Genomic DNA, 70,023 nt, shown 5'->3' with positions numbered 1-70,023 from the left:
TGATTTTCTTCCCTAATACATTTGTTATTTAAAATGGTTTAGTCAATGGCGTCAGTAAGTAGTTGGTGTGTTGTTCATGATCTCTGAAATTTGTCACTTTACAGTTTACCTAATCTCCAGCGGGAATGTTTTTTGGAGGAGGACAGGAATGCTAAATAAAGTATAAATAATGTAAGAGATTTGTGAATATTCTGCCCTGACTTATTTAGACACTTCAAACAAACGGACGATATGATCACATGAGAGCAGAAAAATAACTTTAACCGTTTATATATAAATGGCTGACAGCACCGGCACGGCCCGCAGTGCTCGGCCAAGGCTGGTCACAGCCACCGCAGCGGGCTGCGGCGTGGCAAGCGCAAGGAACACGGCACCTGGGGAGCAGAGACCCGGCGTGGGGCGGGCGGCTCTGCGACGGCGCAAGGCGAGGGGTGCGTACGCCTCAGCCGGGTCAGTGACGTGAGCACTCTCCGTATCTTACCGCTGTGCTTTGCTTCTGTGTTTTACTGAATGAGTGTGTATTTTAAGAAGGAATTTTGAGTGCAAACGTTTAATCCTGGGAACAAGTGCAGAAATGCCTATCTGTCTGTTTGGAATTGCACTGTGGCCATTCTGACGCGGTCCGTACAGCGAGTAACTTTGGAACGGAGCTCTTCAGGCTGCGCTACAGAAATCCATCAGCTTGGAGAGGAATTGCTGTGGAGAACACAAAGTAAATTTAAGCATGTGTCTAACACAAATCGATGAAAAATGCAAAAACTGGAGCCGGTTCAATGCCAGGCCCGGTCCCCAGGGGCGAGGAAGGCTGCCCCGAACCACGTCAGGTTTGCGCGGTAGCAGGAATGAGTTAATCCCGCCAAGGAATGCGGAGGAGCTGCCAGATAACAGCGACATTGTTTTTCCCTGATGTCAGCACCGAAACCCAAACACAAAGAGGTGAATGTAGTCCTCTGAGAGAGCTGTTGAGAAGGCTGAATGTCCAGCTTGTGCGGCATCCAGCGGCATTAAGAACTGCTCGGCACAAGATGACAAAGAGTTTCCTGGAACCGGGGGCTGCCTCCAGACCTCCGGGCAAGGCCGGCGCTGGGGGCCGCACTGGAAGGATCCCGAGATGCGCGTGTGGCGAGCTGTGTCACGGCCACGGCAGCCACCGGGCTCCGTTTCTGCCTCCTGAAGTTTTGAGGACGCGCTGTTCTGGTGGGCTCGGGCTTACCAGCGAGCAGATTTACAGCCGTCTATGGGTCATTTGGTTTTACTTGACAGCTCCGTGTAAGGCATCTTATATTCTCCTGTAGCATCCACGTGCTGAGTCTTGGCTGAAAAATTCAATTTACTCTGTAGTTGGCAGGTGATGGTCTAGAGGATATTTAGATCTAGCTGCAATAGAAGCGCGGTTTCACTTTCATATCAGCAGCGCATAAGCTCTTGTATTGGTTCCACAGCGACAGTAATTAAAGACTTGCCGATACGCCCTGGATCTGTAGCTGCTCTGCTCAGCAGCTTGAGTGTGCTCTGCCCTGATCCGCCTCCCGAACCGGCTGTCCATCACAGCTGGGAAATCCATAACGGCATAGCAATATCTGTAATGTTCATCTTCTGCTATTCTGAATTCTGCAGAAAGGTAAACAAAAGGAGAAAAACCTGGGGGAAGGTTTTAGATTGCCGTGTGTTTTTACTGCAGTGGTTGGTATTAACCTGCTCCGCACCCTTGGCTCGGCCGTGTCGTAAGCCACTGCTCTTCTGTGCTCAGCGTTGATGGACACCCCAAATCGTTTGTGTCTTGTGGTCTTTAAGAAAACCAAATTCAGTAACTCCCAGAAAGCTGCTGCTTAAAATCTGGTTTGAAGAGGGTCGGGGTGTTAAGTGCTGCTTTCTGAGGGGACAGAAAAACGCAAGCCACTGAGGTAATGACTGTCGAAACGGGGCGCGCTGGAGGAACCGCGCTTGGTGGCCAAGGGTCCTCCCCACATCAGCACAGCTGCTACGGCAGCTTCTCGTAGGAGTGTAAGTTAAACACGCGGTAGTGTGATGTGGTATGGTATAGACGCGTGCCGGGGGGAGAGCAGCACACATGACGGAGATGCTGCTTCGGTTCTGAAAATAAACCTGACCGGACAGCGGGGGCAGGCGGTTCCCACTAAAGCTAATGGCAGTTGCTGGCTTCGCTGGGAATACGGCTCCGACAGGACCTGGCTGCGGTCTTTTCAGTGTTCTTTAGCTCTCATAGCGCCCGGCCAGGAGCGTCACCAGCCGGGGATGTAGCTCAGTGGTAGAGCGCGCGCTTCGCATGTGTGAGGTCCCGGGTTCAATCCCCGGCATCTCCAGCGGCTCTTTTTATGGTTTTTTTTTTTTTTTTGGTCCCCACCCCGTTTAGGGCGGACACTGGCCGCGGCCCGCAGCGCGCCGGGCCGCCGACACGGCAAGACTTCGACCCCCCCGGCGCCGCTTCTTCCGCTCGGGCAGCCGCGGGGCAAATAAAAGAGAGCAGCGACCAGGAAAAACCGAAACTGCATTGGCCGGGAATCGAACCCGGGCCTCCCGCGTGGCAGGCGAGAATTCTACCACTGAACCACCAATGCACGCTTGAGCACTCACCCCTCCAGCAGCTCGCAGAACTTTATTTTGCTGCTTTTTTAAAATTCCACGTTCATACTCAGTATTTTTGAGCCGTTATTTCCAGGGAAAAAAAAGGTTTTTTAGGGAGCTTGCAATGCCTGCATACATTTTTCCTCAACAGGATAAAAACCCCTAGAAAATGGTATAATATACCCATCATCCTTTATTTTAAAAGCTTTCAGACCCAGTCGCAAAAGGTGTATTTTTGTTCCTTTTCCATACTGGAACCACTTTGCCAGAGAAGGGCACCAGCTAAGGGCTTCGAGGCTGCCAGGATCTACTAATACCGGAATCGCCACGGTACAGCGTCCAAACTTCCGTGCCTCCGTCCTGCCTGATGAAGTGCTGTGGGTCCCGACACTTCCGCACAACGTAGCATTGCGTAGTGGTGAGGTAGCAACAGAATGCCACTGCCGGCGCTGGGATGCAATGATGCCATGTTTTAACAGAAATTCTGTACAGCCCTGACAGTTTGTTTGTCTTGGACACGCTCCCAAGAGCAGCCACGCACAAGGCAGAGTTCAAGGCAAAGCAGCATCAAGGATTTCACGTCAAGAGAACGTTAAGATGCAGGTACGAGGAGAACAGCTGTGCTTAAGAACAGTCTCCAGTCTCCAGACAGCATGGACCACCAACCATCGCGTGAAAGGTAGTAAGCAGGGGTTTACTTCTTCAAGGGACAGTAATTTGACGCTACAGATAATGTTCCAATTTCCTGTCTGAGCACATATTAACATCACAATGTGAACTTCCCGATAGAATCCTCTGCTTACTGGTCCGGCAGCTATTACCCAGCTGTGCCCACTGGAACAGCTCACCCAGAGGGTGAATTATCCTGCATATGTAAAGCAGAAGCTGAGCAAAACTTGCGTTCTCAGTGAATCTGGAAAGAAAGTCAAGACCACAATTTCCTTGCTGGCCAGCTGGATACCAGGCAACAGCATTTCCCAGTCACCCCAGCCCAGAGGAACAATGCCCGCCAGTAACAATGCCATCACAGTTCCCCTTCCCCTAAGCTTAACTGCAGCTCCTCAGTTTTCACTGGCAGAAAGTAAGACAGTAAATACTTCAAGTAAGAACTATTATTTACGCTACGGCTTACAATTGCATTAATCAACCTTGAAAAACTTTTCCCAGACAAACTTCAGACGAGAAATCCCAAAGCAGTTAGGCAAAAAATATCCATACTGAGAATACTCTAATTCACTATTTGGACACACCCGAAAGTTAGCCATGCTGAGGTAAACAGCAATAGTTCTCCCCCTACTTTTATTCTCTCACCGCCTTTCTTTTCCGGTAGCGGAGACACCACAAGGCAGGGGATGGCTGGCGGGGGACGTATCGGCCACGACTGCACAGCCCCGCAGGAACTGGCAGCGCCCCGCAAGAGAGCAGGGTCCTTGGGCTGGCTCTCCTGGGCTGGGCAGGGCAGGGCAGGGTGCTGGGCAGGGCAGGCTGTTTCTGTGGAACTGCCGCTCGTTAGAGCATTTAACAGAGGATTGCCACAGTAACAAACTCTGCACTATTAGCAAGCCCGGCTCCTTCCCACAGTAGAAGTGAAACTCGTTCTTGCGCTCACAGTTAATAACTAGAGAAGAGTTTCCCCTGTCCGTTAGACCACATTTTGCATCTGCTCAGAACATCTATGAGTGTTGGCTGACGTACTACAGAGAACTCGGCACATCAGGAGGAGTTTGGCAGCTCACATGCCCCACTGGAGCTCAAACATTGCTCTAGAACATGCTCTGGAAACACTTTTTCAAGCTGCATGACACAGGCTCATAGTTGGCTTCCCTTTAAAAATGACCGGATGTAGGAGAACGCTGAATGACGGAGAGAACTGATACCTCTAATATTAGAAAATGCAGGTCCAGAGTTGCAGAACTGGTGAAAACGTCATAGGATTGATTCAGCTGATTAAGAATCTGCATCCTGCTCCAGTGAAACAAGGAGTCCTTAGGAGTTCGTTGTCCTAATCATCACAACGGTTGGGAGAACCCTCCCTGCAAAACCTCAGTGCAGAAGGATATTCTGTGTAAGGCTAGCAGAATAGTACAGGAACGTTCCATGAAATTACTCTCCTAAACAAAATTTAAGTACAAGTACTTCATAAAAATAAATGTTTCTCTAGCCAGCATCCATAAAACACACATAACTTGAGAAGTTCAGTAGATGGCTTGAACTGCATCAAGAATCCAACTTCATGTGGCGAGGTTATAGCATCTAGAGAACAAGTTTTAGCGAGATTGCTTAAAATGTACTTTTGTGCATTTCTATCCAATATCTGATGAATGGGTGAGAGGGATTATCTTGTCAGAGAGTCAGGACATCACTCCCTTCAGTTCAGCTAAAAAATCTTCCCAGCAGCTAAGGAGACGCCATAGACCTTCATCAGAAACAAGGAGATCTTCTTAGGCCTTTTTATCCCCCAGAAGGGGACAAAACCATTTTTTTCCATTCTGGGTCACCTTTAAAGGGACTCTGATTGTGCTGCTCCTGGCTAAGGCTTGACACAGTGGCAGAGCAGAGCCAAGGAGCTCCCGGTGCTGCTGCCGACTGCCGCGTGCCTCCGAGGAGGATGCTGTAGCCCAGGGCACTTGTAGCCTCAGAAGTCCCAAGCTCAGCTGGTGCAGCTGCACCAGGAACAAGGTAGGGATTGACAGACAGGCAGTGGTAAAACAGCTCAAATCAAGCTTAGAGCTGCAGGTGAGGATTCCCTGGGGTGAGCGGATATCATCCATTCCCTCCTCTCCAGCTGGTATGACCACACGCTCCCGTGCCATGCAATACGATTGCGGCTGCGCAGCCACCCGCTTTAGAACCGATGTGGCATCGGTCCCTCCATCGGCACACAAAAAAGAGAAAGTGTGATGCTCAAATGTACCTGTACCATTGGCCCTGATTCACCCCTTCACGTGGAGCTGTATTAAAGGGAGATCATATTAAAAATGATGCCTAAGGAGTAATTCAGATGGACCTGAAGTGCACCATACCTCTTTGTAAGAGCCCACTGCCTGGTCACCGGTCCCTCGTGTTTAACTAACACACACCTAACACTCCAGTCCAGTCACGACTCCTTACTGGCCCCACAAACAGTGAAGGACGATAACTTCAGGCCTTTCAAAATGGCTTCTTAAAAGCCTCTTCATAAAGGCTTCCTGTTTCTGTTTCCAGAGCGCAGAAAATTTGTACCATCGCTGGCGAGTGCTCTGCTGAGTGGAGTACAGGCACATCAACTTGATTTTAACAGGTCACGGAATAAGCTGGGCATTTAAAAATATCCACCTACCCAAAAGGACAAACGAATGCGTATTGCAGAGCCTTCAGCAAAGATTGTTGAAACGAAACAAACAAAACAATCGTGGCAATCTTTTAGGTAAGACTTATAATGTAGAACAACTTGTCAGAGCAGGTTAAAGTTTTAAGGCCTAGCAATTTTGACAGCGTCCCTTTGAGCACAGTGAGAGCGCAGGGACGAGCAGGACAGCAAAAGGTCACTTGGTCACACGTATCTGCTGCCTCTCTTAAGTTTATCTCAAGACCCACTAGGCACGTCCCAATTAATTATTTAAATCTGCAGGGAAAAACATTTCTGTAGATGAAAAGGTATAGTCTAAAATTCTAGGGAAGCTACAGGATGGTTGGCGTGGTCAAAAACAGTGTCGAGAGAAAGCTGAGGTGTGGCATCTGATCCACTGGCTCCAGACAGCCAGAGAAGTCGTGTACGTCCAGTACCGCTGATTTGTCTCAGATATCAGCAAAGTGGGAACTTACGGATTTTCCTACATCCCTTTGTTTTCAGCTAACAGTTCTGGGTTACTAAAGGTCAGCAAACCCCGACTGGCAGTGATACGTGTGGTTATTTAAAATAACTTCTCCCCACACATCCATTGATTGCGTTGCCAGCAATCTGCCTAAGTTCCTTGTAAACCAGCGGACACCCCAAAAATGCCTGTCCCAGAGACTATTCAAATGGTCACAAACGAAAGCCGTCAGGCAAGCAACGCTACTGAAATGGGAAGGGAACAAGAGACTCACGTCCTGCACGTCTTCATTATGCACTGGAATATTAGGCTAGGGCTTTCAAAGTGATTCTGTATGTCTTTGAACAGGTTTTCTAAGATTTTTCTCAATTGAATCAAGAAAATACCTGGATAGAAAGCAGATGTGCATATTCACTGGGCCTGATTTTGGCCTGTCATTGTCTGAGAGAAAAAATAATATTGCACAGATTCCAAAAAGCCTTTTCCATGTAATTTTCTGAATATAATCTCTCTCTCTCTCTCTGGCACACGTAAAGAGAAAATAAATTTAGAAGATTGTTTTTATATTTCCTGCCACAACAAGAATCTTTAACCAACAGAAAATAAATACACTTAGATAGTCCAAACGGTCTTACTTTCTGAAAGATACGGTCTCTCTTTTCTCGCTCTCTACCAGTGCAATTCACGTTCTCTACTAGACCCAGCTCAGCTGCTTGCCCCAGAAAAGCATGGACCCTCCACACCACTTCTTCCCACTGCCTGGCTCTCCTGTAGTTAAGCCGTCGGTGCTACCATTGCAGGGAGAGGCCAATTAATTATTGTGTTTGTTCTGCAACAAATAATGTGACCTGTGACCTTATTTTTTTAAAACTGCGATTTCTGCATTTGTTTCTGCGACTCAGCCCTGATGTGTTATCTTTATATAGCAGCAAGCAGCAAGACATAATTACGATGATAACACATTACTTTAGTTTTAATAGAAAAATGAGCCACTTTCTCTTTTCAGACACACACAAACACACACAAACACAGCGCATGTTTTTATCTGTTGCAGCGTGGGGGGAAAACGTGTAAACACCGGCAGCACAGCCCTGGTTCCGTCGGTAAACCGAGCATCTGGTAGGAAGCAACACAGCTGTATTTCCAAATGGTACCTGATACCAGCAGCCAGTGACGGCAGCGCTCTTCCACGTGTAATCCTCCCCGTGACTAAGGACTTCTGTTCTCCGACGGGAGGACCTACCATGGATCTGCTTGAAAAAATCTCTGTAGAGGAATTCTGCTTCTGTTTCTGTCACTCCATGTCAACTCCTCTGCGATGATTATTACCCCTTGCTCCTCACGAAGACATTTTCCTGAAGACAGAGTAGGAGAAAACATATTTGTGAACGTACGAACAGATTTTCTTCTTATGATAAATAACTTTGGCATGCAGTCAGGAAATGCTGATAATCTTCTCCTCTATCTCCCCTTGCTAATGAAGAGAAACCGCCTCTGGGGTTAAGGACAAAGGGTGAACTCTCCGTGAACACAATTTACACCTGCTGAGCACATGATTCGGGTATCTAAAATTCTTGTCTTGGCAGGTGTCCCAGGGACCAAGCCACACGCACCCAGACTTAGGAGGTAATATTTTCATCTAGACATTAAATAAAAAACAGACTCAGGACGGATGGATTTTCTGATACTTTAAGGCATCTCATTTTTTTTTTTTTTGCTTAAACTTCTAAAAATCTTTCACTATTTAAACTTAGGAAGACCAATCTTTAGCAAGCAGTAATTAAGATAAAAACACAGTTGAAAAGTAACTAAGATAAAAGCACAGCTGTAGTTGAAAAGAAGCCTAATCAAGGGAGGAAAGAACAGCCCGTCCCCGTTTGTTAGCTGCACCATGGACGTGTGGAGAGCCTTTCCTGGAAAGGGAGACTGCTAGGCAAATGTGATCCTTACAAAAGTTTTCACTCATTCTCGGATTTCCCTTTTATGGGAACAGTAGTACAGCGCTCTCACAAATTGAAACCGACAACGCAGCCACATCTGGGTAGACCGCAACCTTGAGGGGTGGGAGGACAGGCTGTTTTCCCAGTTCTAACAGATTTATAATGATGCTTTGAGTATTTGTTAGAGACGGAGGGAACGGCAACACCTAGTGCCAGGTTAATAGACGTACGTGTGTGGCTATGCACACTCAGCACTTGTGTGTGTTGCATCGTGCTGAAACCATTCACCACAAGTTGCATTTCAATCCTTCTTTTCCTAGCCCATTATTCTTCTTCCTTTCTCACACTCTTTCCAAGAAAACTCCCCAAAACCATACCCCTAAAAAACAATGAATCCACCTCTGGGGCTTTATCTTTCATTTTCTGCTCAGCTGAGCTATTCCTGTGGCTCCCAAGCCGGAATATCTATGGAACGTACTAATTCCAGCTGCTACTCGAGATCTTATTTCCCTTTAAGAGCACTACCATGTCCCCTAATGTGTCTGGGATAAAATGTGTCGGTGGCCTAAATATCACTTACTTTGCAAAACTTCTGAAATCCAAGCCTTGCAGTTGTTTACTGACTTTAAATGCCACCCAGAGAGCTGATAGCCATTTATTACTACTGCAGCTTCCAATTTAGCTCATCCGGTTACAGCTGACCCAAGAGGGAGGGATTAGGTTCCGAGGGCCTCCTCTGATGGGACCTGCTGCTGACATTTAGCTGGCTGCCGGGGGGCCGGAGCGTGCCTGAAGGACACCGTGGGACGGAGATGTGCCCCATCCTTCACGGCAGCAGCGGGCTGTTTTTCTGTACCCGCTAGAAAGCACGTCTCATGCTGCCTATAAAGCATGTTGACTAAGCAGTGAGCGTGGAAGAACAGCAATAAAAGCAGTTTCTGGGAGACAGCCAAGAGGCACAGCTGATCCCTGTATGCCTGGAAAGCACGGAACCATGGGCAGCACAGCGCGTGGGGTGCGCAGCGGTCCTGCACGCGTGACACTGACGGCATTGGGCAACGGATCGAGGCAGCGCATGGGCAAAGACAGACTCGTGATGGGCTCTCGGGTAAAAATACTCACAGGATCAGCTTGTCTTTTGGTCCAGCCGAACAGGAGATCCCAAACCCCTGTGGAACCACAACTGCAGTGCACTAAAAATGTAAATTTGCAGGGAAAAGTGCAGCCAAAGGTCAGCAATGAGTTTTGGAGGGAGAGGAAGATCCTGGCTTATTGCTAATGTGCGTCTAGCTTTCTCACTGCAGAAGAAGCAACAGGCAGGAATCTCCAGATGATTCCCCAAAAAAGCATAGCTGTGTTTGTCAGCTGTGTCCCTAGGAGCCCGGAGCGTGGGAACCAGGATGAGAAACCAAGAGGACCATTAGAGACCGTAACTCTGAGCAGCAGCTCTTCCAAATCTTGTCATTTGGTATCACAGAACAGAAAGCAGTAGGAAGAACGAGGATACACAAACTGTCTCAAGGTACTGCTCAGTCAGCAACGCGCTTATAGGCCTCATGCGGCAAGCGCCAAGGGAAGTTCAAGACTGGAAATGTGCTATTTTGGAGAGGTAAAGAGTCGGAAAGCTTTCCATTCAGGAAGGTGAACAAGCCTGTGCTGCAAAACTAAAGTGAGATCCACCCTGTCCCAGCAGTTTGTGCTGCAAGTTCCCTCTCTGTGACACTGTGAGTGTCACCCTGCTTTGGGCTCCATTAGCTGTGCTCTAGAAGGGTCGAATCACAAAAGATCGCAAGTTGGAAGGGACTCATAAGGATCATAAGACCGTAGAATCTTAAGGTTGGAAAAGACCTCAAGATCGTCAACCCAACACCACCATGCCCACTAAACCACGTCCTGCAGTGCCACATCTACACACTCGTTGAACACCTCCAGGGATGGTGACTCCACCACTGCCCTGGACAGCTCGTTCTAGAGCCTGACCACTCTTCCAGTAAAGAAGTGTTTCCTCATTTCCAACCTAAACCTCCCCTGCCACAACTTGCGGCCACTTCCTCTTGCCCTATCACTAGTTATTTGGGAGAAGAGACCAACACCCACCTCCCTACACCCTCTTTTCAGGCAGTTGTAAAGAGCGTCAAGTCCAACTCCCTGCTCCTCGCAGGACTACCTGAACTGAACCATATGACAAAGACCATTGGCCTGCCCACAGGTGGAAAGCCTAGCCTTTAGCCTATTAAGACCTGGGTTAACTGCTACATTGTGCTTCTGCCAAGTCTGGTAAAAGTGGGGGGATTTCATGAGAAGTTTCAGTTCAAGTAAGCGAGCTGGTAGGATCTATCAAGTCACTGAGAGGCAGCCACCGATGAAGTTTCCCTACCAGCTTCATGCCATACTGCAGCCACTGGAGAGGACAACTGAAAAAAGAAAAGATGTGAATCTGGCTCCATACCTTCATTATGCACTGTCTATTTTTTTTTTTTTTTCAAAGGCGGATCCTCAGAGATTTAGCATTTTCCAGAGCCCCGTCCAACCTGGCCTTGAACGTTTCCAGGGATGGGGTGCCCACCACCTCTCCTTCGCTCCCTTTTGACTACACGGCCCTTCAACCCGCTGTGCAAGTGAGGAAGCGCCTCTAAATAAAACGGACTTTATATACCGTTCAAGCATCCGTTCCCCATTTGTCTGCCAGGAAGAAACCTGCCCGGGGCCCAAAAGCGGGCCACCAGCAGAATTCCTCAGAAAGGAAGATGAGCAGTTCAACCGAGCTCCCCCAAAAAAACGCAATGTCAGCGTCCAAACGAGCCTCGCTTGCCCCCGCCGGCCGGCTCGGGCTGCGCGGGCGGAGGACCCAGCCCCACGCGTGGGCCATAGGCCCACGCGTGGGGCTGGGTCCTCCGCCCGCGCAGCCCGAGCCGGAGGAGGGGCGGCGATGGGCCGCGACGCCCCTAAATACAGAGCGGGGTGAGGAGGGCCCGTCCCTCTCCTCCGCGCCGGAGCGGGAAGGCGGGAACAGGCCCGAGCGGCGGGGCCTAGCGCGGCCTCCTTTCCCCAGCGGCACCGGCCTGCCCTTGGGCCCGGCCACCGGGTGAGGCGGAGGGCAGGGCGGGGAGGCGCCGGGGTGGGGGGGGTTAAGGCGGAGCGGGGAAAGGGGCTGGCTGCCCGCCTTCTCCTCCCGCCGGCCGGCGAGCAGCGCGGAGAGGGAGGCGGGCTCGGCGCGGGAGTAAGTGGCGTTCGCGGGGCGGGCGGGGGGGGCGCGGGCCGTGCCGCGGGGGTGGCTCCGCGGGGAGAGCGGGCGCTGTGCGGGTGTGCGGTTCCCCACGGGACACGCGTGGTGCGGCCGCGGGTTCGCCTCCGGACTTGCCTTTGTTGTAAACCTGTAGCACACCATCACCGCTGTCCCTCGTCTCCTCCAGATCCCACTTTGGCGAAGTACAGTAAGTCTCGGCTCTGCCACGGGCTCCCGGCCCCCTCCCCTCTGTTCCTGGACGGAAAGAGGGGCCAGAAAACGGAGTGGGTGGCTGTTCCGTGGAAGTGGTACGAAGTCCTTGGCTCGTCCGTGTGTTGTCGCCCCGCTCGGGCCCGGGGGACACTCAGCCCTGCTGCCCCGCTGTTCGGGGACAGCTGCGTGCAGCCTGTGCCCGTCTGCCTGTAACGAATGGCGGGGCGCAGAACGCTGTCGCTCCATTTTCTGTCTCAGGTAGGGCCGGGAGAATACAGCGTCTCCGGTTATTAAAAGGCGTGAGTGCTGGGCAAGGAACAGCATGGCTGTAGTTACACCGAGCTTTGCAAAGTGGAAACGGTTGCTTCTCGCTTGTATTAATCGTTTGCATGGGACCGTTTCTGGGTGAGAGCGTATCGGTGCGACAAATAAGTCCTAAACTTTTCTTGAGTTCTTTTCCCTTCTAACCAATCACTTCAGTGTTTGTAAGCCCGTTATTACAGGAAAAGATATAGGTGTGTGTGTGTGGAGACCCCGAGTTTAAACTGCCTGCTGAGCTTACTCTACTACTTGCTGTAAAGTAGTAGTAAAAGCACATTGAAAGCGAGCTGCTTTCCATCCGCTGCTGGGAAGTAAGGGCTCTCCCTTCCCCGTTTTGAAGTAGTCATACTTCCTTCTCTTGCTTCTCTGCTGCTTGCCACACTTCCTAATATCTCTTTACTGCCCTAAGAGGCCCCCAGGTCAGAGCCGTGCCTGCTGCAGCTGTGCTGAGCTTTCTCGAGGGGCGAAGGCACGGAATGCGCGGCCGGAGCGGCGGCAGGAACACCTCTCCAGCCTTGCCAGGCACAGTCCATCTCCAGCTACGCACAGGGCAGCCGCGGAGGCAAGGACTGCTTTTTCTTGAAGGCTTGGAGCGCTGTGGACACGTGAATCTGTTGCCACTACAGACTCTTGCGTTTGTCTTCTGGTGGTTCTCAGGTCGTGGCTAGACTTCTCTGTGTGTCTTATCTTCATTTCGGTGTTTGCAGTCTGCCTGTCTGCTGAGCTCTCTTGGGACCATGACTGCTGTTCTGCTGTGGGATTCCCACCCAGAAAGTTTCCCTGCGTGAGAGGTTTGCTCCAGTGTAATTACGCTGACGTTGGCCTGAAGACTCGAGTCCATTTGTAAGATAATCTTCTGACCATGGATGAGAAGCAAGCTTGGAGGTGCAGCTGCTAGGAGCATGGTGTATTTTCAATTGAAGTTAATCAGGCCTTTTATTTTTCTCACTTTTGTAGATACAGGTCCTTGGGAATGTTTAGTGATGAGCAGTGAGTGATGATTAGCTAGGGAAGAGTCAGTCTGAGGTTTCAAGATCTTTAAGGGTTGATAGCTGGGGCAAAATGGAGTATTGGCTCTTCTATAATAGCAATAAGCAGAATAGTATTAATTCTGATGTTAACAATTTGCCAATTTTATTTAGGCTGTCTTTGGATGAAGGTTTTGAGTAGGCACGAGCGTGCGTGGAAAAATGATACGTGCACCCTATGTCAGATGTATAGCGTCACTTTGGTTGTATGTGTAGGGATGCACACTTTGCTTTGCTTAATTAGGGGTGTGTGCATGTACGCATGCACAGGAGCACGGTAGTAATAACTGTATGAGCTAGGCCCTTCTTGTGTAACGTAGCATTTTCCCCAGACATCCATTTCTACCCGGTGATCTGTCACTAGCAGAAATTTGGAAGGCTGGATGGACGTGGCAGGTTCAAAGGCCGTTAATGCAAACCAGTTTTCCAAACGAAAGCTCATACAGGTTTCTTTCTGCTACCTACTTTGTCTTCACACAAGTCTCTGCAAGCTTTAGCAAATATTCAAAAGAAATGCGCTTTTTCCACAGTCAGTTTGGAGTTGTTACTTTCTCCTTTCCCCTGTAAGTATCTCGGTGCTTTCAAAAGAAGGGTTTGTGTTTGCAAGTAGCTGTTAAGCAACAATTTATTTTTATCATAGTGCTTGTTTACAAACTGGCAAACAGGACTTAAAGAATTATCTTACCTTTTCTAAAATACATGGGCCTACAGTGTGCTCGGTTAAAACAGAGGTCTGGTCGTCCAGGTGTATAAATTCATCTCCTGCATATCACTCGATGTTCTGATTGCAGTTTGAGCCTGCATTTTTTCCGGGGATTAGCTTTATCGGTGTGGGTGTGCCGCTGCAGCTGGCGTGAGCAGGGCCGTGGCGTTCTGCCTGCAGAAGGGTGGGGATGGCGGGGCGTGCGCCTGTCCCCTTCCTCGCTGGGCCCTCTCGGGAGGGTGGGACACCGCTGCAAAGCTGAGTGCTGGGTGAAAAGGGAAACTAGCTCGAGATAAAAGTTAGAGGCTGGGAAAAAGGTCCTGACAAAAGTGGGAAGGTCACCCTTTAAAGAGGGAAGGCCTTATGTGCCTCAGCCGCTTCACGGGGGTGCGTGGGCCCAGGCTGGAGCTACCTGGGAGTCAGTGATGTGGGGCACGGAGGCTGCGTTCTCGGCAGCAGCTGTTCTGCTTTGGGGGTGAGTGCCCAGCTCTTGCTCATGTAGATACAGCTCACTTCTTCCAAAAAGCATTATCCTGGGAAACAATTTTTATTACGTAACGAGCAAACAATTTGTAATCAGAACTCTTCTACAGTGCCACAGTATTGCTTTTAGAAACAGTTTGTATCCCTAAATAACTGTCTTTGAGCCCAGTTTCGAAGCAAATGTGTAGCTCTCTCTCTCCAAATGCCGGTGAGCTCGCCCTCAGTTATACCCTGGTAGTGCCGCTGGAGCCCAGGCTGTCACTCCTCTGGAGTCTGGGTACAAAGCCTTGGACTGTGCCTCTCTTGCTTAGCAGAGTGTTTCTCAAACCAAGCGTTGATTCTGGTTTCAAAATGGTATTGAACGCGTGCCCCTCCTCCGGGATTAGATTTGCACGTACTATCAGGTCGCAATCTTTATGCCAGTGTATAAAACTAGGCTACTTCCTTGACACACCTAAGTAATCACCTAATTTGTAGTTATTTTTTTGAACAGGTACCTGTTTGTATATGCAGGGCTGTGTCCAGTCTTGTAACAAGCACAACACCTTGTTTTTTAATCCTTTCTCCTTTAGCGTTTGGCTGTGGAGAGGGAGGGAACCGTGGATATAGTTCAGTATTAGGATCAAGCTGACTTGGTAGACTGATTAATCAAATATCTGCGTTAAATGTGAGGGGAATGAAGACTATCAGGAAAAAAACGGTGAACAGCTATGAACTAACTGTATCTAACAAGACCATGTCTTTCTAATTACCGTCATTAGTTGAAATAGTCATTCTTGCTGTCTGCATTAGTGGGGGGCTAACGTAGCAGCCCTGAAACCTACCACACACCCAATACAAACTTGCAAATCCTATGAACTAGCTAAGTTAACAGCAATGTTGGCACAAAAAAAAAAAAGTATGGGAATCACCCCGTGTACGTTTTGTCAGTAATCAGGAGACCAGGTTTCCTGCTCCTTGGGTGGCAGATTTTGAAGTAATCTTTCAATAGGACAGGAGGGAATTGAAATACTTTTATCGTAAGACTCGATAAATATATTATCGTGTTTGTGTGGTGGGAAAGCTCAAAATGCTCGTGACCTCAGTGTTTCTCTGTATTCCTGTTAGTTTGTGGGTATGGTGCTTGGAATTAGAGCCGTCATTGTCTGCCAGTGTTGCCTTATTCTCAGAAACACTGCTTTCTCTGGCAGGATATTAATAGTGAAATCTGAAGAAAGATTTACAAATCAATTTTTTTTTTTTTTTTTTTTTTTTTTTGGTAGGAGGGTAATGAAACAGAAGAAGTGGTTAGGTTAAAAATACAAATAGTGGAAAGAGAAGCCAGAAGACCTTGTTCCTTGTCGGATACAGCTTAAAGCAGTTGGGATATCATTTACTGGTGGGTGGGAAGATCTTAGTACTTGAGTACGGAAAGCAGAGTCAGTAGTTTGAAGCCGTGGGGACCAAGAGAAGCAAGGAGAATAGGATGCCTATTTTGTTTGCTTTGTTTTTCCTTTATTTTAGTGCACGGCAAGCGCTGCAGCTACTTTTGGGCATGACAGCCGAGCTAGCTGCCCGTACTGGAGTGCGGGAAGGATTTTCCCCACGTGGCAAACTGCTGCTTTGCTTCCACTTCCTAGTGCAGGGGGGCCTGCGGGGTTTTCGGGTTTTAAGTCCTGTATACAGGAACTTACAAATTTGTGGCGTGGCCTGTGGCTTAAAGGGACTCGTAACCCAGTGAGCTGTCTAGACGTTGTGGGTTGTGTTTCTGTGCTTGGTTGGTGAGCTAGGTCTTGGATAATTACTTTAATTGAAAGGCCCTAACTTGTGTTTAAGAGCCCAAAGTAAAGGCTGCAGGCTTTAGGAGATGAGCTGGGGGATGGACTCGGCTGTGATGTTTCAGCCGCGTTTTGTACCCGCTGGAGCTCTGTCTCGGAGTGCGGATTCAGGATAGACATGGTTTACAGTATTACGTGGAGAAGTCATGGGTGTATGAGCCAACGGCCCAGGCGTCTGCTGGTGAGGTAGATAACGAGCTTTGGTTGCCCTTCGAAGCATGCCGCTTTGGTCTCGTGTTTGCTGGTTAGGTAACGAGGAGCACAGGGCAGCCCAGGAGATTTAGACTCCTATCAGCTGAGGAGAGAGATGCTTGATGACTGTTAGGAGCGCTGCAGGGGAAGCATCGTCAGTTTTGGTTGGTTTAAGCTTTAAATGCTTGCTTCTAAGATGCTCGCTTCAGTTAGTGCGGTCTGACATCCTATGTAACGTACCACGTCAGTCTTGGGAAAAGCTCTAGGAGAGCTGGTAGATGATCTCATTAAGGGAGGTGCTATAAGGGCGACTTTGTGATTATTACCCCTTTTCTTGTTATTTGGTCACTTCCTGCGTTGACACACCCATAAACTGCCGGTTACGCGCTCTCAGAAGAGTACAGCTTGAAATCCGTAAGTTATCCCAGTAAGAATCCTAACTGTGGCCTGTCTTAGCGCTGTTCCCTGCGCCCTCACAGGGGCCACCTTTTAAGGAGTCCTGCAAGAGGGATGGAAAGCCGAATTAGAGGGAGCCGAGGACAGCGACTTCAGCTGCTTGGAGAGGCAGAGGCGGTGCAAGACTCCCCACTCAGCCTGGAGGGACGTGGGTCTGGGGCTCTCATCATCCAAAACTTACCTGAGAAGCTTTTGGAAGAAATGTGAGAGATTGAATTAGACAAGGCTACTGTGCCGACGGCAAATTATGCAAACTGTAGTGGTGATGATTATAAGTTTTCTATTTTTAAGTCTTCCATTGGGTGACTCACTCTATTAGATGTGTTCGTTTGAAACGGAGTGTGAAGCACCCAGATTCCATGGTAATGGCCTCATAAAGCACACAGATACACAACATAACAGATTGGATTTCTTCTCTTAATTTAACAGGTTTTGCGTCTCGTACACCATGTCTGATGGCAGCACACAGGGCGTCACACACTCCTATTGCGAAGCTCTACAGTTTGTATCCATCTGTCTCTTCACTTTTGCTAAAGTAGTCATCTTTCTTTGATCTCTAACTCACAATTCTGCATCTGAATTTTCCACCGTTCCCCTTCCCTCATTCCTCTCATTCTTTCCCCCAGCTTTGGCCGTGCGCTGCTTAGATCCAGCCTGGTATCTTAATTAGAAAGCACTTGAGTTACAGAAATGCCGGCGGTTGCAGCATTTCCTCTTCAGCCACCTGCCCTCCTCGGGTGGGAGCAGGTTACACAACTCCAAGTAAGAGCCAGCCAACAGTCTTGCAGCTGCCTGGGCTGGGCATTACGGGGAGTAAGGAAGGCAAGTCGCTCCTCGGGTTTATCCCAGGCTAATGAGAACGGCAGGGTGGGTGGCAGATGCTTGTCGCGTGGGGCGTGCTATTCGGAAGCATCTACTGAAGACGGCTGTTGAAATAACTTTTTAAAAAACAAACAAACAAACCAGGCTGTAAGTTGTGCTTTGTATGCTTTTTGGTTTTTAAACGTGGGGCTGGAGGTGAAGCAGAAGAATCCTGCCTTGAAGAAGTGCGTTACCGATGGAGCGGAGCCCGTGCCTGTGACGCCGAGCCAGGGTCTGTTAGCTTGTGAGGCTCCCCCAGGGACCTCGCTGCTCGCCAGCCCGGGCTCTGGAGTGGGAGCTTCCTGTGGAAGCGACTGCCGCGTGCTGCTGTACGCCAAAGTAAGTGAGGCTCTGAACCGCTGGTCAGGAGCGCACCGCAGGAGGGAGCGGCTCCTCCCGTGACAACAGCTTGTGTTAACTTTTTTAACTTTTGGAAACTGAAAGCATGAACTTATCCTGATGCATCTTTTATGTAGTTTCCATTTCATGTAACTAGCACTTCCCCCCGCCCCCCCCCCTTTATATTTCCTTTCAAGTTTAAAGCCTGTATTTTCTTATCAGAAGTCCTTTAATAGCTAGAAGTTTGAGCTAATGTCCATGTGAATATTTACAATACTCAACTGGTTCACTGAGGAGTGCTCCCTGTGCGTTATTCAGCTCTGGACAGATGTACGCAATGCCGACTCCTCACGGCATGCCGCTGGCTGCTCCCGTGCCGGCCAGGGCTCCCTGTTCCTGCCAGAGCTGGTTCCAGAGCCTGTCAGGGACTGCAGCCCACCCTGGAATCGAGGATGTGGGTCCAAATGTGCCATTTGTGACCTGTATCGAAACGAAGGATAGGGCTTAACGTGGGGATTTACACTGTCAGATGGCACTTACAGCACTCAAGCGCTGTATGCTGTTCGAGCCATTTTTTAAAGGTGACTCACAATGTCTGTGTTTTGGGGAGATGACTTATTCTGACTGCAGCGCTTCTCATGCTGCTTGCTATTATAATTTTCACTAAAATAAAATTCAGTTTCCATCACGGGCTATTGATCTCGGCTTGGAAGAGAGTCAAGTTTTAATACCTACTTGCAAAAGATGAAGGAGTTTTAAGTGTAGGCTCTCCTCTGCGCCCCGAGCACTCTGTACAGCCCCTGTCGTCACTATGTGGACTGTGTTCTTTCCCGGTCCATCTCCTGTGCTCTGCTTTATCCTGCCTGGTGCTGACAGTAGCCTTTAGCAGCCGTTCTGGGACAGAACTTGAGGGAAAACGCACAAGTGTACGTTTAGAGAGCCTCAAATTTCTCTTTGGCTGTGTGTATTAAGGCAGTGTTTAAGCTGCCTTGTCGTGTGCCAGTTCCCACATGCGCTGTGGTTCCTTTCGGGAAGAAGCCGGGGTGTTTGGGCGGGGAGGAGGTGCGCTGTGCTGAGGTAGAGCCCGACTGCAGAGCCTGGGGCAGAGCCTCGGCGCAGTGCACGGCAGCCTGGCGCCTGCCTACCGTGTCCGTGCCGGCTGCCTGGGGCCCTGCCTGCCTGCGGAACCTGCTAATGCTCCGAGCTCAGTTTGTCCTAATCCACGTACCTCCGCGCATGCCTCGCGGGTTCCTGCGGAGAAATTGAGATGTTCCAGGTGTGAAAGCACCGTGTGTAGGTTTGAATGCCTGTCTCGCTTTGCGCTGGAGTGGCTTACGTTAAGCCGTATTTTCCTTTCTGTACCGGAATAAGCTGCTCTTACTGATGGTGAGCAAGATTTATGTGGCAATTTGAGCAGCTGGTCTCCTGGGAGCGTTCCTTTCCCTGGAGAATTGCATATGATCTGGGATCAGCTCTGAGCAGAGCTGAGGACACGCGTCCCGGCTGTCAGGCAAGCAGAGCGTTGCCCCTTACTGACAGCTGACGGCTGAGGCCAGAAATCCCTCCTGTACCGAGGGCGCTGAGCCTGCCAGTTTCTTTACGTTGTAGGTGTTACCTTGCATAATGGAAGTGGTGCAGCTCTCTCCGTGTGTTAGAGCTGGTGACAGGTGCCTCGGAGCTTTTGGGATCAAAGTAAGCATCATGGGGGCTGTTGTTGGTTCTGTTGTTTGTTTGTTTCAACGAATTCTCTTCTCTGGCAGGCCTGGTGTTTATTCCAGTTCCTGAATGAGAACCTGTGGCATCCGTACCAAAATACTGCCCGTTGGCACGTGCGAGTACGGCAGCGGGGTGGGGGGCTGTCAGAAGTGCGCTCTCTGCGGAGACCTGTTGGGAGGTGGAGAGGGAGGAGACGGAGCTGTGAGCATGGAGGGCAGGCGTAACTCAGCCTGTCTTATTGCCCAGCTCTGGCCCGGCGCAGCTTCTGTTCAGCGCGTGAGCATGTTCTGTTTGAGGTGGTGGTTTCTACCAAAAGTTACCAGAAGAACAGATATTTCAAACTACTGACATGTAACTGGACACCACAGTGAGTGGTGTGCTTATTCCTCCTGATTGCTTTCGTGGGTTTGTGCAGCGTTGTTGTACAAACCACTTAGAAATCTACTACACAGCTTTTGGGGAACTTGTGTTTTTTTTTCCTTTCATGTAAGCAATGGTATTTCTCGTGTGATTCACAAGGGAACTTTACATTTTAGCTGGTGCAGCAAGGGTGTTTTTAACCCGTAACTGAAGTAGTACAGGTCAACTGAATAAAGACAGAGCTACATTACCTCTTCAGTTTTCAAAACTTGAAATTTTTTTTTTCACTTGTTCTCCTGAAAGCCGGTGTCTCTGCAGGCACATAAGCCGGCTTGTCGGAAGATGCTAATTTGTTCTTTTTAAACTCCCTTGGATTCTGGAGCATATTGTGTTCCCAGAACAGGCACTTGCGAAGGCTTCGTGCTCCTATTCGAAGTGACTCCTCTGCTGATGTGTAAGGTGTGTGAAACGGCTTCGAGCCTGCCGCCAGTTTGCAGTCTGAGAGATGGGTTATTATTCTAGCAACTCGAAGAAGCCTTACGGCAGAAGCGTGTGGCACACAGAGTGCTCGGGTGTGCGTATGCACTCGCCGTCGCCGTATGCTTCGTGCGGCTGTAGGCGGTGTGTGAGCTGATGTTGATTGTCCTAGTGCTTTTGTTTTGCAGGGGGTTACGAGCGTGGTGATGGCAGCGCGAGCTTTCCAGCTGCACGCTTTCATTCTTGTGCAGTGCTGGATTTCGTGTTGCTATGACCCCATGAGTGCCCATAGGGGTGTTCAGGTATGTAGAGGTGCACCAAGAGAGGTTGTTATGGTGGGAATCTTCAGGAGCAAACGTGCTGCTCTTCAGAAAAACTTGGGGGAGGCTGCAAGCCTTGGCCTTCTGTACAACCATCGCTTGCATGCAGTACAGACGTGCAGCATCTGTACATCAAAGGTCTGCGCACAATAATTGTGCGTGGAATCTCCCCCGTGCCGAGTGTGCCGCGAGCAAAGGGCACAGGGAAGGAAGTTAAGATCTATACCACCTTAAAAATAAAGCTTTCCTGTTTGGCTTGTCTTAAACATGTTCGGTGTGTTTATTTTTGTTTTTAAGAAAAAAAAAGAACACTGATGCTAGCTGGTAGGAAGAATAGGAGAAAAAAGATGAAATGTGTGCAGACACAGTAACGTAGAGTATTTCATGTTTAATGGCGTTTATAAGGCCAAAGAAATAACTCCAGCTGGAAGTGGTTTGCTGCAAATCCTGACAGGAAGGCTGTGCACTGCCAAAAGTACCGGTTTATGACCCGGTCTGGTGTGTGGTACAAGACGGGCGGCAGCTGTGGAATCCGCCCGTGTTCCAGCGTTGGCACAGGGCTGTCCGCCTTGCCTGCTTCCGCTCCGAGCCTTAGCAGTGTTAAATCTCTGTATGGGGACTGCTGGGTGAATCTGGGGCCTGGACAAGGATGTCCTCGTGACTGGAGGGCTCGGAGCGCTGGCGGGAGTCCTTCGGGCTTGATGTACACTGTTTCGCATGCGCTGCGAGCGGCCACGGTCCTGGGAAGATGGATTAGGTTGTGCCTGCTTAAGATTCAGGTCAGTTCCATGCAAATTTTTCATTCAGTATCCAAACACTGGGTCTTTTAAGAATTTGCCTGACCCACATAGGGCTGGTTTTAAACCCTCTGTAGCTAGATGACAGAGGTCTGCGCTTATTTCAAGCTGCTTAATCTTGTCCGCTGTCCCTGCTTCTCGCTGAAGGACCTGCTTCCTGACTGGCAGTGCGTCTTCTCCCCCATTCCTGGGTAGGACAAGCTTTGCTGGTATGCAGCGAATACTGGGATCGTGTCCCTGGCTGGAAAGCAGGATGGAGTGCTGTTAGGCAACTGTGGCTGTAGAAGGAGTTTGGGACGGGAGGGTAGCTGAAGGTGATCTAGTGAAGCAGACCAGCTGTTCTGTTGTGGTAAGGATTTGGTGGCCGCCTGGCTGGTGACAGGATGTTCTTGTTCTGCTTTTCCCGCACTATTGTAAGCGCTCGTCATGTGTACGAGTACTTCGAGTTTAAATGGAGTGTGTGCACACATCTGCTTGTAGATCTGAATACTCTTTTGTCGTTTAGCTTTCACAGCGAATACTAGAGCACTCTCGCTTGCCTCTGTCTGGGCTTTGTTTAGAAATTATTAATACTGCAATGAAAATCAGTAATTAATATATTGCTACCCTAAGTTTCAACTTGTCACAACATTGTCACTGGTTTCTGCAAATGGTCTGTTCTGTGTAGCCTAGATTCTAATGTGGTAGGACTGCCTATTAATTTTTCTCTTCTCTTCTTACAGTGAAAAATGGCATTTCAGAAGGCAGTGAAAGGAACTGTTCTCATTGGAGGAGGTGCCATAGCAACAGTTTTTGGCCTCTCTCAATTTTCTCAGTATAGAAACAAACACGTAAGTATTAATTACGATTTCTGATAAAATATGAAACTTAAAATCTGTTTGAGCGTATGTTAGGCTTATACGACTAGTTTGGTTTGGGAAGGAGTGCCAAGAGCCTCTCAGCTTGATTGGGAAGGCGCTGATCTGGAGGGTGGCAGGAGGCGATGTTTCGCTATTGTAGGTCTTTAACCAGTGGGGAAGCGTGATTCTTGTAAACCACTCTTCGTGTTTAAAAAATGGCCTCTGCGTACTACCAGGGGCTGTACTTAGTTGCAGGAGGAGTGGAAAGTACAAGTGCTAAGTAGAGTTTGGACAGTGTTTTGCAGGTTAGACGCCTGAAGTGAATCCACTAGCACTACCTCTGACAATCTCTGCGTCGGAACAGGCAGGGTGGCAGCTCTGGTTCAGCTCAGAAAGCTGAAAACTGCTTGAGGCTAGGGTCTGTGCCAAAGGAGTCAGTGGCGAGGCGCCTGCCGTTTCTGCTGGGCGTTGTCTCTATCTGGTGGGCATGACCTAGGCACTGGTAAGCTGGAGGCAGGGTTCTCTGCTGCCTTCCAGGTGACCAAGGCACGTGGACAGAACAAGTTCCCTGAGCAGTGAAGGGTGATATGGAGACTTGCTGTTAAAATAAGTCTGTGGCAGCAGAAAGAGATGCAGTAGATTGTGGTGTCGGTTTGTGATTCTTGCTGTAGAGTCAGGGTCACTATGCTCTTGACCTTCTCGACTTTCTCGAGGCAGAAGCCAAGGAGAAATCAGTAAGAGGAACATGTGTTGTGGACTGGTTCTAGGCAGAGCTGGTGTGGACCAACAACTACTCTTAAAGCAAGTAAATGTCTGTTATTTTAATTTGGTTGTGCTTTAGAGTTACAAAACAACCATGTCTGGGCTTGGTAGGTGTGTGTAAGGGAACGTGTCTCCTGATCTTGTGTTAAATGTGGGCTGGAGGCTGGCACCTCGTGTTTGTCAAAAATGTTTGCAATCAGTGTTCCATGAACTGGCTGAGGGAGGTGTAGTCAGAGCTCTGGCCTCACTTGCTTCAGTCTGGGTTTGGAAAAAGCTTAAGCCCAAGGAGCTACCTCCTCCTTCCTTTGAGATGGTGTTGGTCTGGGCAGCTAGGCGAGCAGGTGCTCGTTTCCCATCTCACCTTAGAAGCGTAACCGATCGGCTCTTTCTCCAGGCAAGCCGTTATCTGAATGGCTCTGGTTACCACGCGTGTACTGTTAGTTGCCGGTCAGATTGGGCAAACTGAAAACAGGAACGGAAGAAGCGGATCTTAATGGTCTAGTTGAAGGTAAAACGGTGGGTGATGGGAGACGGCCTTCACTTAGCACCACGAAGGTGGGTATTATGTCTGAATAAACGGTGATCTGAACCTTCTGGCTGTTTCTGTGGAGAGGAGGAGTAGCAGCTGAGGTATTAGTAAAGCAAATGAGATGAGTCATTTCTGGGGAACCTAGCTGGGAAGTGGATAAGCCAGGATCCTTATGGCTTCCGAAAAAGATGTTGCAGAAAATAAAACCTAGCATTTAAAGTAAGCTTCCCGTTGGGCTGCCTGTCTTGCACCTCGCTGACAATACGGCTTCGAACTCTCTCTGGAGTCTTTATCACGGGGTTTTACAATCTGGCTTCATTACTGTCAGAAATGGCAGCTTCAGATGTTAGGACTGTTAAAGAGGAAGAGTTGGAAGTGAAAAGTGATCCGGACACTCACTTGTTCTGTATGCAGTATGCCAGAATTCAGGGAATTCCCGTTTTTCTGGGAGTGGATGATGGCCATTATGAATTCCAGAGACAGATTAAAAACCAAAGTTTTACAGAAGGTGATTGTGGCGTCAAAATGATAACTGCTTGTCCCCCAATTTCTAAACCTGCTACGTAGGATCAGCCTACAAAGGACCTGAAAACATCCAGCACGTGTGTAAGCGGAGGGATCTGTCAAGCGAGCAGCATGTTGTTTTCGTACCGTACGGACTCCATGTTCCCCATATGATGTCCCTTAAAGCTGCTGCTTTAAACACCTAATGCAGGGCAGCAGGTGGAACATAACTGGAGGGATTGACACGAAGGAGGACAGTCCGTTTGTTGTGTTGACACATCTAAGCTGTGGGCATGGCCCCCGGCCCAAGTGTCCTCTCTCTAATAATGCCTGCCAATCAAACGCATGCAGGGGCAAAGATCTCGTCTCCCTTTGCCAGAGAAGGATATTGCCCCAAGATGCGCACTAATTGGCTACACATTGTAGGAAATCTCTTGTTATTTCAGGAACAGAATTCATCACATCATAAGACAGAAATAAAATGCTCTTTTTTTTTTTTTTTTTTTTTAAACCCGTGTTCGTATTGCCTCACTCGCTGCCTGGATGCCTGTGCTGTGGCACTGGAATTAGCGGCAGCCAGTTAAGGAATAAAGACCTTGGCTGGCTAATAATCCTGAACGTGCGGTCTAGTTGATCTGTCTCTTTGTTCTCTGTGTTCGCTCAGCTGGTGTGATGTTTCTGTGAAACTCAGCTGTCCCAGGTAACTCCAAGGGAGAAGCTTGGTGGTGAAGAAGCCAGAAGGTGGTGAATTTCTAGCCCTTGAGCGTGAGCGGGAGGTCACTTGCACCCAATCTTAAAGCTCCTTTCCAACCTGAGTGATGCTGCGGTTTGTTAGCCGAGCATACTAGTACTAAAAGGGACGAGTACTGGCGATTTTTGGTGTTGAAATCTAAGCTGTCCTTGCTAGGTGGAGAGTCAAAGCCTGGCTGTGAGGAGACCGGCACAGCTAATGCAGCTAACCTTGTCTGCGTGTAAACACCTGTAAAGTGTTTACACCTTAAAAATAAAACTCCATTGATTCAGATCTGGTTTTCAAGAGTTTTATCCCAACTTATTTTTGTATAAGCACACACATGTGCTGACCTTCTGCAGCACGTTTCCGCACCAGCAGTGCGGGCAGTATGGTCTGAGAATATCTACGCGTGGCGTCTGCAGGCTCAGGAGCAGTTTAGTAAATTGTCCTCGTTGTGCAAAGCACGTAATTGCGCAAAGTATTTCACACTGCTGTGCACAACATCCTTGTCTCTGAACTGGAGAGACGTGGGTTTGATGGATGGACCACTCAATGGATAAGGAGTTGGCTGGATGGCCGCACTCAGAGTTGGGGTCAACAGCTCAATGTTCAAGTGGAGACCAGTGATGAGGGGTCCGTGTTGGGCCCGGCCCTGTTCAACATCTTTGTCGGCGACATGGACAGTGGCATAGAGTGCACCCTCAGCAAGTTGGCTGACGACACCAAGCTGTGTGGTGCCATCGACACGCTGGAGGGGAGGGATGCCATCCAGAGGGACCTGGACAGGCTGGAGAGGTGCAAACCTCATGAAGTTCAGCCAGGCCAAGTGCAGGGTCCTGCACATGGGTCGTGGCAATCCCAGGCACAAATCCAGGTTGAGTGGAGAATGGATCGAGAGCAGCCCTGAGGAGAGGGACTTGGGGGTGCTGGTGGGCGAGGAGCTCAACATGAGCCGGCAATGTGCGCTCACGGCCCAGAAACCAACGGCACCCTGGGCTGCATCCCCAGCAGCGTGGGCAGCAGGGCGAGGGAGGGGATCCTGCCCCTCTGCTCCGCTCTGGTGAGACCCCCCTGCAGCGCTGCGTCCAGCTCTGGAGCCCCCAACAGCAGAAGGACGTGGAGCTGCTGGAGAGGGTCCAGAGGAGGCCACGCAGATGCTGAGAGGGCTGGAGCAGCTCTGCTGTGAGGCCAGGCTGGGAGAGCTGGGGCTGTTCAGCCTGGAGAAGAGGAGGCTCCGGGGAGCCCTGAGAGCGGCTCCCAGTGCCCAAAGGGGGCTGCAGGGAAGACGGTGGTTCTAGAGAAATGGAAATAGCAGCTCCTCTTGCTTCTTGTAGATGCTGCCCGAATTGCTGCATTCTTGCTCTCTGCGCCGTTATTTTCGTGCACAGAGCCGTGGGGGCTCAGACTAGGCAGGGTGTGGGTATTCTTCTGTGTGCCGGGTTTGAACTGGAGACCACCGATTCCCCCCGCGATCATTAGGGGAAAAAACACTGCTTTGTTTTGGCCTTGTAAGAGATTGCTGTCTTCTCCTATCCAAGCCTGCACAATCCTGCTCTCTTTTTGGTGTGTGAGTGCATTGTTGGTCAGTAGGAACTGCCCATCGAGGTGGATCCAATACAGTGTGATAATGCATCAGGGCTTGCTTTTGGGGTTTTTTTTAAATACTTCCTTTTTTTCTTTTCTTTAATGAATAAGGGTGATGAATTTGACTCTGCAAACCAACCTGGAGATTTACATTAGCAAATTAACAAGAATGCTTGCTTATGGATTACCAGATGACTTTCTAACTTCGTGATTGAATTCAAACTGCCAAGCTAAATTCCTTCTTGCTAAGAGTGTAATCAAAACCATTCAAGGAACTCTTGCCTGAGAAATTGTAGATATAAACAGCAATTGCTTATTTCAGTAAACATACTTGTTCACTGCCAAACTAATCACGTTACTGCAGATGGAATCCCTGTGTGCAGCTCTTCCTCACTCCCGCGTTTAATTGACAGCAAGATGGATCATATCTGTATCAATTCCTCGCGCACTGATCGCTTCACTTCTATTTCAGCGCCGATCTCTGTGCTCGTGCTGTAGCAGTGGCCACCTGCCTGGGACCGCTCTGTGTTCTGCTGTCGGCCGTTCGTAGGAAATACTGTGTTTAAAAATCAAACAAAAGATGTATTCTAACCAAACGATGCTAGTTCTTCTGGAACTCTGAACTTTTTCTTCTGTTCTCTCCTTTTCCTGAAGTGAAGTTGTACGGTTTGGAAATAGTCCCTTGTTTTGCTGAAGGCACATCTGGAAACGTAGTGGAGAACTAACCTTGAGGTGGGGATTTGCACTGGTTTACAGTTTAAGGAGGCTGAGCATCTGCAGCTGAACTCAGTCAACCAGAAGATGTGAAAGGCTAAGCCGGGGTGCTTTTGGACTTCACAATTTCCTTCTCATCCCCGTTGTCGTCAAGTCACAGGGTGATACCTAGGGAAGCTGGGAAACTGGCATCAGCTGTCTGTCTGTGCTCAGGGTAACGACACAGCACTAAAAAGCACGCTTAGTGCAACAGCTCACCGAGGAAAAGCTGTCGCCGTGCAGAAAGCCGGACTGTAATGCTTGCTGTGCAACCCGGAAAGCGGCAGCTTCTGCGGTTGTCACTGTTTTCAGGTATTCAAGGGAAAGAACCTTTCACGCGCTGCTTTCTCGTTGCCTTTCGGAGGGGAAGCCTGTGCAGAGCCGCTGCCGGAGGCGTCGGAGGGCTCACAGCAAACCTCGGCAGCAGCACTGGGATGAGAGGATCATCTTTACTGCCGTGGAGGAGGGAGTGAAGGCAAGAATGGCTGGATCCTCTCCGTGTCTCCCTCCTTGTGTCCATCACTCCCTGGAAAAACGTGTTCTGGAAACTGCCTGGGTGTACCATACTTCAGGGATGTGAAAGTTTCCACTGTACTTTAGGGGATATATAAGTTTTTAGCTCTGCTGGAGACGGGTAGGCTGGGGAGAGAGCAGGGCAAAGGCAGAAGTAGGTGGGAAGGTACAGAATTCATTGGTCAGATAAATAATGGGGAACATTAATTAATCTGAAGTGCCAAAGCTTTGTACCTGATCTGCTGATCTTTGCCAGCTACAACGTGTTCGTGTGTAAACACGTGTGAGGGAGGGCAGACGATCGGGAGGCTCATCGAGATTCACTGGGCTCTGACTCGGCCTCTCCGCTGCCTGTGTCTCGTGACTCCTCGAGCTCCTGGGGCCGGCAGCGCCTGTGTCCCCGTTTGAGGGCTGCGGCGGGTTTGAACAGGCTGCTAGTGAGGAGACCTGTCGTTACCGTGCATTTGTAGTTGGTGAGGGAGCCTGGGCCGCAGCTGGCTGAGCGCTTAATGTGGCTGCTCACGCTCCAGCCGAGCCTGTGCCCCTGCACTTGCCGGGCTGGGGGGAAAATCCGGGGTAATACTGGAGCCTGAGTCAGCATTTGCCGGATTTTGGTTGTGTTACATCTGAATTCTCACTTTATTTCTGGGAAGATACAAATCCTTAACATGAAGTGAAGCACCGTTTTTCTAGTCCAGCTTTCCTCATCGATTGAATGGTAACACGCGTGCAGCGAGAGTGGTTGCTGCTATCCCAAGTAATGTGCACGAGCCACTTGCGTTACCATCAATAGAATCCATGATTACAGCATGAGCTTGATCATCAGTTATCTTTTGAATGTGCGCCTCCTTTAGATGTGGCTACTAGCTATTAGGTTTATTTTCAGTTGTGTACTAGTGGTAGGAGCGTTGAGAAATGATGCATCTCAGTCATAATTCTGCTGAAGAACGAGCAAATAACTTTGAACAAAAATGTGCGGTGTGTAACTGGAGTTCAGGCTCCCGGTGCGTGGCTGGCTTGGCTGTTAATTTGCAGTGGACACGCTGCGAGAATCGCTTTTCCCTTTAGCTCACACGGGCCGCTTACGGAGCTCTGGCAGCCAGCGCGTCGCTGGCTAAAGCGGAGCCGCACCGTTCCGCTCGCCGAGACCCGCTCAGCCGCGCGGCGAAGGGACGGGGCGAGCGGCTGGGCTCCCTTTGCTCAGTTGGGCTGTTGTGCCGTGGCAGGTGTGCGTTCCCTCCCCGGGGCAAAGGCCAGGGAAGGCGGCTGGCGTTCCTGAACCCGGGGGTGGCTTACGCCGGAGGAGAGCTTTTCCTTAACAGCGGTGGAGGTCCAGGAGAGCCTGCCTGGGAAACCCAGCGTGCAGGCTGAGTAGCGATAAGGCAGGGTGAGCGGCGCCTGTGCCGGCGTCTGCAGCGCGGAGCTGGGCTGGGGAGCTGTTCCTGTGGCAGCTGTAATTCGCTGTTGGCAGTGCAGTCAGCAATGAAGTTATCTCTCTAACTGAGCAACCTGCCTCCTTCGGTTTATTCGAGGAATGCTTGGAAATAAAAACTTAGATGAGAGAGCGTCCTTGCACATTGTAAGCAGTGGATGGAAAGAGGTTAGACAAATTGTTTAAGATGATAGTAAAAAAAAAAGTGGTATTTTGTGTTTTATCACTTGAATTTTATTGGTTTACTCTTTCCTGTGCTGGACAGAAGCTCCTTTACATCAGTTAAGTCTGCCCTTTGGACTAAAGACTAGGTCATGCTTGGGTCTTAGACTGTAGGGTTTAAATGGGTTTTTCTTGTGTTGAAAGTGTTTATAATTTCATTATATTGTGTTATTATTATAATTATATTATTTCCCCCTATTCTTTCGGAGGGTGGGGGGAGTGAGAGAGAGACTGCGTAGTCTGGTCCCGATCGGGGCTGAACTACGACACCAGGCAGTTCTAAACACGTTAATTCTTAATTTCCTGTTTGTTTATTTTGATGCGTTCTGAGTTGGTACGCTAGTTCTTCTCTCCGGGTCTGGGAAGCGTAGGCGTTTGTGTTTTCACATACGTATTTCAGGTCAGTGGTGGTTAAACACTTCCTTTGGAAGTGCTAGGTGCTGATAAAAGCACTCCTCTCAACCAAGCAGAACTCGGAGCACCAAAATCTGGCTCTTTCCAAGGGGGCTGGCTCGAGTGATGCTCTCGAGGTCTGCTGCTGAGCGGGGATGTGCTGCGGTGTTTGGCGTGGCGGCCAGTGCCTCCACTGCCCTCCTGTTGGAACCGCAGGGGCTCTGTCTGCCGGGTACACCTGGGTACAAGTGGCTGCTGTGGGGAACACGGGTCCTTCAGGCGCTAAAAAATAGCGGTGAGAGAAATCCGCTGTCTCGTTTTGTGCAGAACGAGGGATGGCAGGGAATGAGGAAAGAGCTGGAACAAAAAACAAAGCTGGAGCTGAAAGCAAGGAGAAAGCAAGATGAGTTTTGTGGTCTTGCATCCTATTTAACTGCCCAAATAACTACGGGATCTGCCTACAGCCCGTTGTCTATATAACCGGTGTGATGCATCTGAACCCACGGTGATGGCTCTCGTAACGTTATTATGACAAAATATGTGACCAGAAACAGGGTTTGGGCATTCCCGGGACTGTAAAGGTTTTTGGAATTGAGTTTAAATTGATATTAACTGAAGAGAGCCTTCAGAAACTGGTTAAAACCTTAACATTTAAACCACGGTCCGTGTGAGTTGACTGAGCATGCACGTCAGCCTTTCTCACCACGGTCACCCAATGGAGAGCAGCAGTGGCTGGTGGCATGTCAGAGTCCTGGAGACTCTCACAGCCATTCCGGTACAGCCTGAGCTTACCTGGGAACTGCCACTTCGTTAAGTTTTGTCTCTTTAAAGAAAAGATGTATTTTAGCATGCTGTAGGATACAAATTGCTTTACTTATAAGATTTATAACAGGAGATGGAAATAGTTTCTTTGCTGTTCTGGCATTCTGGATTTGACAGTAAACCGTATCGCCTCATGAACCTGATCCCATTTGAGCTTAGATCAGTGCCGCTGTACAAGTAATCAATTTAAAAATATAAAATGTACATTCATCTTTAAGTGCTTTGCTTTGATGGATTTTTGTCAGAGAGGTGAGAGCCTGACCACGTGCCTGTTAAAATACCTCCCGCGCGTCCTGTGACACTTGACGCAGCAGCAGACTGCCCCTAGAAATAGTTAATAGAGGTAGTAGCACTTGAGTACAGCCTTATATTGAAACAGGCAGATGAAGTAAATGTGTGCTAACCCTTTATGCTTTTAGTAGCTTGTTGCTCCATACTGTTTTAATGCAATGTTATTATTAAATGTAGGTAAAGTGACTGGGAATATTTGAGTTTACCTTTATGGTTACAGGAAATGCTGTGATTTGGCTGTGTGTGTGTACACAGTAAATACAGATCCTCATGTCTTGCTTTTAATCTTTGTAGGGTAGTACCTTTGTGCGTGTTCAGGCTGCAGAAGCTGTGACTGTTCCGAAAATGATCCATTTACCCACAAGAGAAGAGCAAATTTTGGCACTGCAAACCACCAGTGAATTTGATGTCCTCGTTATCGGCGGAGGAGCGACGGGATGTGGCTGTGCTTTAGATGCAGTCACCAGAGGTAAGGCTTGAACATGTAATTGCATTCTTATTCTTGGATTACATAAATAAACTTATCAGATTGGCTTCTCAAAAGTACTTGAAGATAAAGATGTGCTCTGAATGCCTGTTTGTACGGCTTCTGTTCTCAGAAGCTGAAATGAACTTGAAGGATAAATGTCACTGCGTTTTGTTGTTTCAGCGGGTCTAGGTGCTTGTATGCCGTTGTCTGCCATAAACCTTTCTGCTGGGTGCTCTTGGATGCATTCCTCATTCCCTGTTGCTCCTTGCGTCACGGGTTTATCTGTGGGCACGTTCCTGTATTTGTGCAGGAGAACATCTGCAGCAAAGACAAGACAAGACTTGCACAGCGCTTCTAGCAACTGTTTTGGAAGGGCCAAGCATGAACTCTCGCCGAGGCACAGTGGCTCTCCAGCTCCTATTTCTTATAGCATGAGACGTCTGCAGCTTCTTCAGATTGGAGCTCTGTTGGGGTTTCCAGTGGAAGGTGCTAGTACCATTCAGTGTGAGGGGGCGTACAGCGGATCTGTGCTCCAGTTGCCCCATTTTGGGGGATTAGCTGTGTAACTGGTTGAGGAAGCTACTAGAAGCAGCAGAATTGATGTTGCCTTTCCGCATAGCCTTAACTTAGGGAAGGCTCAAGGTAAAATGAGTTGAAGGTAATGCTTTTTACCCGACTTCTGCAGGAGGATCAGGATGCGTGTGGTGACAGTTGGTGGTTGCTCAGCAGATGTGCAGATGTTGTTTAATAGCTCGTGCAGTTGGTCAGACATGTGAAAAACTCTGTTCAGGGGGTGAAAAAGCAAGACACTAATGCCTATTCTGTCTGTGTGATCCACCTCACACAGTAACTTTGAGACTGGCCAGCAGGTTCTGATCAAATGGGACCCTTCCCAAAGCGAATAAGTCATTTTACAAAGATTAAAATAGATCTTCAGAGACAGAGATGGGAACGCACGGGTGCCGTTTCTGCAGGAGAGACGGTAGTATCAACTCCTGTTCTGTTAAAATGCTCTGTTCCCCCAGAATATCATATTTTTATCCAAAAAGCTATGTAAAAATTCATGAGAAAAGCTTGTTTTGGAAAGTGTTCTCTCAGTTGTTTTCAGGACAAGCAGCCAATGAGAGAGAGAACCAGTCTTCCTTAGCTTCTGTGTCTGTAGGCCTTGTTTCTGGTTTTGGAGCTAAAATGGAAAAAAAACAGTGTAAAATGTAGTAGAGAGCCGTAAAGTTCTTCAGCTTCCTTAACCTGTGGATACCCCTCAGAAATAAGAGGCACAACCTGACTCCGGGGGTGTTTTGTAGCTCAGTTTGGAAAATACTTCTCCAGAAGGTGTGATAACTTCGAAACAGATAAAGCAGTAAGCCTGCGCCGTCGGTCAGTACGTACAAACCCCCGTCTGGTTTATAACTCTTTTCCTGTATTATTAAAGATAACTTGGGATCTTTCCCCTTCTGCCTCTGCCGTGTTGTGGCAGAAGATGCAGTTGTAAAGCGCACAGAAATTATTGTAGGTAATCTGTGTTTATCCTTTTGCTGGGTGTTCTGATTACATCAGGAGGTTTCTGAAGTGTGAAATATTCCTAGGCATTTGGTTAATGAATTGTGTATTGTTGCTGTTCATTCATGGAACTTGCTCTTTGATTATGTTTGCTTCGCTTAACAACAAATTTTGCTTTTCATGTGTTTGATATATCTTCGCCAAATTATTTCTGATTGTATCCATTAATCTTCAGTCACATCTGACAAATATAAATTACTCTGATCTTTGGAAGTTACCAGTAATAATTAGAATTTTTTTTTTAAGGACATAAAAGTTTTGAGAGACCAATAGATGTTAAAATGTACGTTCACCAACAATATCATAAAGCAGAGAGGGCGAAGGAGGGACCCAAGGGATGACGTCTCATGTAGCTGGTGCTCTTCTCCTTGGGCGCGCGTCGTTGTGTGGTGCTGTTGGGTTTGGCAGCAGTGTCACTGAATTTAATCCACTTCTGCCTCGCCTGCGTAACTTTACACCTCTGCCAGTGGCGGAGGGGGTCTGTTACACTAACTTCTGTCCTGCCAGGGGTGCGTTACAAGTGCAGATGGCCGTGTACTTGGCCTGCGGTGCCCGTCTTGGTGGGCTTCACCTATGCTGGAGGGTGGGAGTGTTGTCTTGTAGGTATGTGCTAAAGGATGTGGCCGGGCCGTTGCCTGTATCTCTCATTAAAAGGTGTCTGTTAATCACCTGTTTCCTCCAGCTCTTCCTTTCACCTGACTTCCATCACGTAACTGGCTGTTAGCCCCCTTCATGAGGAAGGTGCTAGCTGTGCTCTCTGAGCTCATCCTGGGCGATGAGGTGCCCGTGCTGGCTCTCCTCTGCTTGGCCACCCTTGAAGCAGACAGATGCCCGTTGTCTGCCCCTCTCTGTGCCGTTTAAACTGTTGGTGTGACAGCTGTAGAGCTCTCTGCCACAGAGAGTTAAACGTGTTCATGAAAATCCTCTGTTCCTGCCGCGAACACGAACTGTGATTTGCTTGAGGGACCGCGGCCCCTGTAATGTACTGTAATGCCTTTCTGTTGTGGAGTATCCAGGTTTTAATGTGCTGCTGTTTAAGTTCTGTTTTGACTTTTCCCTTAGGAAGGAGGCTAAAATTTTTCATTACAATATAGACAGTGCACTACACTTTGAATACAAATTTATCCATGTTCGGAGTAATTTTTCTTGTGATTGTCTCTACCCTAGAGAAGTGTCTTTAATGAATTACATACAAATTGTGTAATTTAAGAAGTTAATTTGGTTTTCTGGTAACACAGGACTAAAAACAGCCCTTCTAGAAAGAGATGATTTCTCATCGGGGACCAGCAGCAGGAGCACTAAATTGATCCATGGTGGAGTGAGATATCTTCAGAAGGCCATCATGAACTTGGATTTTGAGCAGGTAATTGTTTATGCTGGTTGTTAAGCAAAAATTGCTAGTAGACACTTCCCCTATCCCAATTATATCCAAGTCTCCTTTTTCATTTTTTCCACTGCTTGACTGTTGTAGTCTGCAGCCACTGGGCACGGAAAATGTCTTCTGCACCAGCTGGGCTTTCCAGACTCGGGAAATCGGTGCTGTTGTCTTTTGCTAAATTCTTTTATGGGCAACCTAATTGCCATACCTTGTAGACTGTGTGTTTTGGGGAAGGAAGGCAGAGACAGGGCTGACTTCAGGACAAAAAGAGCTTCCTACCTGTCATATCAGAATTTGGGGGAGTGAGTGGTCGTCCTGTTTGTTTTGCAATGGGGAAAGAAAATATGGTAAATGAGTGGTTATATAGAAATGCTTTGTGCATTCTTGTGTTGGTGGAAGCGTGATACTCTTGTTTTTAGAAATTGATTTCTCTCCTCATTGAAACCTCTCTAACTTAGAGCATGACTTCTCCGGGAAAAAATATCTAAAACCTGCAGTTATCCAGCTATAGAAGTCAACCTTCATTTTTGCCAAAGAACAACTTCGTATCGATTCATATTGATTGATTTGGAGAAGAACACTTCTGCATTTGCAACTTGGAGTTAGTGTGGGGTTTAACTGTGGGAATCGGCACAGAACCTGTACTGTGGGAAACATTTTCCTTAACTTTTGAATTTTTCAGCAAATCCCGACATGTTTTTGAAAGAACAGTAAAAATTAGGCAGGCTATTTGCTTTGGCAAAGTTTCTTATTAAATGTTGCACATGGAGATAAAACTGAGTAACGTAGGATTCACGTGTTTGCTTGTATTTTTCAGTACAAGTTGGTGAAAGAAGCACTTGAGGAGCGCGCGAATCTGCTTGAAATTGCTCCTCACCTCTCAGCGCCTTTGCCGATAATGCTGCCTGTTTACAAGTAAGCTCTGCTGGAATATGTCTCTTCTACCATTGCTTTTAACAAGCAAACTGTTTCCCTGGAGAAGTTTCCGGGTGCTTCTTCCCAAGCATGTCTTTAAGCCTGTCACAAGCTCTGTCGTCCAGGAGGTGAGATGTTGCCATGTTGTAGAAGCAAAAAATTCTCTTACAGCACCAACCAGCTACCGCTGCTGTCTAGGAGGACGCCTTGGACTCAGCCGTTCAGGGCATTTCTGCCACCCCAACACGGGGAGAAGGGGAGTCTGCAGCTGGAATGAGCTCTCATTCCCAGGATGCTATTTGCTGTTCTTTCCAGTACATCCTGTCTTCAATACGTGCTGCCATAGTGTTCTCAGCAGCGTGCTGTTTAGTCCGTGCCAGCGCTCAGCGCAGTAATTCAGCACTCATGCCGTCCATAGCACGTGACGGTTCGGTGCTGAGAGAACGGTTTGCTTCTGTGAGAAAGAGACTTGAAGTGATTTGGGCTGAGTTTTCAGACCTGTAAGAACAGTTCCTGACTGTAGCAGCCTACTCAGAGCAGGCGGTTTTTACTGAGTGATCTTAACGTACGTCTTTATTGCTGTCTTAGTAGAAGGGGCTTGGAGCAGCTGGAGCCCCTCTGGGTCAGGGCTCCGCTGCATTTACTTGGTCCTGTTTATGCAGGAGGCATTAGTCAAGGTGTGCATTTGAGGAACCCTTTCAGCTTGCACATATGTCCTGGTTCTTCCCTCAACACATAGCTTTAGTACCTCACCTTACACTGAGGTACAGAAAGCCAGTTTGTGATCCTAATTCTAGAAAGAATAAAGCCTTGAATCTGCTTGACTAACTGCGTGAGTAGGTCAGTTGAAAACAGCGGGGAACAATGGATACGTTCTTGGATATTTAGTTTATTTTGCAGTACCATGAATTTGTATGATGGTACAAAGTAAAACTGGTGTAATACAAACACAGTTACTTAGGTCCCATCCAACCCTAACAGTGTGTGCATGCACTTGTAAAATTTTTTTTTTTTAATTTCACTTCATAGGGAATTTTTTTTTTCCTGCAGATGGTGGCAGATGCCATACTACTGGTTTGGAATAAAACTGTATGACATCGTGGCTGGAAATCAGTGTCTGAAGAGTAGTTATGTCCTTAGCAAGTCAAGGGCCTTGGAGCTCTTCCCAATGCTACGCAAAGACGAGCTCGTTGGAGCCATCGTCTACTACGACGGTATGTTGCCTTTCTGCGCTTTCATTATTACATCGGGTTGTGTTTTGAAGGGGGAGAAATGCAAGTATGCAACTGTAGATCATGTACAGTGACTTTCTAGAGGGAAGAACAGTGACTTGAAGGATTTGACTTTTATCTCAAGCATTAATTTGGTAGAGAAACTGTTTTTCACAACAGTAAGTTACTGGATGAAGGAGAGAATATACTGGCGTCCTTGGCTAGTAGGTACAGTGATATGTGAAAGCGTTCTGGTTTTCTGGTGATTCCTGCAACTTTCCAGCTGTGCGTGCTTTTGCTGTACACTTCTCAGACTGAATGCTCCTGAGGTATTGTAAGTCAAGAAAGTGTGATCTTCCGGTGGTGTTAAACAGCTTGCTGTAGCACTTGCTGTGTGCGGTGCAAAAACTGCAGACCTAGCTGGATGACCTGGCTTCTGGTTGTGGTTCTTGCAGTTGGATGAGGCCTGGAGCAGTTACTTTCTGTGTCACCAATAAAACTAGTTGCTCTGCAAAGGCAACGTTCACTGTAATTATAATCCAATACCAGAGACTGCTGTAAGACATTGTTTCTGTTAAAACCCCTTTAAGTAAAGGGTTATGAATTCATGGGAGCAAAAATGCCTCCAGGTGAAGTTAGTTACCTGTTTTAGCAGCTAGCTTTGGTGTGTTTGTCTATAACACATACACAAATCAGCGTCCGAGCGGGAGAAACACAGATGCTTTCTGCAAGGCTTTTGATGTTCATTCAAAACAGAGTGATGGTTTAAAAGAACTCATTGCAGCTGCAAGTGTTAATGTGTGTTCATGTTTGGAAGAGTGTCACTCTTGTTTCTAATGCGAGAACGAGTTAGCCTTTTTGCCTCGTCCTGCCGCAGCTGTATAGCAACGGGTGCCGCCGTGGATCTTCTAAGCAAAGAGTTTTTGAACTCTGCCTCTGTCCCTTCAGTCTCTGCAGATACACAAGGCAATCTGGAACAAAGCTGGTGGAGGCTTAGTTGGCTTACTTGACAAATGACTACCTAGAAACTCCGCTGTCCGGAATGCTAGCGTTCGTGTTGATGTCCGGGCGTCCTGAGCTTTGTCCAAGCTGCTGTACTCGGTGCTCTTCAACATCGTGCAGGCTACATCGCCAAAGTGTCCCAACTGCCACACTTAAAAAATCCTGCACTTCTGCAAATTCTAAATTCTGTCAGATTTACTGCTGCAGTGTGGGTACCAGAATACGCTGCCATAGTTGCTTTCTTGATGCATTTGGTTCTGTGGGCATATCTGGAAGATGGAATATTTTTTCTTTGCCTCAGGCTTCTATGCTGTTTCACAATGTGTTTTGTTGAGTCTGTATTCCTCCTTCTCCAGTCCTCTTCCATTTCCCTTCCAAGACAAAGGTTTGGTAAAACTTTCCTGGTAATGGGGCCTGCTAGGTAATACCAAAATGTCACCTGTGTCGGGACAGGGCAAAAAGCCGTGGGTTCCTCGCAGGCTGGGAGGAGCCCTCCAAAGAACAGATGGCTTAAATACCCATTTACTTCAGTAGCGGTGCAGTTTGGCTTAGTTTTTACCTGAAGATGTGGTTCCTGACCTTTTGGCAGCCAGAAAGGTCTTCACACAAGATTGATTATAAAGGCAGTTCCTTTCCCTCTTTAGAACCGCGTTTACATTGCCCATCAGCAACAGCGGCTTTTGTGCTGAGGAGGAGGAGGGACTCCCGAAGCACGCTGGACTCCCGTGGTATTTATGAGGCTTCTGGCAAAAGCACATTGATAATTGCAAGTCATCTCATACAGAGACCAGCAGAATTTAAAAAAAAAATAAAATTTAAAAACTAAACCCTCAAAACTGAAAAAAAAACACCAAACCCTAACCAAAAATGAAACAAAAAACCCCAAACCCCAACAAATTTATATATTTGTGTAGGCTCTTATTTGGGAGTAGGGTGAGATTTGAGTAAAAATGAAGTCCATCCTTTATCTCTGATGGAGACTGCATCTTTTCTGCCTTGTTTTCAAGGCCTAGAGGAAAGAAGAGGTTATTCAGAAGCAAAATTTGTTATGGGCTCCTGTGGTGTTTTTTGTGTACTGTGACGTAACAAGAGCCGCTGTAAATCGCGTACACAAGTAATTCAGATCTATTTTTTCATTACCATAAGCTATCCCTTAGACTGTTTTAAGGGATCCCAGGAGCACGCCAGAAGAACAAAGCGGTTCTCTGAACTGTAATTACACTTCTCAGAAGAGCACTGTAACTTGGAATCTATTTCTGATCGATTGAAGCTTTTCCTGATTAAACAGATCGTTTAGGTGTATGGCAGCTATTTAGCACTCCGGCGTTCTGAAGATGCGCATTTACGTGATAGCCTTAAAATTAGTCTTCAGGTTTCTCGGATGAATAATCGTTTTAAACGGTGTTGTACTAAATAAAAACTCAGCACCCAGACACCCTGTGGTCTTTCAGAGGTGAACCGCAGTGCGGCGGTGCAGTGCGGGAGGCTGGGGACGGCTGAGCGGCGTCTGGTGGCCCGCTGCCTTCCCGAGCACCGGGAAACAAGCCCACTCTGCCTGCTGGAGACAAAGGGGTGTGAAACGGGGACAAGGAAACGTACAGAATACCGGAGAGCAGTTTAATGGAGAAGGAGGGTTGTGTAATCACTCTTTATTCCCCAGGTCTCATCAAACCAGGTAGCTGGCGGAGACCCAATGGTTCTCCCTCAGGGGAAGAGCTGCAGTGCTAGCAGGGCACCCAACTCGTCTGGGGGGAGAGCAAAAATGCACTTGCCGTCTGGCTGCTAGTGAAGCCACTTGTTCAAGCCAGCATATCTGGCCTTATTCTGCTTTCCTGATAGGACTACAGTTTAGGTATCCATTTTAATGCAGAATTTAAAGAAATGCTGTTTTGCAGTGAAAGAATAAAATTAAAAAAACCTCACAAAGCTCCAGCAAACCTCAGTTTCCTAGAAGAATAAAGTAGTTCTGAAGGACTAAAGTTTCAAATCCGTGAGCTCATACCATACATTTGGGTGCTTTGGGGCTGCCCGCAGCCCAGAATAAAACCCCGCCAAGGGCAATGGTAAATCAGTTCTTAGCATGCCGCGTTCCAGAGCTCAGTTCTGTCCAAGTGACTCCTCTCAGCCAGCTATGGCTCGTGGTGTAGATGGGCTCACGCTGTGTTGTAATGCATTAATTATTTTATCCAGATGAATTAACCTGAGTTCTGTCCACAGTAAACTTGTTTTAGGTCATAATGTTTCACAGGGCACACTTTAGGTCTTGTAAATTATTTTGCTTCAATTTTAATGATATGCTTTCATACCCTAAATCTAGAGGAACGGAGGAGGAAAAGGAAAGGGAATTGAGTTCAACCTTACCATCTCATTCTCTAAGTTCAACTCCTTTTGGTTCCTTCAGAAGGATTAGTCGTAAAATAGAGCGTTAAATAACAGTGAATATATAGATGTGTAGATGTAGATAAAGATACAACCTACTTTAAGACTGTATATATATGAAAGATATATATGTATCTCCTCTGTCCATCCCTTCTCGATCTTCCCTAAATAACAAATAAATAAATTGGTCTTTTAAGAATGGCATCTCAACTGATCCTATATGGGCAGTTAAATATACCTTTATCTTATTTTCTTGTTTTTCTCTGTTGCTGTCTCTATCTTCTTTCTTTCTGTCTGTAGCTGTTCATAGCACCTTCTAGCCGCACCTCGCTGCTTGGCGTGTGGATCGCTAGCACCAAAGGGGAGAATTAAAAACGTTCGTTATGTAGGTTATTTTTGTTTGATAAAACCTCCTGTCCAGTTCCGGCTTATTGGTGCAATGTCCTTTCGCAAAGGAGAGATCAGAAATGCTCTTGGTTTTGTTTTGCAGTTGGTGATCCAGTAGTGGCACGTCGAAGAATCCATTATTCATGGATATGTTGTGTTCTGAAATGTTGCTGTGGTCGTCTTAATTACATTTTTAAAATTGTTTATACAGGCAAAAAACCACGGTACATGATAAATGCTGGGAGTACCAGCAACAGCAAATCTCAGACTTGACCAGAGGCTATTCTTGCTCTGTCTCGGCGTCGGGAAGCCAGAGCATATGTTGGATGTTAGCCTGGGTGTACACAACGTGTCCTATTTATTCAAGGTTTGCTTTGAAGCCACAACTTACAAGTTTGTTTCTTAGGGGTAGATGTCAGACTTCATTTAGCATTCCTTGGTATTAGGATACTCCTGAATAGCAAAAAGGCAACATTTTGGGGGAAGAACGTGGCTGCTATCTGAGCAGCGATCTGTCAGTTCCACTTAAGTGGCTCAAGGAGAACTGGAGAAGAGGCACTATGGAGAGGCTGGGCTGCGATCTCGAGATCACAGGCAGAATTATTTTAAAGCACTTTAAATGGAAGAATTAATCTCCATTTAAATTATACATCGTTCATTCTGCTGAAAACTAGGGAGAAACATTAAAGCAGAGATCCAGCTGGCCAGAATATTTCAATTTAAAGTGCTTAGAAATGGTAAGCAGCACAGTTCTTTTAAAGATGCATCATTTTTGTATCTCTAGGTGCTTACAGGCTTTTGTTAACATGCTTTGCCTTGCAAGATGAGCCCTTAGGTGTGTGAGGAAAAGCTGTGTTCTGGAATCGGTTGTGAATTTAAGATTTTAGGGCTCTGTTGACCCTGCTCTTTGACTTTACTGCTGTCTTCCAAAAGCAGGAATCCACATGTACTACTTCTGTGACTTCTGTGCCACATCAAGGTGTGTGGTTCTTCAATGTCTTGTTCCACAAATTTCCAGTATACTTGCTGGGATGCAATTGTTATTTATTTTTTGCATTCGCAGGTATTTCTGTATATGTGTTCTCCTGAAATATTTTAATATGGAGGTTACTGAAAGGTAGAAAGAGGAGCTTTGGCAGAGGATTTAGCTTTCCTTGTTTACAGCAAACCCCGTGAGAACTGCTTCCCAGGCACACATGCACGCACACAGACAGACATACGCACAAAAATCAATGCAAAAGAGTAGGGCATTCATTAAACTGTCAAAAATGGAATAAATGCTTTTTTTTATTTAGGCTCTTGTAGCTATTTTTCCTAGTATTTGAGTGTGTCCTGAATTATGAAATGTTATAGCTTTATAATTCATATTTGACAAATGAATATTTTGGGTGTTGAGCTGTAATAGGGGTATTACCCTGTTACAGGTGCAGACAACTGTGTGGCTTTTTTTTTTTTTCCCTTCTCTGGATATAGAAACTCTTGGACAGTTTGTCACTAAAAATCCTTTCTGTAGGTGAAGTACCATATAGGTGAATAACCATATTTCTTGGTATTTCAAAATTGCAGCCGGCTGGATGGAGAAGCCTTGCAGGGACACTGACTGTAGGCGTAACGTAGAAAACATCGCGCGTGTTCTCCGTGTCCCGCTGCTCTCCGATACGCTTTGTCCCCTGTGCTGTGCAATAGAGCTGTATGTGAAATCCTGTAGAAGTGACGGTGTTTTTCCTTGCTGGCCTTGGTCTAAACGCTACTGGAGAAGGTAGGGGGAACAGGATCCACCGTAAACGGTGCTTCCCCATCCTCTGATAAAGTCCCTTGGGTCTCGGCTCGTAGCGCTCCTCAGCGCACGGTGGCTGGAGTCACGCCGCGCTTTATCCGTCAGAGCTTTTCTAATGGTTTTCAGAAGGGATAAAATCAATAGCCTGGAACGGCTGGCGTCTTTAACCCGCTTTTGCCTCTGTCAAAGGGTGCAGCCGCACAAGCGTCCCTGCAGGAGCAGCCCCGTGCTCCCAACAAAAGGCAGCGGGCATCCGCGGCGCTCGTCCTCCCTTTGCTGGAGGCGTCCTTCCCAAAAGCACGCGGAAGATAACTGCGTCTCCTGCTGTACCTGTAACAATTTAATTGTGTAAGTCAGCCCAGTCAAGCATCCCCGGCTCATGACTGGGAGACATGAAATTCATTGTCATTATTGTCCCTGTCATTTTGGATCATTATATCCCGCTGCAGAATTTTCCTCACTCCAGTGCTTTCTTACCTCCAGGAAGCGGGGATTATGGCTGAGGTTGGGGTGGGGGCAGGACTGTGAACTACATTTACCTCAGGGGAGCCGCAGATTAAATTGGCTTTGCTCTCTGACTTGCTGGATCCGTCTGTTTGCACGCTGTGGGTTTAAGGTTGGGAATGATGAATATTCTAGTGACTTCTGTGCCTCTCGCTTTTCTTTTTTTAATGCTCGTCTAAGCGAAGGGTGGGGTGTGTGTCCCTTAAGAACTGAACGGGGAATAGTTCTTCAGATCGTGTTACCTAAATGATTTAAGGTTATTCCTGAGCAAAGCGACATTGTTTGCACGTTGTGCCACAAACATCTGAGCGTTCCCCGGCGCGGCGTGGCTTTCAGCGAAAGGCTCCACCGAAGCGGGTAACTCTGCTGTAACGTATATCTGTGCGTTTTATGGGGACTCGGGTCGGTCGTCAGTTAACACGTGCGCTGTGCTGTAGGTGTGATTATGTGTGTTGAGGCAAAACGGATGGTGGGATGCCTGCACGTCTTGCTGCTCCTTCCCCTGCTCCGGTGGCTGTCCCCGTGTCATTCGGCATCCGGGGCCGGAGCAGCCCTGACCCTCGGGATCGGCTGGGGAGGTACACGTGGCCCACCTTCCTCGCTGCGCTCCTCCTCTCCCATCGGCGGCGTTCAGCTCGCCCGGCACCTCCTGGCCTGTTCCCGTGTCCGTCTGTCACCTCCTGCAGCTGCGTGGTCCTCGGCTGGGCCCTCCGGCCCCGGCTGGTTTCTGCGGGGTCACACAGCGGAGGCCGGTGTCCCGCCTGCCGAACACGCGTGCGATAGCTGACAAACCGATCGCTGCTCCCTTTAGGCTTAAAAACCAGCGGCAGCGGTGCGCAGAGCAAAGTTTGCCTCGAATCCCAGTTTGCCCCGCACGGAGGCTGTGAGCGTGGGGAGTACCAGTCAGCTCTCGCGCTGCGCGGGCGCGCAATGAGCCGTGTTGACATCATCGCGTTTCCTTCTGGCAGGGCGGCGCGGCCGCAGCAGACCCGCCGCGACAGTCGTTCCCGGTGACATTTCAGCGCGGTCTCCATAAACTGACAGTGACAGTGTTTGGTTTCATTTTAACACTGCGCTTTTCCTTACCCTGACACCGCGGTATGATTGCAGTGACAAGTTGAAGGCTGATACAAAAGAAGTGGGAAACAACATAATTGTAACGCAGCGGCACAGCACAGCAATTCCAAATTTGGCCTCTCACTGATGTGCCTGGATGTTGTGGCTTGTTTTGCTATGCTGGTATCCTGGCTTCAACGGGAGCTTCACCTTCTGTGCTGTAGCTTGGCGGTAGGCTTGGCTAGACAGAAATTCTCAGGGTATTGTGACTTCTTTTTTTTTTTTTTTTTTTAAATTTACTTAGAAAAAGCCTTTATGGGCTTCCTGCTTATGCTATTGATTTGTTTATAACTCTGTAGGTAAGTTGGAACGTATCGTACTTTCATGTCCTGATCTTCACTGTGATCTTGGTTTTTATCCATACATGCAGTTTGCTTGGTTACAGGTTCCTCCTTGCCTTTAGTGAAAATTACCTGGTGACAATGATCTCGAATTTCTGAAGCTTCTGGGTGTTCCGGTTTGGCCAATGTGGCCGTTACTGGCCAACGGGCACTGGTCCTTCCAGAGCCTGGGGGAGCAGAACCCCGGAGCCGGGCAGCGTTTGGATCGTACGGGATTTGTGTCGCGAGCACTGACAGCCTGGAGCGGTCCTGCTGGGCTGCGGTGCGTGGGTGTGATGGAACCGAGTCAGCGCGCGCTTCCCTCTGAAGCCGTCCAGGAACGAGTGCGTGCGTGCTACGTAACCTAGAAAGTCTGTTAGCTTTCAGCGAGTTTCTGACTTAAGTTTCATGTGACTCAGAGAGCAAGAAATAGCCAGGTCTGAGGGCACTTTTAATGACTTGTGACTCACGAGTCACATCTGATGCTTACCTCTGAACTTGCTCTGCTCATGTTTGGGGACAAGAACTTGCGAGTTCTTTCTCGGAGAAGTCTGGAACGGCGTTGAGTCACTCCAGCTGATTCATAACGCCTGAACATGGATGTAACCGATTTCCGTGTGTACAACAGATGTTGAGCTCCTGTTTAATGCTGGTGATAAAACTGTTCATGCAATTAAGCGCTTATTTAAAACGCAGAGGATGCGGGCAGTCCTGGTAACTTACTTATGTCTAGTGATGTATAATCATTGCTCATCAGCCTTAAACTGGAGAGGTTTGGTGAGGTTTGGATACGCAGAGCAAGGAAGCTTTCGTGCACATGAAATACGCTATTTGATTTCATGCATTGCTCCGCTTTACTATGGACACGCAATTATCTAGTGTGAGGCTGCTGTAAGAATTTAACGCAAGGGTACAGAAATACGCTCCTAAACTTTTAGGATATCGGTGCTTTTGGGGAAAACGGCTGTCACCGTTGCGGGGGTACAGTGAGAGCCCCGTCTCGATGCTGGGTGGTAGGTTTTGGGGTGGAACTGCCTCTGAATTGCAGAAGTATTTGAGTTAGTGAGCGGCTCACTGGGGTCAGTAAAGGAGTGGCCCACAAGGAAAACATTAATTCGCAAGTATTTAGTTTGCCTTTATCCCCTCGGCTCTTTAGCAGAAAGCAAACCAAACGTATTTGTTTGTATGGCTGCGTTATGTAGGGAAATACAACTGTGATCATAACTGTGGGCCTAGTCCCCTCACTCAAATATTTGTTTTAATGTATTTTTCCTTCCCTAAGAAGCCTGGTAGGTGGTTCTGTGGAAAGATTTGCCCTCTCGAGGAAGTTCTGTAAGACAAACATATGGCTCCTTGCACGGCTGATTTCCAGCTCTCCACTAAACTTGACCTCCACAGCAACAACTGGATGTGCCTAATCGGAAAGGACTGTAAACTGGGGACAGGCGAGACGGCTTTCATGTCTGTGGCAGGGACCAACCTGTTCTCTAGAGCAGGAAGTTTGCAGGACCAGCCACGTATTACAGCCGTGCTGCTGCGGTGTGAGCCAGAGCGTGGGCCAGTGGCTGCGATGCCTGCGAGCGCCGTTGCATCGTTAGCGCTCGTGCAGCGGGCGTGCTCAATAACCAAGCGCTAGTTCCTAGCGCAAAGAGGTTGACGTGAATGAAAGTTACTCTATCAGGATTAAAAGAGCATCCAGCTTCTTGGAAAAAATGCAGTCTCTGGCTGCTGTGCGCGCTGTTTATCTTCAAGTGAAGAGAGTCGGAGAGAGGAAAGTAGGAATTGGTGTAACAGTAAGAGATGTCAGAGTGACACAGGACAGGATACAGTGGAACGACCGGCGTGCCTTGTTCACCCTGAGGCTCTCACACAACTCCGCTGCATCAGTCACAACCGCATTTCTGCTCTGTGGGCTCTGCTACCACTACTGACGGTGCTTCGGCGCTGATAAAAATAAACCTGAACGTACGCTGTGTGCGCTCTGTGGGAGGATTCTTGTAGTGCCAGCGGAAGCATTGTCTGTTCGTCGCTGCAGAAACACAACATTTGCTACTAAGGAATGAAAATAGAATTTCCCTAAATTACACACACAAAATTATAAACCAAATGGCATCGCTGTTGGTCTTAATGATGTAGGACACGCTCACGCAAAACGTCTTCACGCAGTAATGTCTTCAGCAGTATGCCTTCCAAGAATAAGGGCTTTAAAGAGAATTCAGGGGTACTTTAATGAAAGCAATTAAGCCAGCGTTTTGTTAAAAGCAAGGTTGATTATCTTTAATAAAAATTAAAGAACCACACTATTGTTACTGTATTATGAGCAGATGACAATAGTGAACAATGAGATGGATGATTCTTTCAGTTTCTCTTGCTGTAAATGACTTAAAGGATTTAAACACCCTCTTATTTTCGAGAGGTGTGATGGGAGGAGTTGCAAGGAAAGCTCAGCGTGTTCCATCAGTTGGCTCTTGGACGCTTCTCCCAAGAACACTGAGGTGGGGGTGCCTCTCGCACCCCCGTTGAGACGCATCCAGCTGACATGCGCACAACCACCCAGCGCTCCCAAAGCGCGCCCTCGAGCCACGGGAGTGAGGCGGCAGTGAGCGCTCCGGGGCAGGGCGTCTGCGAACGTCTCTTGTGGGTGAACGGCGGAATTCCGCTGTGTGGCCTGCAGGTTAGTTGGGAGACCTTCAGGAGCTTACTCGTTTACAGAAAAGGATGCCAAAGTAGCTGGGTTTAGCTGTTTAGTTGTTATAAAACAACTTCCTGGCTTATAACACTTGGAAAAAACCCATGGTAGCATAGAGGGGTGGCCTCTGGTAGCGAGGGGGGGTGATGGTTGTCTTTGTTCTGCTTTGGAGCGCCAGTGGCTGCTGTGAAGGACAGTGGGTGCGCGGCTGTCGTAAGCAGGTTATCCAGAACCTCCCGTAGAAGCTTTTGGTACCTTGCTGTTTATCACACAACTGTGCCTCGGGGTCCTGGCCATCTCCTAACGTGGTAGCAGTGCTAGCGGCAGGCAAGCTTTACACGTCTGTTCTGGAAGAAGTTACGCTTGGAGGCTTCTGCCTTGGGTTTGGATGATCTGTGGATCTCACACGGGGAGAATGGCGTTTAACTGGGAAGTCAGGAAGGTTGAGATGGAGAATCTTTGCTTTGTCATCCTTCTGTTTCTCTCTGGAGTGGTAAGGATCAATGAAGTATGAGGACACATACCAGTCTCTTTGAAACAATACTCATTCCTATTTCCAAGCTAGCACACGTGTAAATAGCTAGTTTTACCTTAATCGACAGAAAACATGCTTGGTCAACTGTGAGTAGTGCTGTAGTAACAACTAATCTGGCTACAGTACCTTTATAGTGCGAGGTGCGCGTGGAGGAACAGCAGCTGCTTCTTCAGACATGAAGGAAAAATGATAATTGCATATAAAGCGCTGGTTTTTAATGTAATTAAGATCTGGGGGAAAGTGTGCACATGTGAGTTGGAGGGCTTTAAAAAAAATAGGTTTTTACCTATTTGTACCCCATCTCCACCAAACTGGTGCCGTACTGTTCTCCACAGATGATAAATTTCTGAGCTGGTAAGTCTTCATTTCTTTCAAATCTAGACCCCTGCAGGTCTCTGCTGTGGATGCGACGGAGAACTCTAGGGCTCCGCACTGCGGGTCACATCACTCCGACGGCCGTGGGCTTTTCCAGATGCGCAGTTCATCAGGAACCGGCTATTTCCCAGTCCTCCTCCTCCGAGTACGTTACCTGGGCACTCAGAGTTCCTTCTGCACAGCTGAGAATTTAGTAACGGCAAGGGAGTTCTCGCGTCGGAGTAATGAGGAGGGGAAAATGGAGGAGAGTTTCAGAGAGAGCGTGAAGCTGTTACCTTGAACACGGTGGTGGAAATCCTGCCACGCACTGAGCGTACCCACAGCTCGCTGACATTGAGCATTAGGAGTTCAACAACATGCTGAGCGGCTCTTGGATACTGGGCTTAATCAACAACTGTTGCTTACATGTTTGTTCTTTGTAGACATCACACCTGTTTCCACGTTATTTATTCTGCTGATTGCCTTCTCTGGGTTGCTTTAGCTCTGGACAAACAAGTCAGAGGACTGGGAAAAGGCAGGCTTGCAGTGTTTCAACAGTAAGGCTTCCCCTAGGTCAGAGCTAGTGTTGGCTGGCCCTGTAAATTGTGCTGGTTTTGTGTGGTGACCCCACGCCCCATGCCAGCCAGAGACCAGTTTGTCAGGTACCGCCTTACTCACTGGTGGCCAGAAAAACCAGAAGCGACTGGAGGGAACCTCCCTGGCCCTGGGGTCCTTCTGCAGTAAAAGAATAAATCCTGCCGCATGGAAACGGGTGCTTCGGGGTTTCGCTGACGCGTGGACAGCATCTGTTTGAGGGGGGCGGTTCTGGTTCGCGCTGCGTTTCCCGTGCTGTGGAGCCAGGGCTGGCGGCGGCCCGGGGGGCAGGCACCCCCACGGCTAGCACCGCGGCACGGAGGGGCGTCTGCAGGGCAGCGCGCTTCGGAAAGCCGCCGGCGCGGGGCTAGGGCGCGTTCCCTGCGTTGCTTTGGCATATGTGCCGTTCTCTGCTTTACGCAGGAGCAGCGCTGCGATGCACCTCGTTGCCGTTCTGTGTTCCCTGTCTGGCGCTCCCCCATAGAGATGTCCCCGCTCTCGGCCCCGTGGCGAGATGGTGAGGCGTGAGGTGAAGCTCCCGCCGTCACTCTCTCCGTTCCCTGGCGCTGCTGCGGCGTTTATTTTATGATTTGCCTGCCGCTCCTGACAGATGGTTGTTTGGTCCTCTGCACCCTGCGTGATGGAGCACCCCCAACTTTTCCTGACACCTTGCTCAGTTGTTTTGCTGTTCTTTTCTGCCCTTTATTCCGGGCATTGTTTGCCTCGCGGAATCGGAGTTACTGTTTGTTTCTTCATCGGTGCTTTATCATGTTCCTGTTCCCGTACGCTTCGCATAACTTTTTTTTTTTTTCTTGTAGCTGAAGACTGATTGCATCGTCTCAGCTGTGTTCGAAGGAGAACTTTGGGAGGGGAGTGGCACCTTCCAGGCCATTGATCCCATCTTTATAACTTTGCCCTTTTAGCTGGAAACAGATTATTTGCACAGCGGTTCGAGATTGCACAGGCAGAATCAGAAGGACCCAACTTTACATAAACCATTTGTATTAAACATTGGGAATGCTGGCAACATAAATCAACAACCATATGTATTATAAATTTATCACTTTATCAGTATTATCTTTGATAGGAGTGGCCCAAACGCGTGGGGAAGCGAACCATACCTCAGGAAGTTTAGAGAGGCCGCTCGTGAATTAATTATTCAGGACACATAGAGCCTGGCCCCTTCAACGTATAGTAATTCTCTCTAGCCAGTGCCCGGGACTTTAACTTCCCTGGCAGTAATAAATAGGAAAAGTCTCAGGTGAAGCCGGTATTTCACAGTAATTAATCATCTTCCCCTCACGGTCCCTCCGCCTCTCTCTTGGTTTTCTTTAACGAGGGAATTTCAGTAATAAATCTTTAATGATATATGTTAAGAATCCTTCATTAATTCTTGTCTGCTTATTTCTCGTTTTTGATGCTCCTGTGTTGTATGTTGGGAAGTTAAAATGAGTGTAGAAGAGAGGAGTTGTGGAAAGCTGACGATTTGGCACGGTCTCTGGAGGGCCGTTCCTTGGACGGTGGATGTGTGGTACGCTTGCTGATGGGAGCTGTGGGTTCAGACTGGCTGGACTGTCAAAGGAACACTGGATACAGTTACAGAGTTACAGCGTGATTGCGCGGGAAAGGGTACAGAAAAAAGCAGTTTGTCTGCCGGTAAACTGGAGGCGAGCGAGTAGCAATTCTCAGTTTCATGATGCGCGAAGGGTACGGGGTGTTAGGATGCGCGTGGGGAGCGCAGCGGGCGTGCCGCTGCCGATGCAGCGGAGGGGATGTGTCTTTAAATAATTCTGGTTAGACGTGAGCAGCCATCACGCCTATTCGAAGTGACAGGGACAGATGTGACAGATCGGTTCTGACACACTTCCATGCCACAAGTGCGTGGCTGGAGGTGACTGGTGTCCTTCCTCCGGTCCCGTCCCCGCTGCAGGACAGCACAACGACGCGCGGATGAACCTTGCCATCGCCCTCACTGCTGCCAGGTACGGCGCTGCCACGGCCAATTACGCTGAAGTGCTGCGCTTGCTGAAGACGAGGGACGCGGCCAGCGGGAAGGAGCGCGTGTGCGGGGTGCGCTGCAGAGACGTCCTCACAGGTGTGTGCCTTCCCCAGGCGCGGGGACCCGCGGCTGCCTCCTGCCCGCCGGCCAGCCGCCCGGCACCGCGCGCCCGTGGCTCTGCGGCACCCCGCTGGGTGGGTGGGAGCCGGGGCGCACTGCAGAGCCCGCTCTCTTCGTTACACGGAACGAGGGAGGAGCGGGGAACGCTGCTGTTTGTAAATATCAATGAACCGACAAAGGAGCCATCTTCCCAGAGTGCGGTGGCATACAATTAGTGTCAATCATCTTTAACTTCTGTCAGATTCTTCACTCAAATCCCAGTGTTTTGGCAGGGCAGACCAAGCTTTACATCCAAACCCTCTGTCAAGCAGAGATGATATTGTAACACGCTGCGTGCTGTACAGTAATAATCCCGTTTACCAAGTCTGTGAGCTGAGACTGAAATCTCGTGTTCGAGAGGCACATTTCAGCTGAGCTTCTACCCAGTCTGCCTTTGCAGATAAAATGGAATTGCACTGTGAAATGTCTTATATTTTTTCAAATCTAGTGTTACATGAAAACTTTAATTTTTAAAAACCGTTCCAGCTGCTCTGTTCAGAGAAGCACAGCATACTTTACAGTACGTTACGTTCATAGATAGATTAATAACAGAGAGTGTCAGTGAGCAGGGAAACAAACGGCGTGTGTGATTGATACTGTTTTCTTTCACAGGGCAGGAATTTGATGTCAAAGCCAAATGTGTTATCAATGCTACGGGACCTTTCACAGACTCCGTGCGCAAAATGGATGATCAGGAAGTCCCCAACATCTGTCAGCCCAGCGCAGGCGTGCACATTGTGATGCCTGGTTATTACAGGTAACGATACGCGAAGCCTGAGCCATTTGTAACAATCTCTGCTGGTGGCTGTAATAAATAAGCTTGCGGAGACGCAGGTAGGTTGTATGGGAGTTTGGAACGCAGAATTTCCTTCTTATTTTTTGTTTGGTTGTTTTTTGGTTTGTTTTTTTTTTTTAAGAGGGTTCTGGCACTGTGCCCACGAGAATAACAATTTCATCTAGTCAGCAAAGACTGAAGTCTCGTAGTTCTCAGTTAAAACTCAGCAAGGCAGAACTCCTGCTGAGGCAGAAGGATGTTTAGGCAGAGCATCTACAACAGGCTTGTGAAAGGCACCTTTTTTAGTAATGAGTTTGAGCTGGGTGCTTATTCACCTCCCTTAAGAAAGCAAGAACCATGTAAAACCTTCCAGAGAGGAAAGCTCTGTTCCTATTAAGTATCAAACTCTCCGTGCAGTAACACTCTGCCGCGTTCCGGCTCCACTCACAGTAAACGTGAATGCAGCAAGCAGGCAATACAATCGGTAGTTCAGAGTGACATGGTTAATTCTGACGCTGCGGAGCCGCGCCCCCCACCCGTGGCTGTTTTGGGGAAAGGACGTGCCTCCGTGCAGAAGGGGTTCCCGTGGCGCTCTGCGCGCACGCTCTCTGCAGAGTGCCTTATTTGCTGCTGCAAAGCCAAATCCCCTTCCAGCAGGTAAGCCTGTCAGCTGGAGCTCAGATATTACCTTGGGTTCCTGAAGCCATTAGCATCCTAATGGAAATGCTCACTTATAGACTCACCCCGATGCTGCTGATACCGAGCACGTGTAATAATGCCTTCCGTAGCATCATCGCACTTCTGTGAATATAAATTTAGACTTCCAGTGCACAAGGTGGTGTTCTTGCCGGAGCCATCCCAACAGGACGCAACCATAGACTGTAAAATCGAGGCACTTTGGCCTCGTGTAAAATCACTCTGGTTCTGTTCTTTTTTTGCTGTCTCTCCACATGCAAAACGGGAAGATGACCCGACAGCAGCTTTAGAGCGCTGGCGATGTGGAGAAGCGGGGTTGTAATCCTGCTTTGCTACGTGCTGTGAGAAGAACGTGTGTGGCTGAATTTATGGCCCTCCAGCAAAACCCTGTAAAGTTTTAAAGATTTGAGTCACTTTGTAAATTCAAAGCAGAAGATGGCTTGGTACGCATGAGGGCTCTAATTTATTTATTTTGTAATAACCTAATAATTTTAATTGGAAATGCAGAGAATTCTTGTTCTCCTTGTTCCCCTGCGTATGTCAGCATGTGGGCATTACATTTCTTGTAAAATAGTATCTGCCCACGTCCTGCCTCCACAGCGCAGCTGATCAGATAAAACTGTCCTCGGTTTCCGTGAAGTGGGAGAGCTTAAACCGAGGAACTGTCTGCTAAATGGAAAATTCTCCTGGTACCTCATCTCAGTTGCCTCGAGTGTTTTCCTGGTGCCAGGGAGTAATCCTCAACAAACGAAGATTGTCGTTTCACAGCGTCCACTTGCCTTGTGGTAAATGTTTTATAGGATTTTGGCCCAGACTTAGACAAATGAAAATTTTATATCAGGTAGAGGTTTTTAGACACAAGCAGAGTTAAGTTTTTGTAAAACTAATGTTAATGCTTTCATCTCCCATGGGTTTCTTACTCATTTATGTTCTTCATTAGTAGTCCTAGTGTTCCTCCTCCCGTTAGCTCTATTTTTAGCGTACACGTAGCTATCGTAGTCGCTGCAGTGCCTTTCACTCCCGTTGTTTCATTGTGTATCTGCTACAACGAGAGGATGGGCTACCTCTGCTCAGACGGGCTTTCTGCCAGAGGTGTGTCTGTGCGTGCAGTGCTCTCTTCTCCTCCCTTCTCACAGATTTCAGGTGTTTTGCATCATTCTCAAATGTTCCTAGCTGCTCTGCCTTCCAGACTGGAGACAGGCTGGTCTGTTAAACCTCGGTTCCGCTCTTCGGGAAGCCATCCGTTTGCTCCTTGCCTGCCTGTGTGGTGCTCTGGTCAGGGGCCTCCGCAGTCCCAGAGCCGCCAGCATTTGGGTGTTGGACGTTGGTTTTGATGGGGAAACACCTTATTTTAAATTCGTTGTGGTGGCTCTCCAGGTGTTTATATAAGATGGAACAAACACAGCAATAGGGTACTGAGAGGGAGCCTCCCAGGATAGCCGGTACTCATTAATTCAGTTAATTAATTGGCATATCGAAAACTGTTTCATTCTTTCTCCCGCTTTGCTGTGTAATCTAATTGAAAACACTTCAGTCCATAGGTGTTGTGGTGAAACTGTTTTAAGTCTCTACTTGTTTCTCTTCTTTATTTTTAACAGTTTTTACAAAATCACATTTAAAAAATTGTACTTTTGGGAAGATGTCTGAAGTTATCTGAATATTCTGATACCATATATTAAATCTCTAGTTTCCTGTCTCTAAATCAATAGCTTTTTCATTTTAAAAGGTAATCATTTGTCTGACGTGATTTACCTTTCACAAATCTGTGTTGACTTCCCCTATTAAATTGTACTTCTCCAACTGTATGCTTAAGCTGTCTATAAATATCACCTAAAAAACGTTCTAATATACATGCTGTATATGAAATTTTCAGCCGCTCTTCCAGCCTTTCCAGATATTGCAAACTTACCTTCAGGAATGAGTTTAGACTTCCTAAGCATGAACTACTCCGTGAGTTGGCTTGTGGCTCTCTGAAGCAGGTAGCTCGCAGCCACGCAGGTCTCTGGCCGCCTTCGGCTGGGTGTGCAGTGGTTGTCTGAGTCCATTGGATTCATCCTGTCTGGTCCTTACCGCAGTACATCCCTCCTCTGCTCCTTCCCTGTGCTTCCCGTCTCCTCCTCCCGCTACCAGGAGCAGGTGCAGACCCTGGGCACTGCTAAACTGACTGCCGGTGTTTCGACGAGGACTTCCACCACCTGAAGGGAAGTCAGCGACTTTCCTTGAAATAAAAATGAATGAAAAAAGGGGCGGCTTACATGTGGTCCTGTGTAGAAGCTGTTCAGTTTGAAGCGTTTACAGCAGCCTTCTGTTCTCGGAAATATAACGGAGCTGTTTAAATAAGGGAGAAGGGTAACTGGTTTTGTACATGTGGATTTTTTTTCATGTTGTAGTGGGAAACATTTATACATAAGTTAGAATTTCCTGTATGAAGAACTACAGCTTTTCTTCATTTTACTGAACCGTTCTGGTGTGGGACTGGGCCTTATTTCTCAGAACTTCTGGGACTAGCAGGTCATGGCCACATGGGAAATCTCTGATTTAAATTATTATTTTTTAAATCATTTGACCTAAGAACGGAAGTGATGTTCTCATACTTTATCTGGGGTACCAGGCGTGCAAGGACAGAACCCCTGGTGATGCCTGACCTGTTTTGAACCGTGGCCCTTCTTTATTTCAGCCCTGATAACATGGGTCTGCTTGACCCAGCCACCAGCGACGGCAGAGTGATTTTCTTCCTGCCGTGGGAGAAGATGACTATCGCAGGGACCACAGACAGCCCGACCGATGTGACTTCCCATCCGATACCAACCGAAGAAGACATAAACTTCATTTTGAACGAAGTGCGCAACTACCTTAGTGTTGATGTGGAAGGTAACCCTTTCTCAGCTCTGTTTCCCTGGGAAGGCACTGAGGAGCCTGTGTAAACGCTGGCTGTCTGAAGCTTTTCTGGGACTGAGAACTGTGGTTCTTGTGCGTCTGGGTGGTTCTGAAACTAGCCGGGACATAAGCGTCCTCTTGGTCTGTGTTTCAGAGCTGTGAAATGGCGCGTTTCCAGGTATTCCTGCACTGCCTGGACTACTTAAACAGACATCGGTTGATGCCTGCATGTTCAGATTTCACACATCTCCCGTCTCACTGGCACAGCTGTCCAGCTGCACGGCCAAGGCACTCTGCTCTCTTTGGGTTTTGCAGACCTGGGACAGCTTGGTCGTACATCAGTGCGCGTACACAGCGTAATTCACCTGCTGCTCTTGAAGGAAGAGTTGTTCTGACTTTTCCCGTGTCTTTGGTTTTATTTTCCCTTTTTGTAGGCGTTTTATTCTTAGAATTTACTTTTCTTGATACGGTAAATACGTAATAGTATCAGTTTTCAGTGGGAGAGGAAGGTATAATGGGCAAAAAGGGGAATTTGTAGCAATTACTTGGTGACAGTTATTCCCTGTGGTAGCTGAGCTGAGAACACATTTGTTTGGGATGCTCCCTGCTTTGGCTCAGCGCTGGTTTAAAGGAGAGTGCCTTCTCTCCTTCATAGGGAGCTTTTAAAAATCATTCTGTGAAAGCATTCGCACTTCTGTATTTCTGTTGTAGTAGCAGCGTTAAAATAAACGTGAAAAGCACCGTCAGGAACATCGCAACATCCTTAGAGTCAGGAAGACGTGCTGCCTGAATATTGGAAATGCGAGGTTACTTCTTTCCCGAAGTGGTGAATTCGTGGCTCTGCGCAGCTCACAAAAAGCCTTCAGGAAATGCACCTTTCAGGCTCTCGAGCAGAGGGCGACGTAGGCGAGCGTGGCAGACCAGACAGGTAGCTGGTAGAGCTCAGACTGGAAATGAGACAGATTTTGCGAGGAATTTCACGGAAGTACATTACGAAGTGCTTAATGCTTTTGAATGAAACCTACCTGGCGCACGCTGTTTTTCACACGTGCAATTAGCAATGTTTATAGATTGCTTGTTATTGAATTAACAGCTGTGCTGGCCGTATCAAGGCGCTGCAGACCTGCCTTTTTGCTGCCAGAGACAGCGCCAGGGTTATCAACTTCCACAGGCTTGGACGCGTTCCAGCTCTTTAATTACAGTGTCACGCATGCTGCTTTTTCTAGTTTCATTAGTTTATAAACCTAATATGGTATCTTATTTCTGTGATTAACACTTCATTTTGGCAGGTTAAACATGCTGGCAGAGCACCATTGATTTCTGAAATCTATTTTGTGTTCTTTGGGGTTATTTTTATACCCTGTTACTGATTTTCAATTATCACTTATTTGAAAGTTGTATTACAAAAAAAGAATGTTCCAAAGACTGCAGCATAAAGCAAATTGGTCAATTTTTTTTTTTATTGCAAATTTAATAAGCATCAAAATTAATTTAATTAAATTCTCTATTGGTCTCATGTTTTATATACTTTTAAAGTGGCTTTTGGAGGCTGGGATTTTTCCTACAGCTGTTTGTGACTACTTGGTGCCTTCAGGTTTTTCCTTCAAGTTTCCTGGGAAGTCAGGGCTGGCTTTAGGGATACCCTTGTAACTGGACAGGCAGCAGAGCAGCAGCACAGGGGGGGAAATAGTAACTGGCCATTTGGTCAGTTTGTGGGGTGGGACAGCGTTTCCGAAGCAGTGAGGAGGAAGAGGAGGCAGGGCTGGAAGCGCCAGCTGTGCACGAGATGGTTTTTCACAAGCTGGCCAGGCCCTTTCAGGCTGCTGTGCAGTGACGGGCGCTGGCACGGGATCCAAGCTTTGGGGATGTGCTACAGCCGACCACAGCCTTCCCAATAAATTACGTGTGTGCAACTGCGCTTCTGATAAAGGCTGTGGATGAAGATCACTTGTCAAGGGGAAAACTTGGAAAAGTAACCTACACGCTGGAGACAAAGCTTTGGGGTCCTAAAAGCAAACGTTACGCCCATGTGGAACAAGCTCATTTTGGTTCCTGCAGCGTAGTGTGAGGACTGTCCTGTCAGCACAAGCAAACAAGGAGAAGACTGGCTGCTGGGGGCTGGGTGCTTCCCTTTTGGTAGGGTTTGTTCTTTGGTTTGGGGCTTTTCTGAGCTGATGGATGAATTTGACAGCTGCTTGGTTGATCGCTTCCCAGGATATCTCTGTTTTGTTGGATTTTTAACCATTGAGAAAAGTGAACCTCTCTGTCTCTGCCTTTGTTTTGGGCTAGAGAATATTATTGATACCCATCAGGGCAGTGCTGTTTTTAATCCAGTAGCCCAGCTTATCCCATTACTTTGGAGAATCTGCTTCAGCTTTTTGAGTTGCTCAAGTAACAAGCGTGGTGTGGTGCAGTCCGTGTTTCACAGCCAGTATGGCCTCGGAGGCCATGCCACAAGGACCACGGGAGGGGCAGGAGATAAATGCCCGTCAGTTCCTGGCTGACTGTGCCTGATCTTTGGTTCCAAACAGTGAGAAGAGGAGACGTGCTGGCAGCGTGGAGTGGCATTCGTCCTCTGGTCACAGACCCCAGCTCCAAAGACACGCAGTCGATATCCCGGAATCACATCGTTAGCATTAGTGACAGTGGCCTTGTCACCATAGCAGGTACTGGAAGTTCTCTTAAAGTACAGCTTTGTTGGGCCTGCCCAGTGTATTTTATTAAAAACTCTTCTTGTTGCAAGATAATCCTGCATGTTCCTGTAACTAGATAACGATCTGTCAGTGGTAGCACAACTGGCTTGTTGGAGCAAGTCTAGTAAGAGTAACGTGACACGTGAAATACACGTATAGTACGTACCAACTTCGTATTCCGCATGCTTTCCCTGAGTAAAGGAGTACACGTGTGGTTACAGGTGGAAAGTGGACAACCTACCGTGCCATGGCGCAGGACACCATTGACGCAGCTATTCAGGCGCACGGTCTGAAGGCGGGTTCCAGTAAGACCGTTGGACTGCAGCTACAGGGGGCTGAGGACTGGAGCCCCACTCTCTACATTAGGTTGGTCCAAGACTACGGACTTGAAAGTGAGGTGAGGCATGGTTTCTGTTGATGCTGTGATGTTTCTGTGTTGGACAGGTTCGTTTTCCTGCTAAATCTAGTCCAGCATAACTTGTGCAAGGGTCTGTTGAGCCTGATGAGAGGAGTTGTCTGGCTGGGGCAAAGATAGTTTTAACAAAGATAAATTCTAGTGATTGTTCTTCTTTTCTTCCCTTTTCCCTTCCTCCTAATCTTGACTGTTCCCTGCTTTGAAATGTTTTGACGTGCTAGGGCCTGTCTCCCCCTGAGCCCAACAAAATCTGTACTTCAGATGTGATCAGTGTGGCAGGAGAGTTGGAGCATCGTTAGTCGCAGCTAGCCGTACATGCATAGTGGCGTCAGTGCTGGTCTAGCCCGTTCCCAGCACGCGTAGCTTCCTTCCACACAGTCAGAATCTAATAGCCTCTTCAGCCTGGTGGTTGTTGGTGATACGAGAACTGACAAGGAAGATGGGTGTATATTTGATGTGCTGTCGAACGCGTATTGAATTGCTTTTTGACTCCGCAGGTGGCTCAGCATCTAGCTTCCACGTACGGCGACAAAGCTTTCGAGGTGGCCAAAATAGCCCAGGTTACAGGAAAGAGATGGCCTATTGTTGGAAAGCGTCTTGTATCCGAGTTTCCTTACATTGAAGCTGAGGTATGTGGGAAAATTACATCATGTTCTTTGATTCTCTGCTTGGCATAAACGGGCTCTGGAGCAGGTCTGTCCAGCTCCGTAGAACATCTCCATAAGCCCATTCCTTTGGTGAGGTCCAGATTTTTCTGTTCTTGCTTTTCCCTTTCCCCAGAGCATGCTTTATTTTTGTGTTTATCTGTTTACATATGCACATATTAATGTATTTATATATAATTAAATATGTGTAATTATATAATATCTGGGGTTTTTTATTTCATATACACACATTTGATCCCAAGTGCCTTTTATAGAACGTTCCAAGGAAAGGCAGCTTTTCAGAGCTTCTCTTGGGTGGGAACTGGTTACAGAGAGTTCATTCGTGCAGCCAGCCAGCAGCACGATTTGTGATGCTAAACGTAACTTCCAGCCATGCCTGCCTGCTTTCTCATCTGCATTTTCTCCCCCTCTCCTATTGTTGCAGGTTGTCTATGGCATTAAAGAGTACGCCCGCACGGCAGTGGATATGATTTCCCGACGTACTCGCTTGGCCTTTCTGAACGTGCAGGCTGCAGAGGAAGCCCTGCCAAGAATCGTAGATATAATGGGGAAAGAACTTAACTGGAGTGAGCAGAAAAAAAAGGTACAAAAGGCCTTTTTAACCTGAAACTGTTTTGTTTTTGTTAAGTAGTTTCCATGTTAATGATCTAAATTAGTTGCATAGAAAACTTCAAGTGACGCTTGCTTCCTGAGAGAGTGATTCAGTTGGTGTATTTCATTACAAAGACTTTATCAAAACAGCTGTGAAATGAGTTGGTGCTGGCCAGGGGCTGGAGGGGAAAGTGAAGGCTGTTCCCCAACCGTAACTGGTAGCCCGTGGTTGAGGAGTTAAGCACCCGTTCTCACGTAACCTGCGGGAGGGAATTACCAAGTCCTGCGTGCGCCTGTGAGGCGTGTGTGAGCTCCCTGGTGCCAGCAAGGCAGAGCCTGCATTCCCCCAGTGCCCACGGGGGTTTCTTCTGGAAAAGTCTCCTTTTCTTTCAAATGAGGCTAAACCTCCCCGAGTCATTGAGCATCCCTTCTGTAACCGTTCTTGAGCCACTTTGAAGTGCTGCATTTTTACAGCGATCTTGCATGTGCTGTATTTCATCTTGACGGACCAGGCGATTCGGTGCCTAGCCAGAGGAGCATTCTTTGGTTTAGATCTGACAGTGAGGCCGTTAAACAAGTCTTTGGTTTGGGACTCTCAGGCTCACTTGTGTCGTGTGTCTGTACTGAGGTACACAAGAGTAGCCTGGGCTAGTCGAGCTGGTCTCCTAACAAGCCTTCACAACCAAGCCTTTGCTAGCTGAAGTGGCTTCTGTGTAGGAGAGTCTTTTGCTGTGTAGGAGTCTTTTGCTGCTGTGGCTGTTACGTGGCGTGCTTGCTCGTTATTTGTTAAGTGCGGCATGGGCTAATTAACACTGGTGCCCATGTGGCAGACACTGATATCACTTAGGAGCATGTTTGGTGTCCCCGTCGCTGTAGAAGGAACCCTGTTCTACAGTGCTTTATGTCAGGTCACTTATCAATATCTGATTAAAAACTCGCTATGGAAGACCTTGCACTAATTCATTCGGGTAATGAATTAATTTTACTACCGTCAAGAAAACTGACTTTAAAACATAAAGAACCTGCCTAGTGTTGAGCTTGCTGATTTGTTTTGCTGATTTCAGACAGGTAGGTGAAGCATTGCACTGAGGTATCAGCTGCAAGTTAAATGGCATTCTGTAGGGCTGACCCGCAGGTGCCGCTCCTCAGGAGGTGGGCAGATACACCCTGGGTGACTGAAGGCATGGCATCGTCCCGAAAGTATTTACGCAGTCCTTCCTAGACTTGATACTGCTTTTCAAGACTAATAAGTGCCTAAGCTTAACTTATTTTTTAATACTTTTCCACTACCATCTGCTTAATTTTTAGACCTTAGATAAATTGTAGTTAAGTGGAAGAAGCTAATAAATGCTACATTGAAAATAACTATCTAAGAACCTGCTGTTCCTCAGATGCACGGGTGTTTCTTTTTGTTGTCGTTGCAGGAGGAACTTGAAGCTGCTAAAAAATTTCTCTATTATGAAATGGGCTACAAAGTAAAATCAGATCAATTAACAGGCAGCTCTGAAATCAGTCTAGCGCCTTCAGATATTGAAAGGTAAGTGAAGTAAGAGAGTTCCCGATGCTGCTAGGAATTAATACCTGTCATTCTTCTGAGCGCAGTTTTTCCCACTGATAATCCTTATCTTGCAGGTACAAGAAGCGATTCCACATGTTTGACAAGGACAAGAAAGGGTTTATTACTATCCTGGACGTGCAGCGTGTCTTGGAGGTAATGTTTCCTTATGTTCTTCTCCCTTCCTTTTTAAGGCTCTTATCTGAATTTCAGTGTGTGGCATAAGTAGCGCTGAACAATCCCGTTGACATACTTCTGTGCTGTTTTTCGTCTAGAGCATCAGCGTGCAAATTGCTGAAAAGACACTTCATGATATCCTGAATGAAGTGGATCTGAACAAAAACGGCCAGGTTGAGCTCAATGAGTTTTTGCAGGTAGGTGTTTCTTGGTTAGACAAGAAGCAGTAACTTTACTGAACAAAGGCGTAGGTATTTATTTTTTTCCCCTCTGTGCGGAAGGGCTGGGTTGGAGCCCGGGCGAGTGTTCTTGGGTGACTGCTGTGGTGTTGGTGCTGTTTGCCAGCTCGCTAGATAAGCGACACACGCAGCCGTCCTCGAGCAACTTTGAAATTCGAGGATTTTTCTTTCATGTGCAGAAACAAGGACACCCAAAGAACAGGTCCAGCTTACAAAGTATACCACAGCACAGACCCGAATTTGGCTTTTTGGGTTTGGAAGTGCTGTTTAAATATATTCAAAATGATACACTTGCCCATTGGCCGGTATATGGCAGAGTTACGCGCACTGACGTTTATCTGGGTCTGTTAAGTGATCAGTAGTTCCTAAACTATTTTGAGTGTTTTAAAGAATGAGCTTGTGGCTAAAGCACATCCAGTCCATATAATCAATCCCATTTTAACTCCTGGATTGGCTGACAGTGTCTCAGTTTGTATGAGAGACGTGACATTGACAAGCCTTACATTTGCTTTTTGCAGGGCTTTAAAATAAAATTAAGGGTTTGTCTCCCAGCTCCTCTTGCATACGCAGTTTGCCAGCCAGCTTTTGTTTTTGTGGAGTCCTGCTTGGTGTGGTATTTGAAGTGACTGCCATGTCTTTCCTGCATGGTGGCAATGATGAATGCCGAACATGAGATAAATTAATGCTGGGGATTTTGGTCAATGTCAGCCCTTTCTTCACTGTGTCAAGTTAAACAAACAAGATCAAGGCAAAGGAAATGGTAATTGTCTCTCTCGAGATGAGCTGCAGATAAGAGCAGCATTGTTGAATCTAAATGCAGAAAATTTTCACAGGTTGTGTCCAGCATTAGAAAAAAGGACTATTTATGTGCCTAAAATGCAGCAATTTAGCTGGGTAACTGAAATGCGCTTGGGCGAAGGGCGGGGAGAAAAAAAAAACCAAAAACCAAACCAACCAAAAAAAAAACATGAGGGGGAAAGAAGAAACAATGGCTTTGGGAGCTGATGCTTATGTATTCAAATATCAAAGAAAATCACAGCGTTTTTTTCTGGCTGTCAAAAAGGGTCTCCCTCTTGGACCCCCTTGCTTATGAGAACTTTGAACTGGTGAGGGGAGCCCGCTGACTGTAGCGGCTGTGTTAAACTGCAGTTCGGTGAGTTTGGATGCATCGTGGGTAAGAAGTTGGAACAACTAGTCATTATGGCTTCTGGGGATTTTTTTTTTGTGGTTTTTGCTTTACTGTGCTGAATAGTGTCATTGGGGGTGCCTGCCCTACGTCCTAATATCTGTGAAATAGGAAAGGCAGGTAACTGTTTTGGCATAGCTTCGCAGTTACTTCTGTAGAACTGTGTAACTGTGGCCCCTGGCTTCTGTGCATTCCACAACGCAATCTAAATATCTGACAGCCGTGACTGGCTCTGCAGCAGTGATCTGCCTGCGCACCTCCTTCCCGCAGAGGCAGAGCGGCCACGGGGAGCTGCTGCGGAGCCCAGGGCTGAGTGGGAAGAGCGGTAATAAAATTAACGGGAGGTTGCCGTGGAAGAAACAAAATACACTAAATGTTTGTTTAATTTTTAAATGGATCTGTTAAGTTGGTTCCTAATACTTTTGTATTTGCTTTCTGAAAACTTGCAAGTAATTGCATTTTACCGCAGAATGCTTGTGGAAAGCCACGTGCAAACCTTTGGGGACATTTATATTAGAGTATAGGGACACGCTGTCCAGGCAGGGAGCAGAGCAACGCCACGTGCTTTCATCTGGCCGACGGCAGGCTGCCAGCGTAACTCAAATAATGGTCTGGGGAGAACTGGTCCCGGCAGACACCGATGCTTGCAGGCCTTTCACAAAGAGAGTGCGCTGCATCGATCAGCTTTAGCACAAGTGGGCCGTCCCAAGCAGGCAGAGCTCTGCAGTCCCGGGGTGCCCACGGAGCTCTTACGGCAGTGACTGGGTTTATGAAGACTTGCATAAAGAAGCCTAGTGCTGCTGCTGTTCATGCTGCAGAAGGGAGGGGACCTTGGAAACTGGTTTTGGTACGTAAAGGTAAAAAAAATACCACATTAAATCAGGAGGAAGCTTTTTCCCAACAGCAGATTTCCTCTGGAGCCCTGACAGATCCACGTGCCAAACCCTGTTTTCATGGCAGTGCCAGAGGACCAGGCATCTTCTCTGTGGTCGCTTCCCTTGCTGGCTGTGGCTGCTGCTCTTGCTGCTGCGGGTCCTCTCCTTCCCGACTCCGTCACTGCCATGCCTCCGGGCTGCACAGGGTGGTGGAAATGCCTTCCAAATGCAGGGCGGTTTTTCCAGCCTCAGCTGGGTCTGTAAAGCACCAGGTTCCCTTCTGTCCCTTCCCCTCCCGGGTGCTCGTTCCCGCTCTGACAGGTTGGTACCACATTTGCGTAGGTCCGGCTGCAGCTGTAATTAATAGATTTTGCTGTAGAGGGGAAGAAATCTGAAGGATTCTTAGTGCTTGATGGGAGTAAGGAATTGCATTTTGTAAGTGCCGATTGCTTTCCATGGCAGTCTTTGACAAGCTGACTGCATGTAATTTCGAGTCTAATGCTCGCTTTATCCATGGGATAAAAAAGAATTAACTAAAATCTTAGCACTAGCGTGTGTTCGTTAAGATAGAGCTGAGTCCGGTTTCAAGGACTTAAAGGCAAATTAGTTTTAAAAGTCTATAAAGGAATTTGGATTTGAAGGAATTGTGGAAGTCAAGTACACTATCTCGACAGAGAGCACACGAATGAGAGAGGGCATGGTGCGGGGTCAGTGGTGGATCAGGAACGGTGGTCTTCTGTTAGTTACATCTGTCTGATATGAAAAAAAAAAAAGCCTGTGAAATAGATGGGTTTTCCTGCATTCTTAAATGTCACTGGAAAAGTGAGGTGGTGGTGATGATGGCTGCCTGTGCTGTTACTTCCAAGTGGATGGTATCTGGTACTTCTGCTCTTCCTGCCGCCCATGCCTGGCCAAAGCTTTCACTGGTGTTTCTGGGAAATGCAAACGAGCTTTGAGGTGAGTCTTTGAATCCGTACAGCAGTTGCACTTCATATATGGAAAAATCGGTTCTGTTTATTCATTAACGGCGGATGGCTCTTGGACAAAATAACGAACTCTGCCGTAGTTCGGACTGGAAGTGTGTCAGCGTCCACCGCTGGTGGCCCACGGGCGGGACAGCCAGCAGGGTCAGAGTTAACAGCACCACGCTGCGTGACCGCCGGTGTGCTGTGCCCCTGAGCCGTGCGGGTCAGGGCTTGCCTGGTGTCTGCGCAGCAGCTGGTACGGTGCGGTGACCCTGCTGTCCCTCTGGCCTTTCCAGGGTAGTGTCTGCCTTTGTTCTTTGTCTTGCAAGTGAGCTAACGGACGCTCTCCCCGTTGTGTTTAAGCTGATGAGTGCTATTCAGAAGGGCCGCATCTCTGGAAGCCGGCTGGCGGTGCTCATGAAGACTGCTGAGGAGAACCTGCGCCAGAGGGTGGTGATTTCGGTGGACAGGAGCGGTGGTGGACTGTGAGTTCAAAGGCAGCCTCTGCTCACGGAGCTTTCCGCTGAAAAACATTCCAGTGCTTCTGACTGTCCTTGCTCGTCCAAGACGACCGGTATCTGTCGGTGTAGCCCTTACAAAAACACATTGGTGCATTTGTTGTCATTGTTAATGGTTTTCTGTGCAGCTCTTAACACTCCAGCATGTGGCCTTCTGGATTGGGTGTCCCTTAGACATGGGAGTTCACTAACAAGAGTTTGGGAATAGCCTGGGAAGATCTGGGTGCACACCCAAGCACGCGTGCGCACACTGCCTTGTTCATTAACGTTTATATCACCTGTACTCTTAAAGCAAACGATGCTCTGAAGGTGAACCCTGCCTTTAAATGCCCTGCCTTGAGTTTTGCAGATATTCAGTATTTAAAAGCTGCTGATCTGTCCTCTTCAACAAAGAGCCAGAGAGGAACGCTGATGTTCTGGCCTGGAGAGGGCATGGCAAGAGGAACAAACTGGACGCTTCCCGAGGTAGCGGTCACGGTGCAGAGCCGCCGCCAGCCTGCCGTGGGGGGCTGGTTTGGCTCCGAGTGCTCGGTTATTCCGTGGCTCCCATACCTGGCCAGACAAAAACATCAGCAGTATGAAGCTGGAAAACTGCAAGACATCTTGATTAATCACCCGGGCTAATGACTTAGTTACAAGCTAGGGGACAGCTTTCCTTTCTCCCGTGTTAATAAAAATAAGGTTCCTCTAATAGATAGCATTGTCTAGCAGGTGGGGTTTTGTGCTGTAAACTGCTGCGTACTGGTTCCAGTTTTGGACAAACTGATGATCTGTAGAATTGACAGGTTTTGATAGCATAGCAGTCTTAATTGTTTATTTAAAAATTCTCAAACACAAAGTGAAACAATGGAATTCGGTTTGCATTCCGCTAACTTTTCTAGAAAAGTGAAAGGGCTATTTTTCAGCAGATTAATGGGAAAAAAAAAAATTAGGACCACTCACACGTGAGCTGTTTTCAGCAATGTTGTACCTGGCTGTTTGCCTTTCTGTTGTTAGACTGGCTGGGTTTGAGATCAGGGGGAAGATTCCTGCCTGGCGTAGGACAAGGGAGGGAGAAACACCAGAACCGTGTATTGCTGGATTTCTCATTCGGTTATACTCTTTGAGCATAAACACCGATTTACAACTCACAACAAGCTTCAGTTCCAAGCCGTCAGAATTTCTACTTGTGTGAAATCTGATACATTTGAGCTGATGTCACCACTTTCACTAATGGCAAACAACGGCAAAGATTCCTTTGGTATTTTAAAAGGGAAAAGGATTGCATACACAAAATGGAGATGCTGCGCAGTGTTAGTACACGTAGTAAGTACAGATGTTGTGCTTGGCTGAAGAGGCAGAGTCCTTTAAAAAAATTAAAAGTGCAGCTGTTTGAAAACAGTAGATAGAGGGGGAAAATTAAAAAAAAAAAAGGGCAAGCCTCATTTAGAATTCAGTAAATGGTTGTATTTCTGTCAGTCCAAACAATTGGTAAAATCTGGAGGGAAGGAGACAGTCTTGGGTAAAATGCCTTTCAGATGGTTTTTGCATGTTAAATGGTTTTTGACGCTGCTTTGTACCAAAATGCAGATGCTGTGAAGGGGTTACGGCTCTCCTGCTTCCAGCCCTGTGCTGGGGAGGCACGGTCTGTGTGAAGGAGGAGTTAGCACATCTGGCAGCGCAAGAAATGCTTTTAGTGAACAAAAGGGGTTTGTTTCTGTCGTCCTGTAAACTTTGCTTTTTGAAATGTGTTGCAGTACATTCAGGTAAAGTATGCAATGTTTGACACAGGTTCGTGTTTCCAAAACCCTTTTCAAGTAAGAACGCAGTGATAGATTTTACACACCCTGCAGAACTGCACACTGCACAGGTTGTTTTGGTTCAGTGAGCAAGGTAAGGAGGGGAAGGGGTCTAGGATTCTGCTAGTAACAATAATTTAAGGAGGGGAAGGAAAAAAAAATAAAAATAATGAGTCCTTTTCCAGGCCATGTGAAGAAAAATATTTACAACATTGAACATCATCTGTATGGTTTAGAGGAAAAATTCTCCTCCACTCCTCTAAAAATGGCACTGTTGAGAATTAATACAAGTTTGTGTGTAAAGCCAGGATTTTCTGCTTTGTACCCAAAGTATGCTCTGTGTTCTCTTGTTGTAGCAGTACTGCGTACAGAATGTGACTTTGGGATTTGCTTGGCTGTGTGTGTGTCCACCGGTAGGCATTTGCTCTGCATCTGAGGCACTTTACTGTCATGCTTCTCTGCTCTTTTGTGTGGCACAGCGAGACCTTGTGCGGCTGCCTTGTGTGACGAGGGAGGATTGCATGTGTGACTTGCAACAGCTACATCTGTACCTGGAAAAAATCTAAAAGTATTTATTTGTCACCTCGCGTTTGTTTTCAGGAATGTTGACTTGGTTGTGGGTTTGTTTGTTTGTTTGTTTTTTTCTGATGTGAATGTACTGTAGAAAAAAAAAAAGTCACTGTCTTGCATTGTTCTGCTCCTAGGTGGAAACACAGTAATGTGATTTTTTTTGTTTGTTTGTTTTAAATAAACTGCCTGCCTGTGGGAGGGGATGCGCGTGCATGCAGTGTGTAATAAGTGTGTAAATACGTGTGTGTGTACACGCATACACACACTGTATGCCTTACCTGTGGCACTTAGGTTTTTGTTCTAGACTGAACTGTTAAGTACTGTGTTTGAGGCTGGGCTGTCACTTTTATAACTGTCTTGGTGGTTTACTGCCCTTATTTATTACTTTTGATATACAGAACGAGCCGCATGCATTTATGGAGCAATAAGAGGATGTATTTAATGTGCCTTGTTTTTAACCGAGTAAGAACTGAAAGCATGAATCAATAAAACTGATTAAAAATGGTCCCTTCCCTGGCAGTTTGTTGCGGCAGTTACAAAAATAACTCTGATTAGCCTTGGAAAAGTTTATTTTTAAAGGAAAAATGTTCGGATAGATGCTTCTTAGTACGCATGACATAATTTTGTCCATGCTTTCCCATTTTAGCTCCGAATTTAGCACTCCGTAGTTTAAAAGTGAAAATGAGGAGTTAATACAGCACTTAGCATTCCCGGGCCGTAGGAGCTGTGCGCGTTCGCGCCGACACGCGGGGAAGGGATTCTGCTCTGCTGTCTCGTCCGAAAATCACAGCCAGCCATTGGCCTGGGTTGGGGCGGGGGGGCGGAATGCCAGGCGCAAGTGTTCCTTTGCACACTGATGAATTTTGTCCTAACTAAAATCAATAGGAATGAACGGAAGAGATTTCATAATCCATTTTGATCATTTTACATGTCAAGTTAGTCCGGGGTTGCCATGTGTTGATAAATGTTCTGACAGAAAAAATGCTATATATTTTCATTGTCAGTAAATCAGTAAAGCTGTTATCAGTTTTAACGCAATTTTTATCATCTCCATATCGTTTTATAGGGTTTAATTTACACGTGTAACAGGGATATTCCACAACTGTGGTGTGGCTGTGCTGAATGCAGGGGTTGCCAGAGTAGCTCCCCTCCGCGTGCCCCCACAGAAACAAGCAGGACCGCTGCCTCCGAGCACAGTTACAAAGATCAGGAATTTTCTCTAATCCGCGGTGTGTAAGTAATATGGCAGAAAATGTTCGCCGCAATCATCTTCGCCCGAATGTTCTGCAGCACTAAAATGGCCTTGGGTCGTGATCCTGGATTTGCTACTCAAGGCAGAACTGAGATGAACGGGAGTTTTTCTGGAACGGTATTTTGGGGCCGGGTTCCCTTGCTTTGCACGATTTCTCCACCGAATGTTCAAAAATGCAGATTTATTGCGACTTATGTTCGCCCGCGCTCTGCAGCCTGTTTCAGAAATATGAGGGGGAATATCATAGCAACATTAATATTTAAGCGTTGATGCCCGAGCTGGGTGTTTCCCGTGTCAGATGTGAACTGATTGCATCTGCTGAGGAGAGAAAACAGTCTTCAGCTGGGGAGGAATCTTTGCTCCTCAGCAAGTGGTGTTTCTCCTTGCTGAAAAAGAGGGCTTTTCAGATTTGCAGCTGTGTTCTGCCTCAAGGTTTTTGCCCTCGTTCCCCTGTTTAAGCAGCCCCCTGATTTCTGGCCGCACAAAGCGTGTGCGTGGCTGCGGTGGCTGGCGATTCCAGGCGGCCGTTCGGAATCGATACTTCCTGCGCTCGGAAGATGCCGCTGATGCAGACATGCGCTGGGATAATCTCGCCTCTTCTTATTTTGCAAATAAAGCCAGAGATTAAATTTTGCTCCCCTGAGCAAGCCTTTCGCTCGCTCAGGTTTTTTTTTCACAACAGTCTTCTGCGAGGGCTGGCGTGTGTGTTAGATGATGCGCTTGGAGCTCGGCAGGGGGGCTGGTTGCTGCAAAATTTGGGGAAGTTTTAACTGTCTAACTGAACTGGATCCTCAGCAACTGCCAGCCTCGGCCACCGTGCTTTGTCTGACCCGTCGCAGCCCGCGTCGTGCAGCGCGGCGCGCAGGCCGGGGCCGCGTTCGGAGCGGGCAGGTTTCGGCAGGTGAGCCGCTTTATCGGCTGTGATTTTTCCAGCTGCGCCGTCTCCGTGCAAGCGCCTGGCGCAGGGCAGCGCTGGAGCTGGACGCGTGTCACTAGCGCTCCTCCGCAGGCTTTATTTAACTAAACAAGGCAAACTGGGTCCTGTCGTGCCCAGATACCGTACTCTGTTTGTCCAAGTGATGCAGATGTAATTAGGCCGATCAGTAAAACTGACACCAGGCGAGGGGAGCTGGGGCGGTGGGAGCCGATTCCAAGGTCCCTCACAAAGCCAGCCCGCCTCCCCCGCCGCCCGCCCTCCCCGAACAAACACAGGACTTGGCTGCCTCCAATTTGCTCTCTTCTAAATTGTTGCTCAGTTTATTTTACAGAAGCACACAGATTCTCTTTTTTTTTTTTTTTTTAATTTTTTTTTTATTTTTGCATATCTACAACTAACTGATTTGCAATTCATTCATATGCAAGCTGAGTTTTTCCTGTCCAAGTCAAGAAGCTGTAAATCTTAGATCTATTGAACTGACAGTGAAATATATTTCATTTTCCCCCATGAATCATTTGCCATCCTTATTGCAGAAAAATGGCAAAATTATGTTGTACCATGTTTTCATAAATTACTGCTTTTCTCTCCTCCCCCACCCCCCCAATCTGTGCGTAATTTGCTTGGGAGGAAGGTGAGTGTGGGAACCCGGGGCAGCCTGCTAAGCCGGGTTTGCTTCTCACCAAATTGTCTGAAAATCTGCCGGATCGCTATCGAATCGTGCACAGAACTAAAACAATTAATGCATCTTCCATATGAATCAAAAATGGATAATTGCTACTGAAGTTATTTTGACTTGGTGTTGTTAAGGCATTATCCAGTTAATTTATTGCTGTACTACAGAAAGGAGGAAGCACTAAGTAGTACTACTTGATTTATTTTTTATTTTTTCCCCTCCGGAAACTGCG

General features: G+C 47.7%; 1 protein-coding gene and 2 non-coding genes across 10 annotated transcripts; 2 read left to right on the top strand and 1 right to left on the bottom strand.

Annotated features, from left to right (window-relative positions):
• The first annotated feature begins 2,252 nt into the window (after positions 1 to 2,252).
• TRNAA-CGC (transfer RNA alanine (anticodon CGC)) lies at positions 2,253 to 2,324 on the top strand. Its single transcript has one exon. It is a non-coding gene; the product is annotated as a tRNA-Ala (tRNA).
• A 184-nt stretch (positions 2,325 to 2,508) lies between these two features.
• TRNAG-GCC (transfer RNA glycine (anticodon GCC)) lies at positions 2,509 to 2,579 on the bottom strand. The gene has a single exon. It is a non-coding gene; the product is annotated as a tRNA-Gly (tRNA).
• Positions 2,580 to 11,300: 8,721 nt separating this feature from the next.
• Positions 11,301 to 67,436, top strand: GPD2 (glycerol-3-phosphate dehydrogenase 2). Of its 8 annotated transcripts, none has more exons than XM_086750819.1 (17): positions 11,301 to 11,405; positions 22,352 to 22,459; positions 31,301 to 31,475; positions 34,274 to 34,398; positions 35,231 to 35,328; positions 36,379 to 36,542; positions 50,127 to 50,291; positions 50,967 to 51,111; positions 54,503 to 54,696; positions 57,234 to 57,368; positions 57,617 to 57,792; positions 58,308 to 58,439; positions 58,900 to 59,058; positions 60,491 to 60,603; positions 60,699 to 60,777; positions 60,897 to 60,995; positions 64,427 to 67,436. In XM_086750819.1, exons 2-17 carry the CDS (start codon positions 22,358 to 22,360, stop codon positions 64,550 to 64,552), a joined length of 2,187 nt encoding a protein of 728 aa, XP_086606945.1. In that variant the 5' UTR covers positions 11,301 to 11,405; positions 22,352 to 22,357; the 3' UTR covers positions 64,553 to 67,436. The 8 variants fall into 8 exon arrangements, with proteins under 8 accessions (XP_086606945.1, XP_086606947.1, XP_086606944.1 ...); XM_086750821.1 differs by lacking the exon at positions 11,301 to 11,405 and adding an exon at positions 11,510 to 11,540; XM_086750818.1 differs by lacking the exon at positions 11,301 to 11,405 and adding an exon at positions 11,603 to 11,754.
• Positions 67,437 to 70,023: the final 2,587 nt, after the last annotated feature.

Source organism: Chlamydotis macqueenii, chromosome 6 (genome assembly GCF_036417535.1).
Source record: "Chlamydotis macqueenii isolate bChlMac1 chromosome 6, bChlMac1.mat, whole genome shotgun sequence".
Taxonomy (NCBI): domain Eukaryota; kingdom Metazoa; phylum Chordata; class Aves; order Otidiformes; family Otididae; genus Chlamydotis; species Chlamydotis macqueenii.
This window is presented reverse-complemented; position numbering and strand designations above follow the sequence as displayed.

Bases quoted from the DNA above. Each gene is read 5' to 3' on its own strand.
- GPD2 (XM_086750819.1), top strand. From the start codon at position 22,358: ATGGCATTTCAGAAGGCAGTGAAAGGAACTGTTCTCATTGGAGGAGGT. The intron at 51,112-54,502 runs GTAACGATACGC...TCTTTATTTCAG, and splicing joins GTGATGCCTGGTTATTACAG to CCCTGATAACATGGGTCTGC. The intron at 60,996-64,426 runs GTAGGTGTTTCT...GTTGTGTTTAAG, and splicing joins AGCTCAATGAGTTTTTGCAG to CTGATGAGTGCTATTCAGAA.